General features: G+C 39.1%; 1 long non-coding RNA gene across 1 annotated transcript; it reads left to right on the forward strand.

Annotated features, from left to right (window-relative positions):
- The first annotated feature begins 22501 nt into the window (after positions 1–22501).
- LOC122681873 lies at positions 22502–57386 on the forward strand. The gene is made up of 5 exons (XR_006337127.1): positions 22502–22961; positions 46830–47084; positions 50476–51293; positions 56364–56410; positions 57269–57386. It is a non-coding gene; the product is annotated as an uncharacterized LOC122681873 (long non-coding RNA).
- Positions 57387–72089: the final 14703 nt, after the last annotated feature.

Consider the following 72089-nt stretch of genomic DNA (forward strand, 5'->3'; position numbering starts at 1 on the left):
ATGAGTGTTGAATTTTGTCAAAGGCTTTCTCTGCATCTATTGAGATAATCATATGGTTTTTATCTTTCAATTTGTTAATGTGGTGTATTACATTGATTTGCGGATATTAAAGAATCCTTGCATTCCTGGGATAAAACCCACTTGATCATGGTGTATGATTTTTTTAATATGTTGTTGGATTCTGTTTGCTAGAATTTTGTTAAGGATTTTTGCATCTATGTTCATCAGTGATATTGGCCTGTAGTTTTCTTTTTTTGTGGCATCTTTGTCTGGTTTTGGAATTAAGGTGATGGTGGCCTCATAGAATGAGTTTGGAAGTTTACCTTCTTCTGCAATTTTCTGGAAGAGTTTGAGTAAGATAGGTGTTAGCTCTTCTCTAAATTTTTGGTAGAATTCAGCTGTGAAGCCATCTGGTCCTGGGCTTTTGTTTGCTGGAAGATTTTTGATGACAGTTTCGATTTCCTTGCTTGTGATGGCTCTGTTAAGATCTTCTATTTCTTCCTGGTTCAGTTTTGGAAAGTTATACTTTTCTAAGAATTTGTCCATTTCTTCCAAGCTGTCCATTTTATTGGCATAGAGCTGCTGGTAGTAGTCTTTTATGATCCTTTGTATTTCAGTGTTGTCTGTTGTGATCTCTCCATTTTCATTTCTAATTTTGTTAATTTGGTTCTTCTCTCTTTGTTTCTTAATGAGTCTTGCTAATGGTTTGTCAATTTTGTTTATTTTTTCAAAAAACCAGCTTTTAGCTTTGTTGATTTTTGCTACGGTCTCTTTAGTTTCTTTTGCATTTATTTCTGCCCTAATTTTTAAGATTTCTTTCCTTCTACTAACCCTGGGGTTCTTCATTTCTTCCTTCTCTAATTGCTTTAGGTGTAGAGTTAGGTTATTTATTTGATTTTTTTCTTGTTTCTTTAGGTAAGCCTGTAATGATATGAACCTTCCCCTTAGCACTGCTTTTACAGTGTCCCATAGGTTTTGGGTTGTTGTGTTTTCACTTTCATTCATTTCTATGCATATTTTGATTTTTTTTAATTTCTTCTATGATTTGTTGGTTATTCAGAAGCGTGTTATTTAGCCTCCATATGTTTGAATTTTTAACAATTTTTTTTCCTGTAATTAAGATCTAATCTTACTGCACTGTGATCAGAAAAGATGACTGGAATGATTTCAATTTTTTTGAATTTTCCAAGACTAGATTTATGGCCCAGGATGTGATCTATTCTGCAGAAGGTTCCGTGTGCACTTGAGAAAAAGGTGAAGTTGATTGTCTTAGGGTGAAATGTCCTATAGATATCAATTAGGTCTAGCTGGTCCATTGTGTCATTTAAGGTTTGTGTTTCCTTTTTAATTTTCTGTTTAGTTGATCTATCCATAGGTGTGAGTGGGGTATTCAAGTCTCCCACTATTATTGTGTTACAATTTATTTCTTCTTTCATACTCGTTAGCGTTTGTCGTACATATTGCGGTGCTCCTATGTTGGGTGCATATATATTTATAATTGTTATATCTTCTTCTTGGATTGATCCTTTGATCATTATGTACTGTCCTTCTTTGTCTCTTTTCACATCCTTTATTTGAAAGTCTATTTTATCTGATATAAGTATTGCGACTCCTGCTTTCTTTTGTTCTCTGTTTGCATGAAATATTTTTTTTCCAGCCCTTCGCTTTTAGTCTGTATGTGTCTCTTGTTTTGAGGTGGGTCTCTTGTAGACAGCATATATAGGGGTCTTGTTTTTGTATCCATTCAGCCAATCTTTGTCTCTTGGTTGGGGCATTCAACCCATTTACATTTAAGGTAATTATTGATAGGTGTGGTCCCATTGCCATTTACTTTGTTGTTTTGGGTTCACGTTTATACAACCTTTCTGCATTTCCTGTCTAGAGAAGATCCTTTAGCATTTGTTGAAGAGCTGGTTTGGTGGTGCTGAATTCTCTCAGCTTTTGCTTGTCTGTAAAGCTTTTGAATTCTCCTTCATATCTGAATGAGATCCTTGCTGGGTACAGTAATCTAGGTTGTAGGTTATTCTCTTTCATTACTTTAAGTATGTCCTGCCATTCCCTTCTGGCCTGGAGGGTTTCTATTGATAGATCAGCTGTTATCCTTATGGGGATCCCTTTGTGTGTTATTTGTTGTTTCTCCCTTGCTGCTTTTAATATTTGTTCTTTGTGTTTGATCTTTGTTAATTTGATTAATATGTGTCTTGGGGTGTTTCGCCTTGGGTTTATCCTGTTTGGGACTCTCTGGGTTTCTTGGACTTGGGTGGCTATTTCCTTCCCCATTTTAGGGAAGTTTTCAGCTATTATCTCCTCGAGTATTTTCTCATGGCCTTTCTTTTTGCCTTCTTCTTCTGGGACTCCTATGATTCGAATGTTGGGGCATTTCACATTGTCCCAGAGGTCCCTGAGATTGTCCTCATTTCTTTTGATTCTTTTTTCCTCTCTGCTTCATTTATTTCCACCATTTTATCTTCTACCTCATTTATCCTATCTTCTGTCTCTGTTATTCTACTCTTGGTTCCCTCCAAAGTGTTTTTGATCTCATTCATTGCATTATTCATTTTTAATTGACTCTTTTTTATTTCTTCTAGGTCTTTATTAAACATTTCTTGCATCTTCTCAATCTTTGTCTCCAGGCTATTTATCTGTAACTCCATTTTGTTTTCAAGATTTTGGATCATTTTTATTATCATTATTCTAAATTCTTTTTCAGGTAGATTCCCTATCTCCCCCTCTTTTGTTTGAGTTGGTGGGCATTTTTCATGTTCCTTTACCTGTTGGGTATTTTCTGCCTTTTCATCTTGTTTAGATGCTGTGTCTGGAGTGGGCTTTCTGTATTCTGGAGGTCTGTGGTTCTTTTTTATTGTGGAGGTTTTACCCAGTGGGTGGGGTTGGACGATTGGCTTGTCAAGGTTTCCTGGTTAGGGAAGCTTGCGTCAGTGTTCTGGTGCATGGAACTAGATTTCTTCTCTCTGGAGTGCAATGGAGTGCCCAGTAATGAGTTTTGAGATGGGTCTATGTGTTAGGTGTGACCTTGGGCAGCCTGTATGTTGACGTTCAGGGCTATGTTCCTGCGTTGCTGGAGAATTTGCGTGTTATGTCTTGCTCTAAAACTTATTGGCTCTTGGGTGGTGGTTGGTTTCAGTGTAGGTATGGAGGCTCTTGGACGGTCTCTTATTACTTAATGTTCCACCTAGTCAGGAGTTTTCTGGTGTTCTCAGGATTTGAGCTTAAATCTCCTGCCTCTGGATTTCAGTTTTATTCTTCCAGTAGTCTCAAGACTTCTCCAACTATTCAGCACTGATAATAAAACTTCTAGGTTAATGGTGAAAAGATTCTCCCCCGTGAGGGACACCCAGAGAGGTTCACAGAGTTACATGAAGAAGAGGAGAGGGAGGAGGGAGATAGAGATGAGCAGGAGGAGAAAAGAGGGGGACTCAAGAAGAGAGGGACAGATCTACGCAGTTGTCTGTTCCCAAAGTGTTCTCCGTAGCCCAGAACACCCACAGAGATTCATAGAATTGGATTGAGAAGAGAAGGGGAAAGGAGGAAATAGAGGTGTTCTGAGGTAGAAAATGAAGAGTCAAGATTGGAAGAGAGTAATCAACACACTCCTGAATAAAAATGGGAACTGAATATTGGATTCTTAAATGTCCACAATTTATATCATATACTGAAAAACAAGATTAAAAATCTAGAGTAGAGGTTAAACTCTTTAAAATACAATATTAAAAACAAAAACCAAAACACAAAAAATTTTTAGAAATATATATGAAGTTCGGTTTAAAAATAAGGCTTCTCTCTTTTTTTTTTTTGCAAGGTTATAGTGTAATGAAAATGAAAATTAAGGAGTAGTAGAGGAGTAATAGAGGACTTTAAAAGTAAATAAGAGAAAAAGAAAAAGAGAAAAAGGAAGAGAAAAAGGAAAAAAAAAAACAAGAAAAAAAATTTTTTTCCTAATTAAAAAAATTGTAAAAATCTATGAAAATGAAAGTTAAGGAGTAATGGGGGAGTAATAGAGAATTTTAAAAGAAAATAAAAGAGAAAAAAGAAAAAAAAATTTTTTTAATTAAAAAAAAAAAAAGTAAAAATATATCTAGGAATTTCTCTGGAGTTGTTGTGGTCAGTGTGGGTTCGGTTCAGTTTCAGACAGCTCCTCATTCCAGCTTACACTTCTCGATATCTACAGGCCCCTTCCAGTGTAGTCGGTGTTATCTACAGGGATTTTAATCTGTTGCACTGGTCCCTTCGGAAGCGGTTCCCTTTGTTTATTTGGCTTCTGTTTGCCGGTCTCTTCAGTGCCCAATTTCCACCCTGACACAGGCGGGCGGAGGTGATCTCTTATTCAGGTTGTTAGTTCCGTCGCGCTGCGGGGAGGGGCTGGCGCTGCTTTCCCCGTCTACACTGCTCAGGCTCCCGGCTGCTCTATATGGAGCGTGCCCTGCGCTGCGCGGTTCCAGCCCTCAGGTGTGCCACAAAAGCACGGCCCAAGCAGCTCAGGCAGCCAGGAGCTTGACGGGTGCACTCTCCCGGGGTGTGGTACGCCTTCTCCCCTCCGCAGCCCCAGTCTCAGTTTCGGGTGCGTGCACCTTCTCCCCTCTGTGTCCCCAGCCCCAGTCCCGCGCTGGTCGAGTGCATGCACCCTGTGTCTAGCTGCGACCCTCCCAGTGGATGTCGACCATCCAGAATCTCAGGAAGTCTTTGGTTAGAAACTGGAGGCCTGTTTGCAGTGCAGCAGGGGATGCAGTCCTTGGGGCCGAGCCTGCCCCTTTCCCCTCACCCCCTGCCTCCTGCCTCCGGCGGGGCTGGGCCGGTCCGCAGCCTGCGAGCTCTTCTCTGGACTTGCTCAGACCCTTTGTTCTGCGAACGGCCGGCAGCGTGTTCGGGCCGGTTAATTTTCTCTCTCTCTCTTGCTATCCCACAGTTTAAGTTGGTAACTCACAAAAGCTCCCTCCGATTGTCCTCAGGGCACTCAGGCCCGGTCCTTACCCTAAGCAATGCCGCCCGCTCCTCTCCGTTCCGCCCCCACTTGCTGGTGGCGGATGCGGGTGTCTGGGGTACTTTTCTGCTGGGAGTTGCTTTTAGGCACGTAATCTGTGGGTTTTATTTATTCTTCCTCTCCCAGTCAGGTTGCCCTCCGAGATTCAAAAACTTCCCCCAGACACGCCAGTGCGAGAGTCTCCTGGTATTTGGAAACTTCCTCTATTAAGACTCCCTTCCCAGGATGGATCTCCGTCCTTAGCTCTTTTGTCTCTCTTTTTATCTTTTATATTTTGTCCTACCTCCTTTCGAAGACAATGGGCTGCTTTTCTGGGAGCCTGATGACCTCAGCTAACGATCAGAGATTGTTTTGTGAAGTTTGCTCTGCGTTCAATTGTTCTTTCGATGAATTTGTAGGGGAGAGAGTGGTCTCCCCGTCCTATTCCTCCGCCATCTTGGCTTCTCCTCCGATATAAATTTTTTATTTCCAGTGATCAGAATGAGGTATGTCTCACATACTCCTTAGAAAGGAAGACAATGGCAAGCAACTGAGTCTTTTGTATTATTGAAAAAAGTAAGACTGAAACATAGCAGAACTTCTTCAAAGTTGAGTGTCAATAGGATTTTCCCCTCTGCTTTCAAGACTCTATCTCAAGGAAGACTGAGTCCCCAGGGTATGAAGACTCTTATTTGGCCTTAAGCTTACAGTTTGTGCTTTCCATATGTATATCCCCATCCTGTACTCCCAGATGTCCAAGCTGGGTTTAGAAAAGGAAGAGGAATTGCCAAAATCTGCTGGCTCATAAAGAAATCTAGGCAATTCCAGAAAAATATATACCTCTGTTTCATTGACTACTTCAAAGCCTTTGTTTGACTGTGTGGATCATAATAAACTGTGGAAAGGTCTTAAACAGATGTGAATACCAGACTGTCTTACCTGTCTCCTGAGAAACCTGTATGCAGATCAAGAGGCAACAGTTAGAACCCTGTACAGAACAACTGATTGGCTCAAGATTGAGAAAGGAGTGTGACAAGGCTGTCTGCTGTCACCCTGTTTGTTTAATCTATACACCGAGCACATTGTGAGAAATGCTGGGCTGGAGGAGGCGGGAGAACTACCAACAACCTCAGAAATGCAGATGATACCACTCTAATGGCAGAAAGCAAAGAGGAACTAAAGAGCCTCTTGATGACAGTGAAGGAGGATAGTGAAAGAGCGGGCTTAAAACTAAATATTAAAAAAAACTAAGATCATGGCATCCAGCCCCATTACTTCATGGCAAATAGAGGGGGGAAATGTGGAAGTAGTGACAGATTTCTTCTTCTTGGGCTCTAAAATCACTGTGGATGGTGACTGCAGCCATTAAATCAGAAGACATTTGCTTCTTGGCAGGAAAGCTATGACAAACCTAGACAGTGGATTGAAAAGCAGACACCACTCTGCTGACTATACTCTGTATAGTCAAGGCTATGGTCTTCCCAGTGGTCACATGTAGTTATGAGAGCTGGACCCTAAAGAAAGCAGAGTGCCGAAGAATTGATGCCTTCGAACTGTGTGCTGGAAAAGACTCCTGAGATTCCCTTGGACAGCAAGGAGATAAAACCAGACAATCTTAAGGGAAATCAACCCTGAATACTCATTGGAGGAACTGATGTTGAAGCTGAAACTCCAGTGTTTTTGTCATTTAATGTGAGCAGCTGACTCATTGGAAAAGTCCCTGAGGCTGGGAAAGATTTAGGGCAGAAGGAGAAGAGGGCATCAGAAGATGAGATGGCTGGATGGCATCATTGATGCAATGGACATGAGCTTGGGCAAACTTTGGGAGATGGTGAGGGACAAAGAGCACTGGCCTGCTGCAGTCCATAGAGTCACAAAGAGTCAGACACAACTGGGCAACTGAACAACAATTACATCCTGTACTTTGAACTTCCCTGGTGGCTCAGCCAGTGAAGAGTCTGCCTGCAATGTAGGAGACCTGGGTTCGATTCCCAGGTCAGGAAGATCCCCTGGAGAAGGAAAGGGCAACACACTCCAGGCTTCTTGTCTGGAAAATTCCATGGACGTGGAGGAGCCTGGCGGGCTACAGTCCATGTGGTTGCAGAGTCGCACACAACTGAGTGACTAACATCCTGACCTACTGTCTTTCAATCATACTATGTCACCAGTAGGTGGCAACAGTGAGTGCAATAGAACAGGGGGGGAAAAAAGAAAAGACAGGAGGTCAAGATCTCTGCAGATAACTAGGAGGGTGACAGGCCACTGTGTGCAGAAGGGAAAAGACTGCTATTTATTTTTTTAAAACTGTGTCTTACTGCTCTACCCTACCTCTCCAAAAGCCCATTTTCTTTCTTCTGTCAACATTGATTTGCACTACAATCCTTTATTACTCAGAGTTTCTTTTAACAGCCTGTAGATCTTTTCCTTTACATCGAGGGAAGGGTGGTTTGCCAGCATTTGTTAGAGTTATTTTCTGACTTGCCTGCCCATATGAGCCTCTTAAAACAACTCTGAAGGCAAGTGTCATGGAATACTTAGAAGACTTAGCAAGTGATAACTAATTTGACCTGTTGTGTAGAGAATCAGAAAGCTAGGAAGGGATGAGGAGGTTATTTGCCAACATGTAAGAACAAAAGAAACCATGGTGTTGAAAGCTAGCAGCAGCTGCGGTCAGTGGGCTTCACTTGCACTGACTCTCCCAGATGGAAAGTCCCATTTCTTAATGGATTCCATCTCAGAGAGAGGGAATTGTAACTCTCACTGGTCTCTGTGATTTCACAGCTAGAGTCATGATAGAAAATATGGCAGAGTGAACCATGCTTGGATTTGTCATATGCACAATAAGGATCTCATGCTTTCTTTTTCAGTTTCAAGAGACACATTTTTTGAAGAAAGATCAACTGGGAGCAAGTGTTCTTGAGGGAACATGTGTTCCATATGATGCAGACCCTTGGAAGGGCATCCTTTTCAGGCTGTGGATAGGACAAGCCATCATGAGTAAGGCTGAATTCACCACGTGCTTGGGTCTACTCTGAGCTCCAAATTATGTTATAAACTGAAAAACTTAGTGAGACTTTAACCAGCACAATGCATCAAAGGAAATAAATACAAAAAATGTGAGCACGTGGTTGTAGCACAGGCTTCGCAGGGCACCTCTAAAGAATGAAACTTTCATGTTCTTGTGAAAGCAGGAGTGTGAGAATTTTGCAGAAACTTCTTGCCTCTATCCCACTTCGAGTCTGAATATCTTTCTGAGATACAATTCCAGTCAAATGTGAGGGCTCGTCTCACTTCACTTGCTTTCAAAGATCAACAACTTGTCATATTTTTAAGGAGATGGGCACTGTATTTCCTTCTGCACCTATAAAAGCTCATTGTAGGAGGTCCAGCTATGGGTTTGACTTTGCCTGTAATTAACATTTAAACTTCTAAGTAACAAAATTTTTGCATTTCCATTTAGTCATCTGTTAAATAGGATAATGATTCCATCATGGATATACTACAGAATATATAGTAGTAACTAATTATGACTATTATTTCTTCATGTGCTAATTGCTAGACCATGTGGCTTGGCGCTTTACCCATCTATCTGAGAAAAGCTGGAGTCTTACCATCACCTGTCAGGTCCTATTATGACCTCACTCCTTTATCTCTAACCTCTGAGCTCCAACTCTCCTTTCACTCGTTTGACACATTTCAGCACACTGGCTCCTTGCGATGTCTGGAGTGTGCTGGGGTCTTTACATTGTCTGTTCCCTCTGCCTGGACTGCTTTTCCCTGATTTGCGCATGGTCAAATTTTTTACCACCTTCTATTATCTGTTCAAATACTACCTTCTCAAGGAAGTCTACATGGACCACACTTTTTAAAATTGTGTCCTGTTCCCCCCACTCAAACTCCTAGCATTGCTCATAACCCATGTCTGGCTCTACATTTTCTGTATTCCAAAGCACCTAATTGCCTATTAATTATGATTAGTGCTTATTGTCTATTTCCCTCAACAGGAATTCCATGAGGGTAAGTATTTTTGTTTGATTTTTCTCTGTGAAGTATTCCAAGTATCTTGAAGGTATCTCATGTACAAAGGGATTCTGTTTAATACTTGGTAAATGAATGGCGACACTATAGTCCTGCAGTTAGGTACCCACACACCATGTACACTTTCATACACACATATACTCACACACACACACACACACACATGAATCTGCTTGCTCTCACACACACATCTCTCACAAATTCTCACATGCACACTCATACTCACGTAAAGGATTTAGGTTTATTTTAGATTTTGATGAGGTTGGTTAATAACTTATTTTGTATTTTCACTACACAGGTAGTACAATTAGAAATACTTAAATATATGTTTAGGTGAATTGGCTAGGTTTTTTTTTTCCTGTAACTATATATTTTTTGAAGATTTAATTATGGCTGCCCTGGATTTTTGTTGCTGCATGTGGGCTTTCTGTAATTGCAGTGAGCAGGGGCTTCTCTTCATTGTGGTGCACAGGGTTTCCCATTGTGGTGGCTTTTTTTGTTGTGGAGCATAAATTCTAGACATAAGGTCTTCAGTAGTTGCTGTGCCTGGGCTTAGTAGCCCAGGCTAAACGGTTCTATGGCATATGAGATTTTCCTGGACCAGAGATCGAACCCATGTCCCCTTCATTGCCAGGTGAATTTTTAACCACTAGACCACCAGGGAAGCCCCAGAACTATTTTTATAAAAGAAAATGCTTTATATTTATACAGAAGTATATCTCATTATGCAGGTAGTTTTTAGAGAGCATTACATTTCTAATATGAAATAACTGTGAAGTAATCAGTATGATTATGAAAAAATCAGAACATAGGAGTATTTCATAAGAGAAATGTGGTTTTAATGTTTTTAGTATAAAGTCAGAATAATAGCAGACACCTGAGCCATTCCAAAGAAACACTCTGCTAGCCTCGGTTGAATGAATAGATAAGGATCATTTATAATTAACACACTGTATACAGTTGGGTGGTTGTAAACGTGTTTGAAAACAATTTGCTCTCTTAAGTAAATTTGAACACCTTCCACCTTCACTTTTGTTTACATTATCAATTTGTCTAAACAATCGATTGCTAATGCTGACCATGTCTCAGATCCTCATTCGAACTCCAGATTCTGGATTGCTTTGAGAACTAGTAGAACAAAAGTAATGCTTAGCAAAATAATATTGGGTTGGCCATAAAGTTCATTTGGGTCCTTATGTAAGATGTCATGGAAACACGTGAAGGAACTTGTTTGCCAATCTAATATATATTTACAACATATAAAAATACATATGTATATTTTTTCTCTCAGACCCAGATAACAGAATTTATCTGAAGGAGATGAATTGTCAGAATAGAATAGGGTAAAAAGAATTACAAAGGAAAATCACCTTTGACTTAAAACTGATTATGGTGATATTTCACATTAAAGAGGATTCTTGCAGAGTGTAGATTTGTTTAGTCATTACAATCATCATTTTCAAAACCACATATTCTGCATTATATTTATACTAGGTTTTGTCTACTAGCAAATGAAGAGAAGGCCCCTGGACTTTTGGAAACATTCAAGCTATCTACAGAATTAGTCTTGAAGTGGGGCAAGAGGATATAGGCTTACTTGAAAAATGGTTATTCATAGCTGTCATTGGATTCCTAGTCAACATATCTGAACATTTGGATTTCTTTGATGAGCTCAGACTTTTTCTTCTTGCCACTTACCAACATATTTCCAGAATTTGGGGAATAAATGAGTTCAGTTTCAAAGGTGATAAAATGTTGTGAACTTTAGAGGAAAAATTCAACGTGGAAGTATATGGTTACAAAATGATTATTGTGAATATTTAATCAGAGTAAACAAGTTTTGTGCCCTTGGATAATTTTTTAAATTAGTAGGGTCTTAAATGAAGGCTTAATAGTGGATGAAGAGTAGCTGAATTTATATTAAAATTGTATATGAAATATATAGCAGCTTATGATATTATGCAAAGATAGTGTCATGCATATTCATCAAGTTTTTCCATAGTTGCTTATTTGAGGCTCCAGGAGTTGGTAAATATTAAAGGTATGAAATGTATTGTGTTATTACAAAGACTGTAACTTTTTTTATGTTTTCTATTTCTTAATGGCCTCTGATCATTTGACCAATGGGACTTGTTAAATAGAAGATGAAAGACATCTGACATTTTGCTCGGTAGTTTTTCATCTCCTGTGCCATACAATTTGAAAATAATATTTATAATTTTTTCCACTTTCAAATAATATATGCCCTCTTATGGAAAACATGTAAATATATGAAAAGTATAAAAAACAAAAACACTGATCCTATTGCTCAAAATTAATAATATTAATATTTTAATATGTTTTACTTCTATTACTACATTTTACATATTATATATCATTTTGTGTTTGTTTCACTTCACATTATTATTTTGCATATCATGAGATTCACATTTTGTTTGGCATAATATGAGTTCTTCCTAAATATGTCTTGTAATACTCTGTCAGAATGGATAATTAATAGCATAAATTACTAAATTTTTTTACATTTCAACAATATTGTGTAGGAAAAACATACTATAGATGATGAAAATACATGAAACCTAAAAGCAAAGCTTCATTTATTATTGATGACTACTATGAACATATTAAGTGCTCATGGAATGTCTCTTTGCTTCTTGATTCTCCAGCACTCTTGAGACAGTCTTTTAAAACTATAATCTAGATATTGGAATTAAATTTTTGAAAGTTGTATTTCAGACCAGGAGGCTTACTGGGAAATAAAACCTCTAAGTCATAGAAATCCATTGATCTCCTAGAGAAAATTTACATATTTTAGGTTTTTCTACATTAATGTTATACCTGAAGGTAGGCTGAGAATGATGAACTTCCAAGGACTATTTTTTGTAGTATAGTGTTAAGTGAAATAGACTATATCTCCAGTGTCTGGAACACACACTTAACTTTGCACTTATGAGTTAGAAATATTTAGAAAGGAAAGATGCTATTTTCTGAATTTCTCTGTGTTTATCTCTATGTTAATCATTTGCATTTTCCTTCTAATTTAATTTTCTTTGGGTTTCAGGATAGGAAAAACTACAATTTTCCAGTCTGTTGAAACTTTTGAATTAGGCTGCAAGCCTTTTAGCACACCAGTACCCTCACCTTTCAGGATATCACATAACCCTTGTTCTTAATAGGGAAGACAAAACAAAACAAAGATATAAAACCCTCTAATGAAATAGCACAACACTCTTAGATGGGATGTCTCTCTTTGTTATTTCTGAATAAGTCAAAGTAACACATGGTTAGTGGGATGTTTTAGCTGCTGAGGTAGCAATTTTTTGCACCCAGGAATTTGAGACTTTTGGATTTGCAGACTTTACCCTGACCACTGTGTCCCCTAGGTTGATATCCTAAAGCCTCAAGTATGCTTTTGAGGCAATTAAAAAGGTATTGATACAACTGAGAATGTGCATTAATTCCTCTTATTCAGAGTTACGAAAGAAGACAAGGTCATGAGTTCTTGCTTGGAAATTGTAGGGTTCCTGATGTAAACATTTCAGACCTGTAAGACACTTGAGGCAGTTCTTCCCTGTCCAAACCAATCTTTATTTTCTGAAGAGTAAAGTCTCAGTTTGCTTAGGAACATGGTTCAGTTTGCCTGTCAGTCCCAATATATGCCTCTTGACTCTGTGTAATTATAATAGCATCTCCTCGCACTTTCAAGAGTTTCTGGTTTAAAGGATAAATTATAGAGCTACTTTACTAATGAGGGGGTAGCCTCAAGCTTTGACAGAGCTGCACAAGTTTTTAAGTAGATCAAACTAAGTATGTGGCAGTGTTCAGAGATGGACCCTTATAACTTCCCAACTAGGGTTAAATTTATTATACTGAAGCTGTTCATGATTTCAGAGGAGTGAAATAAACACAGAAACTTCTAGATTTTTGACTAAGCAGTGCCTGTTTCATGATGTTAGTCATGCTCTCATTTTGAGAACTTCTGCCATTCACAGTGTTTCATGCTGGAAGACAAAGATGGAGGGTGCACCTTCCCCATCTGCAACCATTCACTTTTTCTTCTCAATATATAACTTATTTTTTATATATTCCAGATTTTTTTCACAGTAAAAAAAGGGGTGGAGTAGAAAATTAATTTGAAATACAAAATTCACAGAAAAAGATTGTGTGATGTAGGGATGAGTTTATCATTTTTTTCATCAGGGGGCACAAGACCACTCTTTGACAATAAAACTGGAAGGTAATCCTGTCAGAAGGGAGAAACTGCATCTTCATTTATGCTCGAGAACCTTGCTACTCAGTGGGTCCATAAACCATGAGGGTCATCTGCTTATTGCTGGAAATGCAGAGTTGGGAGATGGCAGGGCTCCTGTGAGGCCCTCCTAACTTGATCCTAGTTAATTTGCCACAGTGAGTGATTGCACCAGGAACTGAGTCACTGAACTGGAGGCAGCACCAAAGTTGACCTTGATGCGGAGGAGGCATCAAAAAATAATTTCCTATTGAGATACTAGCTTCAGAGAGTTTCTGCTTTCAAGCCACTGTGAAGGAAGATTAAAGTGTACAAAAGATTGACCAGAACTGTGTTCAGTTCTGTGTTCTAAGCACATAATAAAATCCTGAAGCAGGAATCTTCTGGGGAAGTGGAGGGGATGACCTGTATCACTTCCTTTCATTTGGAGAAATATGTAACTGGAACTAGACAGTAAGGGTAAAATCAGGGTAAGAAAACAGAGAAAGGTAAATGAGATTAAAATAACAAGGAATGCGTCATGTCAGTCAGAGTCATGATATCCCAACATTGCTTAAGCCAAGGTTAGAGGCATCAAGGGGGCTTCCCTAATGGCCCAGTAGTAAAGAACCTGACTGCCAATGCAGGCAACATGGGTTTGATCCCTGGGTCAGAAAGATGCCCTGGAGAAGTATGGGTACCCACTCCAGTATTCTTGCCTGGGATCCCATGGACAGAGGAGCCTGATGGGCTAAAGTTCATGGGGTGGCAAAGAGTTGGACACGACTTAGTGACTAAACAACAGAAGAGAAATCTAGTAGGTAAGAATGAAGTTATGTATTAATATGCATCATTGAAATTAGATTCACCAGGACCTTCTGAAGGAGAAGTTAATAAGAACTTCCAGAAGATGTTATTTCTAGTACTCCAAGTTTTCCAGGAACTTGTTGTTGTTCAGTCACTAATTCATGTCCAGCTCTTTGCAATCCCATTGACTACAGCATGCCAGGCTTCTCTGTCCTTCACTATCTTCCAGAGTTTGCTCAAAATCATGTCCATTGAGTCCGTGATGCTATCTAACCATCTTATCCTCTGCCACCCTCATCTCCTTTTGTTTTCAATCTTTCCCAACATGAGGGTCTTTTTCAATGAGCCAGCTCTTTGCATCAGGTGGCCTAAGTATTGGAACTTCAGCATCAGTCCTTCCAGCGATGATTCAGGGTTGGTTTCCTTTAGGATTGACTGGTTTGGTCTCCTTGAAGTCCAAAATACTCTCAAGAGTCTTCTCCAGCATTAAAATGCAAAGGCATCAATTCTCCAATGCTCAGCTTTCTTTATGGTCCAACTCTCACATCCATACATGGTTACTGGAAAAACCATAGCCTTGACTATATGGACCTTTGTCAGTAAAGTGATGTCTTTGCTTTTTAATATGTTGTCTAGGTTCATCATAGCTTTCCTTCAAAGGAACAAGTGTCTTTTAATTTCATGGCTGCAGTCACCATCTGCAGTGATTTTGGATCCCAAGAAAATAAAATCTGTCACTGCTTCTATTATTTTCAGGAATAATTGGATCAAAATGATAAGATAGTGGCTTCTCACTCCTTGCTTTTCCTCAACACCAAAAATGGGAAAATACATATTAAAAACACACGTTTGTAAGAGTCAGTCAAGTAGAACCACCTGTAGCAATGGTGAGTCACCATTTTAAATTACTTGTCAACTCTCAGAACCTTGTGGTCACTATGAATGACACCACCTTTCCTGGAACATGCCCCAAAGATAGTCAGCCCCAAAGGGCATTGTTTTCTGTCTACCTTTTAAGACACCGAACTTTTTCTCTCCCTTTTAGAACACCGAGCATTCAAAATGCACTTTTCCTTTGTGCACCTGCAGTTCTGAGTCAACAAAAATTGCCAACCCAGGGTGATAAGCTCCATATAAATAATTAATGACATGGAACTAATTACTCCTGCATTAGGCCACCTGCACCCTCCAAGCTCAAGAGCCCCAGGTGTGAAAATTGCAGGGGCAACTAATTGTGAGCTGCATCTCATCACGTAAACCCTGCTGAGGAGGTCCTGGCTATTTCCTGCTCACTTTTTTTTTCAAGGTTCAGCAGGCTGAGCATGGGTGAGACCGGCAGCATTTGTGACTATCTCAGAAAGCAAACCAGATAACACAGTGGCTCTTGAAAACCGAGCCCTTCAAGGCAACCAGGAGGTAATAGGGATTAAGTTTAATTAGAGGAAAATGTGCCTTGAAGGGTACGGTTGGAAATTGTCCCTTGAGGTATGTGAAACCTCCTGCAAGAGCAGTAGGTGAGAACGCTGTACTCAGGAGCTATGAGACTTAGTAGATTCAGATAGAAGAGTTCAGGACTTCAGTCTCCAAAGGTGTTGATTAAATTACCGTATATCTGTATATCTGAAGTTTTTATTTTGGTGGGGATTTTGTTTCAGCGTGTTGGTGCTCTGTGTGCGTGTGTGTGTGTATGATATAGACTCCTCTAAACAAGATCTTAAAATCTTGTTTAAAAGGAATCAATGGAAGTTCTGAGGCTGTCTTGTACTCAGTGTTATTTTGTTTGGCTTTGGAACGTGGAATAAAAAGAAAAAAAAAAACATGATGTAAGTTACTACCACTACCAACTTCAAATTCATATTTGATTTTGTTTGCAAAGCATCATCTGAAGATTCGGCTCCTCACTTAATGATAGCTTCATGGTTTGAAGGTGATGAGTTGAAGAGAGAAATATTTATGATAGAATAGAAATAAGGATTCTAAAAGTATTTGAAAAAACATTCCAGCTGGGTTTGTCCAACTATGCATTTTCCCTTCTACACACACACACACACACACACAATTTTATGTGAATTAGATCCTAAAGTGCCTATTGTTTTCCTATTGTAAGCTTAAAAATTAAAAAAAAAACACCTTTTTTTTTTTGCTTAACTCCACTATCCACCTCTCTTCTTCCTCTTCAACCTGCAACTGAGTCTGACATCCTACAGTTTTCTCTATGCTCATTATTATATTTACATCTTTAAATAAATACATACATAGTGGTCTCTAATCTAATCATATTTAATTAACAGGCTTTATGAGTAGTTTTAGGTTTACATAAATATTGAGTGGAAAGTACAGAATGATTCCATATACCTTTCAACTCTTTTACCCTATTGGTAACATCTTGTATTAGTGTGGTACATTTGTTACAATTGCACCAATGTTAATGTATAGCAATAATGCATTATTATTAGCTAAAATCCATACTTAGGTTTCTCTCTTGTGTTGTATATTCTATGGGGTTTGACAAATATGAAATGGCATGTGTCCGCTATAATGGTGCCATACAGAAGAGACTCATTGCCCTACAACTTCTAATCATGTCTTTACAAAAGTTGGATATAAGCTGCATCTTGCTTTTCTCTTGGTAGCTTCAAGTTAACTGGCTGGGTGGAGTCACCTTATTTCTTTCAATTGCTGTGTTATTTTCTATGGTCTATCTCTGCCAGAGTTTATTCCACAGTTCCCCTTGTGGAGTAGAATTCACATTGTACCTTTGTGCTTCCTATGCTTTTATACCTACTTGATTAAGTCTTAGGAGTAAGGCTGCAAGATCAAAGCTATGTGCACTATTAATTTTAATAAGTATTGTCACATGACTTTTAAAGAAAGCTACATCAAGTGACATGTCCATGAGCCATATGTGAGTACTTTTTTGGCCCCAATCCCCACCAGAATCAGATTTTGTTTTTTTTAAACAGTTGATATTTTTAAACACTTGGTAATTTTTGCTTGAGAAGGACATGCAACATACTAGTTACTTATGTTGGCCCTGAATTCTGATTAGGGGAGAGTTCTGTAATGATTCTATTATATCACAGGGCTGATTGAGTGATTAGACAAATACTGAACATAATAGGCTTAACTTCTGTCTGCCTCAGACAAAGCATTCAATCAAGAACAGTTTTTATTAGAAAAAAACTGACAGAGTAATTGTCAGACTTTGGGAGCAATAACAAGGAATATCTATTGATTATGTATATTCCTGGATGGACTGTAGAATTCTGCCAAATTTGATGATAACTAGGAGAGATACAAAGCAGGTTAAAACATTCCCCTCAATGCCAAAGCACAGAATATAGAGCCCCCAAACAGAAGGCCTCTTCTGATCACTATTTCTCTATAAATGTATTTAAAAAAAGAAATTAAATAAAATCCAAGTTATTATAGAACCTTTTTCTGTACAAGCACAAACTTTTTAAGTGGAAGCCACTATTTTGGTGTATTAAATTTATTCAGTGTTATTTCTTCTTTTTCATATTTAAAAATAAGATAGAAGTTGTTACTATTAAATATTCAGTTAACAGATATTCAGCAGTCTGTAGACTATATTTCAAGGCTAGTTATATGCTCCAAGTGCTGACTGCTTTTCTGACTCTCATCCTATGCCATGCTAGTTTTGCTACTCATTCACCGAAAATTATTGCTTAGGGGAAGAGAAGGAGGAAGGGGGAGGGGAGCAAGTGGGGCAATGGGTGTCTGAGCTCTATCTTTGAAATGAGCATTATCCTCCAGGATTCTCTAGGCCAACAACAGCCAGGTGACAGCTCAGTTGCTCTACTCTAGTCCTAGGTGAAATGGCCTCTCACTCAGATGAGAAGTCTTGTGATAGATTAAGAAATTGTGAATGCCCTCATAATACAGCTCTTGGTCTCACACTGGGCAATGTCTAATTATGCAGAATGCTGGTTCTTTGGATAAAGCCCTTGAAAATCATGAGGATTTGTGCTTTTTTGTCTGGGGGCTTTTGTTCTATTCTGAAGCAGGACATATGGTTTATGAACTGGATGACCACCTGTTAAACATGCCCTGGTATGTCAGCTCTTATTCCTGAAGCAAAAGTCAGGGTGTCTTTTCTGACAAGGGAGTTTTATTAGCTGTTGTGACTAATGCCAAACATTGAAATTTCCAAGACCGTTTCACTATGTCATGGGATTTGTGGAAATCAAAATTGCTATTGACTTGGGAAATCAATAAGGTGCATTTTCTGAAAAATGAAATTGAAAATTAGTTGTGTTCTTTAAAAAACAAATTCTAACTATTTCACATATGATACCATACTGGAAAGCAAGTCATTATACTTTTAATTAGTAATTCTGTGGTATCTATCGAATGTTCATGATAGGTGAAAAGTGTACAACAAATGTCTAAGAGGTCTGATCTCCTCTCTAAACTTATCATCCAGAATGGGAAATACACACTTGCTAATAATCTCAATAGATATAAAGCTCTGAGGAAGTGGAATTAACCCTAAGCGAGCGTGAGAAGAAGAAAGAATAACTTATGCTTGGAAGATCAGCAACAGAGTCACATGGGCAGGAAAAAGGGTTGGACTTTGAATGATGAGTACAGTTCCAACATCTTCAGTGAGAGGAAGCCTTCTTAAGAAGCAGTGATGAGTGAGAAGTTTGAGTGTGAGAGATATTCTAGAGAGGGTGAATAGACCTCAGACATGGCGGGGGCAGTATGAATCTAAAATATTCCCTTTTGTTGTCTTTTCATCCAAATAAATTTATGACTCAGTAAAAAGAAAAACCCTTTGATATGACATGTGTTGCCACTCTGGGCTGACAAAGTTTGTTCACCCAAACCCAAGAAAAATGATGACAATTACTCTTAAATTGTGGAGAGACTGTAGCATTGAGCACCTCAAGTAACAGCTAAAATAAAAAAAAAAAAAAGAAGAACTTCCATTCTGGAGTCCACAGGGAATTATTAGAATATTTTGAATGAGCATGATGGTGAAATTGTCAAAGATGAGACAGTCCCCAAGAAATTCAGAGGAAAAACAGGAGTTTCCAATCATTTATATGGAAGGGCCAATGAAATGGGAGAAAAGAGGGAGGAATTGAAGTTTTAAACTGTTGTGGGTTGATTGAAAGGTAACATAATGATTGGATGCTGAGCTGTAGGATGAATAGATACAGTCTGAATCTTCTTTTCCTCACTTCCTAAAATTGTAACTTTGGGAAAGTTTCCTTGTTTCTAAATCAGAAATCCTAATGGAGTCCATATTATTGTGTAACCGAAACAAATCTGTGCTCTCAAAATTTTATATTATTAGGAAAATTCAGTCAAGAAAACCTAGATATTCTCACTAACATGCCTAAGTCTCTTTCATTTTCTGGATATCAGAGGCAGAAATCAACATCAACATGAAATAGTGAGGAGATTTTTCCTTGTTTTCCCATTTGTAAATTGCCTATAGAATTCCATGGATGGTATATAGAAGTTTCAGTAGTGAAGAAAAGACAATAAAACAAAAGGACAGGAGTGGTAGGTGGGACATCCTGAACCAAGGCAGAGAATTAGTACCAGAAAAATGATGTGTGATGGGGGGATGGGATATATATCTTTGTCCATTCACCTGTCAAGGAACACCTAGCAGCTATGAACATAGGGTTGAATGTATCTTTTCAAATTATAGTTTTGTCTGGATATATGTGCAGGAGTGGGATTGCTGGACCATATAACAACTCTAGTTTTAGTTTTTTGAGGAAGCGCCATACTATTTTCCATGGTGGTTGTACCAATTTACATCCCCACCAACAATGTTGGAGGTTTCCCTTTTCTCCATACCCTCTCTAGCATTATCATTTTGAAGAGAGGTTAATATGGAGTCTATCATGTTTGCATATGTTTCCATTTTTTTCTTTTACATGTTAAACCTACCCCAGTCTCTTCAGTAAATTCTCACATGACATAATCAAGACTGTTGGATATTTTCTCTTTCTAGTACTTGAAGTATGTCCTATTAGTAATTAACAGTATAGCATTATGTCTTCAGGATAAATTATCATTTTAAGTATGCTAGGGTTTCACATAGATGAGCAACTAATTTTTAAAATTACTTTTCTTCTGAAAGTTAACATGTTTACATGTGAGGCTGATAAGTTCAATTTATATGATCAGTTTTCCAAGGAAAACTCCTTTGGCATAATTTTGGGAGTTTGCCGCTCTGTTTTCCAGATAGGTCTCTGGTAACCAAGTCAGATTTAAACAGGCACCAAAAAAAAAAAAAAAAAAAGCATCACATTTTACAAAAAGGGGTGTCTAACTTTGAGGGCAAAATTATTTTGTATTACTAATTCTTTGACAGCAATATCAAGTGAGCTCCTTCATTTTGAGCTCCCTCATCTGTTCATTCAACACTCCCCACGTGCCTATAGCCACTAGGTGAGAAGTGGTGAAAGATGAATCATGTTCCTGACAGTGACCAAAACTCTCTTAGTCTCAGTTGGCTTTGTTCTGCCATTGATCCAGCTCATTATTCCATTCAGAGGACTTCCACGTGCACTATGGCATTTGAACCTCCTACTCTAGAGTCTGGAGGAACAGAGAAGATGGGGGTCTCACTCTTGGCTGAGAGCTGAGATACCTGAAACCCAGGTTAAATAATTTGACCCTGATCACACCCTGTTCATCAGGTTCTGCTAACAACGGTGACTTTGAAACCAAAAGTGATGTGAGAAGTTTTTAAAATGACAAATGAGTTATTATTCGTATGTTGAGTGGAATATGTTATTTTCAGTACTTCTTAGAGACTTTTTCTGGTGTTAACTAGGGAGGGACTCCTCTCAGGAAAATGTTTCAAAGCCATTATTAACTTCCTGATACCCTGGAGATAATAGTATGTATTTATTATAATTTAGCAATGAATATATCTGTAGGATATTTTTCTAGCCACCTCAACTTTGGGGACATGGACAAAACTAGAGGGAAACAAAAATTCTTTGAGCAGCCAAACAGATGTTACAAGTTCTATAATTGAGTTTTAACAAGAGAATTTTGCAAATTCAAGAAATAGCTAAACATTTAGGCAGAGAATAACTTAATTTAGAAAAATGGCTAAACTAATGTAGAATGATATTGGATAAATGAGTTATTAGTGTGAGTTGTTTAGCACAAAAAAAAGTTGCACTTGGAATTGAAAAATCTTTGGAAAAAAGACAGCGATTAATACAGGTTCAAGAGGTTTTTGCTTTTGTTTTTTAAGTAATATTGCTAAGTAAAAAGATATTTGAAGTTAAGCCTTGAGAATTGCCCCAAACCTTTGAAGCTGTGATTTTGGCTTGCGGCTACATGATTCGAGCCTTTTACATTCATTATATTACCATCACTGGACCCCATCATTAAGCACATTATTTAGCTGTATAGGTCAAATTCATTTCAAAAAAATGCCACTAAAATGCAAAAAGATTCCCAAATGTCACTACTTTTACACGGCATTGCATACAATAAAATTTCAGAACTGTAAAATAACTTTGTTAAACCTGAGAGTTTATTGTATAAGAGAATTTGGTCTGTGCCCAAGTGAGCCAAAGTGTAATATTGTTATCCACCTGGGTTGAGCCTAACTGCTCATGAGCTCTGGCACTGAGGAAGGGGGTCTTAAGCTAATTAGTCAGTTCTTGCCAGAGGCCAGGGATTAAATCATATTTCCTGGAAACTGTATAATTCTATAGATCTGTTTTCAAAGTCCTATACCTCTCAACAGTGTCACCCATCTGTGAAGTAACATGGTACTTTCCCCCAGTATTTGACTGCTTGCGTGTAAAAGGAAAGAAACTTACGTTTGGACTGATCTAGGATTTGGTGGTGCAGTAAAATGACAAGGCAAAAGGAGTTAACAGGTGAAGTGGAAGTTGAAAAGACAAACCAGGGAGGAGGCTCTTGGAATGGAGGGAAAGAGGAGCAGCTAGAACTGGAAGAAAGACAGAGGGAGATGGAAGAATGTGTTCAGAAGGAAGGGTGTGTGGAACTAAAATTTCAGAAATGGAACAGTCCTGAAATTCAGGATATGGTCATGGAAGTAGATTAAGGCAGTAAATTTAAGTCATGGGTTTCGAGCAGACAGACAGCTTGGGATCCGATAACAGCCATGTCAGTTGCTTCAAGTTTCAAATTGATTTAAGAAGACTGGGATCCCAATACTAAAGTCTTCAGTAGATGAAGGGAGTATTCTAGCAGCTGGTAGGTATCAACCCTGAGAAGGGACAAGTTCAGTATCTTAGGCTTGGTAGAGGAGGAGTATTGTTGATCAGAAGGGTTGAGGGGGCTTCCTAGGTGGCACTAGTGGTAAAGAACCCACCTGCCAATGCAGGAGACATTAGAGAGGCCAGTTAGATCCCTGAGTCAAGAAGATCCATTCCCTGGAGGAGGACATGGCAACCCACTCCAATATTCTTGCCTGGAGAATCCCATGGGCAGAGGAGCCTGGTGAACTATAGTCCATGAAGTTACAAGAGTCAGACATGATTAAGTGATTTAACACACTTGCACAGGTGTGAGAAGCACAGAGGCTGTTAATGTTGAACTCACCATGAGTGGCTAGAGAGCAAATAGTCTTGCGTTAGAAAAGTGAGGAACGGTTTGAAAGGAGTGAACTTGGAAAGGGCAGCTTTTGCTTAGCAGGGAGCACACGTTCAATCTTCAGTTTCCTGAATCCTTAAGACTCTTGGGATCTGTTTTCCACATTTAGACTTCCACTGTCATCCATGACGCAGTGGCTGATGCTTCAACCGGTAAAGGAAGAGACGGTGGTGGCTTGGTTTCAACAACTTCTGTGAAAATCAGCAGCCTGAATCTGCAAGCCTCCTCCTTCCCAACTGATGGGCCCCAGCTGTGATTTCTCCAGTAATTACATACTGGGTAATGAGGTTTGCTTTTATCTGTACCAAATTTCAGTTTTAAGCTTTATTAATGGGCTTTCATTTTGGCACTTGTGGGAAAAGGGCCGTGAAGAGGGCTATTAAATTTTCTCTTGGTTTTTATATCTCTACCTTCCTTCCAAATAGAATAATAAAAATGGGCTTCCTTTTATCTCCTGTAACATGCTCTTCATCTACATTAACCCAGAGCCCCTCCACCATGTCAGATGTGCCACTGATTACTTCTTGAACTTCTCTGAGCCTATTTTTTCATCTGTAAATTCATGATAACATTATCCACCTCAGAAGGTTGTCCTGAGATATAAGTGAGGTAAAATTTGCAAAGCAGTAGGAATGGTGTTTGGCAATAACAAGCCTAATGAAAAGAGTTTGTTAAATAAAAATACTATGTGGGAGTGGGGTACTTTTGGGGGCTAATTTTTTTCACAGTAAAACTTGCTGGGAACTGACCTCAGAAAATAGAAGCATAAAACTACTGACTAGTGTTGTCCTCTTTGAAAGATCCAATTCTTCTTTTCCTTGGAGCTCCCCACTGTGGTTGTGCAGACCAGTATATCTCCAGAAGAATCTTGTGAATAGATCCATCCTTCATATCAGCTTCATAATTTCCTTTGCCTCAGTCACCATGACCACTATCTCTACTGTCTCACACTTGTTCCTGCCAAAGATTACGGATTTCAATCAAAGCCTTGCTAGTGGATTAGGAAGCTGCCTTCTGCTTGGTACACTACACCAAGGCCTCACAAGACTAGTGGTTGGGCCATTAAAGGACCTGCATTGAAGTTAATTGTCAACCCACTTCCTAACCAAACCTCTAACTCAATTAGCACTTATTTGACTGTCTAAATCTTTGGCTTGAAGCACCCTGCCAGTTTGGGTGAGAGCTATTGGTATGAAAGACACCCTTCTCCTGGGAACTCAGCCCAGACAAACCAATTCATTTCACACTTATTTTTCCAACTCACTACAACTGGGGAAGGAAATCTTCATTACACTTCATCTATTGGGATTGTAGCCAGGAAGCCTATAGATCCCATCAGCCCATCTCTTCAGTTACTGGGTCTTTTCATGCGTATAATGGCTTTTGAGTAACACCTTTGCTTTGAATAACCATTTCACAGAGAGGCTTCCCAGGCTTGCTGGAGTTCCTTTGGGGAGAGCAACATTTTTGAAGATGGTATTTGTGTCCCTTTTAATGCCATTTTATAACTTCAGTGTTAAAGATTGTTAAGCAAACAAGTACAGCCTACAGTTTTGTGCTAACATTTTATGACTGGTGAATTCAGTGACCTTCTACTTAGGCTTTGATCTTAATTATTTTAAATATCATAGGGTCTGATTCACAAGGCAGTAACGGCAGGTCATTATTTCTGGAATGATTAGTCTAGGTTAGAAATTAGCTTTGAGGCCCCCGGCACTACGCTCTAATACTTTCTGAAATGGAACACCTGTGTAATGGCTGCACAGATTATTTTGTTAAATCAGTCTCTAATTTAATGAGCTCTGACTTCACATTTGTGTTGTGATCTTTAAGAGTTAAATATGCATACATAGTTTTGAATTTGCCATGTTGTACAATTATCTGCATGCTCAGTATTGCTACTAATTTGTGCAAGAAATCTTTGCATAGATAAGCATCTGTAAATTAAAAATCAGCATTGACTTTAAACAAAACAGAATATAAATCCATAGTAATCTCTCTTACATCAACCTGCTTGCCAAAATGTAAAGAGCAGGAACAGAATGTCATCATGATTTATCCTCAGAAACTTTAGATGGAGTCGCCAGTGAACATGAGATTTTTAGTATCTATACCAGAGGTTCAAGATTATACGTGGCCAATTGCCATTTAGTAAGTTCCTCTTATTTTGTGGTCTCTGGACCATCACATCACCTGGGAACTTAGAAATGTAGAAAATCAGGTCCTGTCCTAGGTCTACTCAATTAGAATCTACGTTTTAATAAGGTCCTCAGATGGTTTGCAGATACAGTTAAGTTTGAGACACACTAATTAGCTCATTCTCCTTAAACTGATATTAAATTCAGCCCTCATTATTGATAGTTTGGGGCAAAATTCCTAGAGAGATTAAATTAAACAATAATAACAAAAGCCAAAACAATATGGATCTCCATCAAAAAGTCCTGAATCTAACCACATCTCCACAGGGTCATCTTAACATCTATTTCCAAGCCCCCATCAGCTCTTGCCTAGATTATCGCAAAAACCTCATAGGTACTCTTCCTGTTTGTGCCTTATTTCTGCTTCTCCCTCCAACTTTACCACTTGGTCACAATTAATTCTCCGCAGCCATGCAGAGTAACTCTTTCAAAGCTTGAGTTAGATCTATCCCTCTCTGCCTGATAACTTCCACTGGATCTCCATGCCACTCAGAATATTGCTACTGTTACTGCTCAAACACTTGAACCTTAGAATCATGTGAATTCTTCCTGGAGTGGGTAGATATCAGGCATCAACTGCTCTCCACTTCCCAAGTCATATTTTGATACAGAGTTACTTTGCACTTCCTCAAATCTTTGAAACCATTAAGTTTGTATCACTGAGTTTCCTTCCCTGAACAAGGGAAGGGATTGCTACTGGCTGCCTAGTTCTTGCTCAAAATTCTAGGAAATTAGGCTGGTGGGATAGGAAGGTGAATTGCAGAAAAAGAATGTGTTGGCTGTGTGGAGCCTTGGATTCAGCAGTTGTTCAAAAAGCTACCTGGGGAAGCCTGTGTGATGCTGAAAAAATTGCACTTCTTGCCCTTCCCTCTTGCTGCTTTTGTTTCCTTCCCTTTTGCTCTATAATTCTTCTTTCTTCTCATTTTTCTTCTTTCCTTTTTTAATATATATTTTTAAAATTGAAGTGTAGCTGACTTACAATGCTGTGCTAATCTCTGCTGTACAGTAAAGAGACTGTTCAGTTCAGTTCAGTTCAGTCACTCAGTCGTGTCCGACTCTTTGTGACCCCATGAATCGCAGCACGCCAGGCCTCCCTGTCCATCACCAACTCCAGGAGTTTACTCACTCATGTCCACTGAGTCAGTGATGCCATCCAGCCATCTCATCCTCTGTCGTCCCCTTCTCCTCCTGCCTCTAATCCCTCCCAGCATCAGGGTCTTTTCCAATGAGTCAACTCTTTGCATGAGGTAGCCAAAGTATTGGAGTTTCAGCTTCAGCATCAGTCCTTCCAATGAATAGCCAGGACTGATCTCCTTTAGGATGGACTAGTTTGATCTCCTTGCAGTCCAAGGGACTCTCAACAGTCTTCTCCAGCACCACAGTTGAGACAAGTTTTATACATATATAGACATTCTACATTTTCCTTCTTTCCCTCCCTCCCACCTTTCTGCCTACTTGCCTTTTCGTCCTTCCCTCCTCTTCTTTTGCTTTCCTTCATGTCTCCTTCAGGTTGCTTTGAGAACTGAAGCATATTACGAATTGCTTTTTGTTGTTGTTCAGTCGCTTAGTATGTCTGACTCTTTGGGACACAGTGGACCACAGTACTCCAGGCCTCCCTGTCCTTCACCATCTCCTGGGGCTTATTCAAACTCATGTCCATAGAGTCGGTGATGCCGTTCAACCACCTCATCCTCTGTAGTCCTCTTCTCCTTTTGCCTTCAACCTTTCAGGGCCCATTTCAGTATCAGTTCAGTCACTCAGTCTGTCTGACTCTGCGACCTCATGGACTGCAGAATGCCAGGCTTTCTTTTCCATTACCAACTCCCAGAGCCTGTTCAAACTCATGTCCATCAAGTCGGTGATGCCATCCAACCATCTCATCCTCTGCTGTCCCCTTCTCCATCTTCAATTTTTCCCAGCATCAGGGTCTTTTCAAATAAGTCAGTTCTTTGCATCAGGTGGCCAAAGTATTGGAGTTTCAGCTTCAGCATCAGTCCTTCCAGTGAATATTCAGAACTGATTTCCTTTAGGATTGACTGGTTTGATCTCCTTGCAGTCCATGGGACTCTCAAGAGTCTTCTCCAACACCATACTTCAAAAGCATCAATTCTTCAGAACTCAGCTCTGTTTATGGTCCAACTCTTACAACCACACACAACTACTGAACAACACATAACTTTGACCAGTGTCTGCAATTCAGCCTTTTGTGGATAGAGATCGGTCAGGACCAGGAACCTGTCTGAGCTGTTGTTCAGAACAGTACCCTCCATCTGAAGTGGATCACCAGCCAGTAGGAAAACCAGCTAGAACTCGGTTCCCCCAAGGGGGGAATTTTTATTGCATAATATTCTTCAGAATATTTCTCAGGCTATAGAAAGCAAAACAAAAAAGTATGTGGTCCATAACACTAGCTACTAGCTAGCTACTTCCCAAGGTGTTTGACTTGATTATCTTTTTTTTTTTCCTTAATTTTCTTCTGATGACAACATAAGCTCTCAATCACTCACTTATTTGTTCTTGAAAATTGCATGGACCCACCTTAATTATAGATCCACAAACACTTGAGAGAGGCTATCCCTTGGGTAAATGGGTCCTTCTGCCTGTTTGCAGAAGTGGTGGAGGGGAGGAAGCAGGCTAAAGGCAGGTGAGATGTGAAGAGGATTGCCTGGTGATTCTAGGCAGGAAGAGGCACAGGGAAGGGCCCTGAGAACAACAGGTTAATGCAGAAGCAGCCCTAAGAGCAATTTGGCATAATTTGGTATCCTATAGAAGAAAATTAAAAATGGGGAAAAAATGTTCATGTATGTGTTTATTTTCTTTACTGTTGCATCTTCAGAAATTAGGGCAATGTTGGACAGGTAGTAAATATTGAAAAATATTTACTGGAAAAAAGGAATAGACACAAATCCTATAGCGTCTCCAGTACTCTGTTTTCAGTCCTGCAACTGTCTGCCAAAGTCTCTCTTGTATCTTTCTTTCAAATTACTAGTGAGGATAGAAGAGTATGAGCCCTCTTCATCAGAAATTCTTATGACTACCAGGGAAGAATAAATTAGTTTGCCCACCCTCTAATTGATTAATTGCATCTTCCAAATGCAGTGAGTTAAAAACTATACATTCTAAGACATAAAAATCAAGCAACATATTCCCCATCCCTGGCCTCTCCCATAAAACTGCTTTTATTTTCTTCTCAAAGTAACGTAGGTTATAATCAGCTGCTATTAGTTTGGGATCCTTAGCCTCTATCAGAGAGGCTTCTTCTTGTTTCAAACGTCCAAAGACTAGAGATCTGCCCCACCCCTCAGCCCCTTAAATAAGAAAAACAGAAGTTAATTCACCAGAGAGATCTGTGGACATGGCCAGGTTACAGCTTCCCAGGGGCAGAGGAAACTGGACTTTCTCTTTAATAAGCAGATGGTTGACCTTAGTGACATTCATTTACCACTTTTCCTTTCTCATTTGAGGCCCTGGGAGGTGGGTTTCCTCTCTTGTCTAACAGATATATTATGAAATTCCAAGCACACAATTTCAGGACAGGGAGCAAGGTATTAAAATGAAGCAAAGCTTTCTTTCACATGTACTGTTCATAGATCATCTTCTTAAATGAAATGGCCCTGGCCTTGTGGTTGGTATTCCAGGAATAAGAGCATCCACTTATCAAGTTCATTTTATCCCAGGTCCAGGAAGATTCTAATGTGTAGAGATTAGTTTTGTGTCCCACATTCTGTCAGAAGACCTTGGATCTTGGCTACAGCATGTTCTGTGGCATTTCTTAGAGGGACCTCACAAGATGGAGCCCCCTTGCTCACAATGTAAATACATCAATTCACCTTTTAACTGACTTCCCTCATTCCTTAGTTCATTTTTGTGGGATCATTCCTACTCCCTATGGGATCACCTCTCAAATAAATACCAGCACCCAAGTCCTTATCTCAGACTGCACTTTTGGAAGAACCCAAACTAAGACAGCTTCCTAGATAGCACTAGTGGTAGAGAACCTGACTGGCAATGCAGGAGACATATAGAGACACAGGTTTGATCCTTGGGTCAGGAAGATCTCCTGGAGGTGGGCATGGCAACCCACTCGAGTATCCTTGCCTAGGAAATCCCATGGACAAAAGATCCTGGAAGGCTACAGTCCATGTGGTTGCAAAGAGTCAGACACAACTTGGCTACTACACAACAACAAGAAGACAGGGTATGAAGAAAGGATTTGTGTAATACTCCTAGGTTTATTTTAATACTCCTAGGTTTATTTTCTTACTTTAATGATAATTTGACTTACTATTCATATTGGCCTGAAGGGGCAATGGGAAAACGCAGTTGTCAGAATGGAGAACAGAGATGGCTATGCAGAAAGGGTCAGCAGACAGGAGTTAGAAGTTTGCAAAAGACATAGCCAGTCTGCAATAATTCACCAGGAGTCTGCAGAGATAATTATTCCAGCAGCTCTCTCCTCCTTTTTTTCCAGTCTCCTACTCAGGCAATCCATTCTTAAAGCCATCTGTGCCCTTGAGACGCTTCCAGTCTGGTTCTAGTAGGGTCTGAACACTCATCTGGGGCTCAAAAGATTCACTGTGTTAGCATTAGAGCACATTTTCACAAAATGAAGAACCATCTGAGGCCATAAAGAACTAGGCTGCAATAAAGTTAGGTGGCAATATGAAATACTAATAGCGCTTGGGCTATTTGGAGTGATTGGGGGAAGTGGAATCAAATGCACACTGATCTGTTTGCTGGGAAAGCTGTGCTTTAACTAATGAAACTACCACAATCGAAGCTGGAAGAGTGGAAATTTACGAGGCGAGTATGCCAGGGAACATTCTGAAGGAAATCCAAGGGAAAGGTGTCTAGACAATATTAAGGAGTGGCCGGACAACGCCGTCAGTTGGTGACACAAATAACTATCTGTAAAGTTAGCGGCTCAAAATTGTTGCCATAGATACTTCTGGAATGGAACAATGGGGTTTCTAGCAATGCTTTCTTTCCAACATATTAAAATATTTGAAGGAAATCTTCTTGACTTCATTTGGTAATTCTTGACTACTGACCTGTGGAAAACCCCAGGTTTTGGAATATGGGACCAGGGGCAGTATTCTACTCTGACCTAGATTTTAACCTCATTTTACTTTTCAATCTTTGGTCAACAGGTTTCAGAGAAATTATGAAATCCAAGACTTGGATTTTGATTTTCATCATTGCTTTCCAAAAGTGAGAATTTGGGGGCAAGGCGAGGTGGAAGAAGGTTGCTTTAACCTAGAGGGGTGGGATGGGGTGAGAGTTTCAAGAGGGAGGGGACATATGTATATCGAAGGCTTATTCATGTTGATATATGGCAGAAACTAACACAACATTGTAAAAGAATTATCCTCCAGTTAAAAATAAATACATATATTTTTAAATGTAAAGATATTCAAAGAAATGAACTAGTGCCAGTGTTCATTAATGTGAAGGTTATTGGACTCCTGGCAGCTGAAACTTCTATTTGAGTGTCAACCAGTGTTGCTTATAAAACACGGTGTCCTGAAACCTTAATGATTCATGCCCAGGGATCACACTGCACAGTCCCTCCATCCTGGGACCACAACTTTAGTGTAACGTTTTTCTGGGGGTTGCTCAGAATGTGGTTTGGGTTCATCTTTATAACAAAGAAGGAAGGGAGAGGATGAAGATATGCCAAACAGAAGAGCAAGAGATTTTATCACAATGCTTTTGGTTTAAACTAAGAGAGAAGACCTAATCCAAACTGACTTTAACAATTTAAGGTGGTTCCCTGGTGGCTCAGATGGTAAAGTGTCTGCCTACAATGCAGGAGACCCGGGTTCGATCCCTGAGTCAGGAAGATCCCCTGGAGAAGGAAATGGCAACCCACTCCAGTACTCTTGCCTGGAAAATCCCATGGATGGAGAATCCTGGTAGTCTACAGTCCATGGGGTCGCAGAATTGGACATGCTTGAGCAACTAAACTTTCATTGGTTTTTGCATTTGGAAAGTTTATAAGTCTTAAGCCTGGTTTGTTCAGTGTTCAAGCTCTTGTCAGTGACTCCCTAATTTCAGTCTTCTTATGTATATTGCTTTTGTAATTGTGGTATCACAGAAGCTATCATGGCACTACATTCACATCCTGCGTCATGACTCAGAACAGAAGAGGCAGTGTCCCGGAATTCTTAGAGAATTCCCAGAAGTCACTATGATTTGATTGATAACCCCACCTTCCAGATCAATCTTGTGGTAAGAGCAATAGGGTATATCTTCTTCACTCTCAGTGTGTGCCTCTGGGAACCACATTTACATGTAGTTTGAAGAGAGACATGAAGTGGATGGTAAAGAGGTTACCATGGCACCCTTGTGAAGAGTGAATGTGTAAGAGAAAGAAGAAAGAGAGGTCCAGAGCAGAGCTTGACAGTAATAAAGTTAATTTTATTCTGCAGCAGATTTAGGCAGTGCCAAATCTATTTGAATCAGAGGCAGTATCAGTGAAATAAGTTAAAGTGATTATATCAAGCAATAAGAAAAATGTTTGTCCCATTGCTTATAAATTATAAGGTTTTGGTGAGTACTTTCATTTTTCTGAGTCTCATTTTTTTCAACTGTAAGATTTGGGTAATAATTACTATTGTGCAGGGTTGTATTGATAATTAACTAAGTGTTTCTAAAGTCCTTACTATGGTATCTTCTGCAAAATAGGTGCAAAATATATGATAGAATTAATGGCCAAAATGACATTTTTTGCTACTATATTTAGTTCATTTTATGCACTCCCAAGGTGAGAGTTGGGCTTCCCTGCTGGCTCAGATGGTATAGCATCTGCCTGCAATGCAGGAGATCTGAGTTCAATCTCTGGGTTCGGAAGATCCCCTTGGGGAGGGCATGGCAACCCACACCAGTATTCTTGCCTGGAGAATCCCCATGGACAGAGGAGCCTGGTGGGCTACAGCCCATGAGGTCACAAAGAGTCAGACACAACTGAGTGAGTAAGCACAGCACAAGATGAAAGTTGCTATATTTTAGAGTTTTTCTGATAATTTTAAAAGATAGTGTCTTTAAAGGATTTGGATAAGTAGGGAGAAAATTAATATTAGCATCAATAATAATACATTTTATTTAGTATTATATAACATGTAATTAGTATTAATTTTATATTTTGTATAATTCCAAGGTGCTGATTGGAAAGACAGCACTCCCTTGAATAATGGTAGCTTATAAGATTTGTCTCATTATTACATGGCTCCATATGATAGTCACTGTGAAAGGCCAGTAAATAAACTGTGCTGTAGTGATGGTTATGATTCACTAATATGTAGTAGTTATTACTAAAAGGTTAACTCTTAATATGTATTCATTTGTTTACAATGATGTAATTTTGAGAAGACAAGGTACCGATGGCCATGACTGGATTCAGAGCTTGAGGTCAACTGATGACCAAGCCTTCCTGGGTTTTAATTTCAATTACATGCTCAATGGCTTATCTTCAGCAATCTTGTCCTCATAAGCCACTTTTATAAACTCAGGAGTCTTTCTTTATAGGCAGTAGATCAGATGAAAACTGTACATCTTGGCAGTATTTAGTGTATGAACTTATGTTTTGAATTGTCTTGCCTTGCAACACTCAAACTGTATTTCTCACATTACACTCTTCCATATTCACTACTATTTGTTGGTTATTCATTGCTGGTACTTTTACTGTTTAATTCCTATGGCAATCTTGTTTTTAGTTTCAACTGTGGTCTTCCTTCAGAATTTTTTTATCCTAATCAGAGGTTAATTTCAGTCTTATGATCCATGAAATTTTCCCTCTCATCTTTCTGAAGCATGTCTTTCACTAATTCTCTGGGTTCTTTTCCAACTTTCAACCATTTTAATACATTCTAAAATAGTAAAAACTTTTCTTAAGCCTCAAAAAGCACATATAATTATTTGATCAAGGAAATGAAGGATTAGAAACTCACAAGATTCTTAACATATTTTATATGCTATATCAAATTTCAAATGAGAGACACAGGTTTGCTATTAGACAATATTAGAAATTCTAACTTTCTTTTGAAAATTGAGTAGATCCATGTTTAGGAATGCATACAATTCTTATTAAATGTAGTTTGGGAAATAGGGCTGTAATTATTAATTTGCATCCTTTGCTCTCAGATGGGTGTTGATTAATTTATAAATAATGAGAAATTTTGTCTCTCTGATTTTTGCATAAACTCCATAAAAGGTGAGTTTGTGGAAATCTTATGTTGGTTTTTCCATTTGCCAGTAAAGTGAGTAGAAAGACTACTGAAAGCTCATGAGGTTTTTGCTATGTGACTGTGGGCAAGTTCTTTGCCTCTCTGAATCTCAGTCACTGCATTTGTAAAATGAGAGGGTAGAAGCAGATTATCTTTAATTTTTAAAAATCAATTTATTTTTTGGGTCTTTGTTGCTGTGCGCAGGCCTTTTCTAGTTGCAGAGAGCAGGGTCTACTCTTTGTTGTGGTACACGGGCTTCTCATTGTGGTGGCTTCTCTTGTTGAGGAGCAGAGGCTGTAGAGGGCAAGGGCTTCTGTAGTTGTGGCATGTGGCTCAGATGTTGCAGCTTATGGGCTCTGGAGTGTAGGCTCAGTAATTGTGGCTTAGTTGCTCTGTCTCTTGTGGGATCTTCCTGGATGAGAGACTGAACCCATGTTCCCTGCATTGGCAGGTGGATTCTTAGCCACTGGATTACCAGGGAAGCCCAATTACCCTTAAAATATTCTCCTGTTTCAAATTTTAACCTCACAGAGTGCATCAAGAAATAGAAGTTACTCATTGCTACCAGATTAACACAGGAAAGGCGCTTAACCTGGGGCCAACTGTATCTCTTCCCTGCACAGTGCCTGGGGGGGGGGGGGGGCAGTTCATGTGGTGAGTTGGCGATTGTGGACATGACAGCACCATTCAGGTGAGCCTGTATGAAATTAGAAAACAAGAGTGTCTCCATGTGAATGACAGCTCCTGGACATCCCTGTGAGCCAATAACAAAAAGGGCACGAATCCCTCTTCCTCAGACAGCTGTCATTCTCAGCCCAAGATTCACCACTTTAGCTCTTTAATTGAAATTTCACAAATGCTTTTATATATGTAGAACTTACCTTTAAGGAAAACCTGAACAAACTGGCCAGTCAGTATATTTTATACATAAATAATGGAGTTCCTACTCAATTTCTCAATTTTTATTCTTCCCAGAACATTTCTGAGGATTTTCCTACCTGTTTTTCTCTGTCCCAGTCATGACATTTCCTTTATAATGTTTGCATTGATTTTATACTTATGTGTGTTCACTCATTTTTCAGTTTTCCACATTAGGAAAGAATTTCCATGAAGACAGAAACTTAGCTGACTTGTTATTTTTATATACCCAGGGCCTGGCACTTAAAGAAACGTAATATTTGTTGAATAAATAAACAAAATAAAGTTTATTGTGCGCAGTGTTCCAGGAAAACACTGCGTTAAGGACTGTCTAATATTGTCCCATAATTTTGAGGTAAGTTATGTTATTATCTGGAGAAGGGAATGGCAAACCACTTCAGCATTCTTGCCTTGAGAACCCCATGAACAGTATGAAAAGGCAAGAATATATGACACTGAAAGATGGACTCCCCATGTTGTAGTTGCCCAATATGCTACTGGAGAAGAGCGGAGAAATAGCTTCAGGAAGAATGAAGAGGCAGAGCCAAAGCGGAAACCACACCCAGTTGTGGATGTTTCTGGTGGTGAAAGTAAAGTTTCATGCTGTAAAGAACAATATTGCTTAAGAACCTAGAATGTTAGGTCCATGAATCAAGGTAAATTGGAAGTGACCAAACAGGAGATGGCAAGGGTGAACATAGATATTTTAGGAGTCAGGGAACTTAAATGAACAGGAATGGGAGAATTTAATTCAGATAACTATTACATCTATTACTATGACTGCAGCCATGAAATTAAAAGATGCTTGCTCCTTGGAAGAAAACCTATGATGAACCTAGACAGCATATTAAAAAGCAGAGACATTACTTTGCAACAAAGGTCCATCTAGTCAAAGCTATGGTTTTTCCCATAGTCATGTGCAGATGTGAGAGCTGGACATTAAGAAGGTTGAGGGCCAAAGGATTGATGCTTTTGAACTGTGGTATTGGAGAAGACTTTTGAGAGTCTCTTGGACAGCAAGGAGATCAAATCAGTCAATCCTAAAGGAAATCCATCCTGAGTATTCATTGGAAGGACTGTTGTGGAAGCTGAGGCTCCAATAATTTGGTCACCTGATGTGAAGAGCCAACTTCCTGGAAAAAACACTGATACTGGAAAAGACTGAAGGCAGGAGGAGAAAGGGACAACAGAGGATGAGATGGTTGGATGGTATCACCGACTCAATGGATGTGAGTTTGAGCAAACTCCAGGAGATGGTGAGGGTCAGGGAAACCTGGTGCGCTGCAATTCATGGGGGCTTTGCAGTCCAAAGAGTCAGACACAACTGAGCAACTGAACATCTACAAATGTTATTATCTCCTTTTTGACAAATGAAAGAACTCATGGTCCAGAATAAATGCAAGTAGATTAAACTCTCCTATATAAAATTATTAACTTGACTATTTAAAATAAGTATACAACAACAATAAAAAAACAGCCAAGTGAGTAATATATTTTATCTCTAAAAGACAGACAAACACAAAATGAAACCAGTGGAAAAACTGAGATGAAAAGGCATCCACTGGAGAATACAAGGAGAAAATAGACAAACCCATCATTGTATAGGGATATTTTTACACACTACCCAGAAACTGACAAATCAAGCCCACAAAAAATGATTATGGATACAAAATTTTCAACAACTGTCATGCTTGATATTAACCTTATCTTCCAACCTACCCAAGATGTCCATGTTCTAAATCCCTGGATTCTATGCATATGTTACTTTATATGGCAAAAGGGATTTTGCAGGCAGAATTAAGGTCAGGGACCTGAAAATAGGGAGATTTCTTTAGATTATTTGGATGGGCCAATCTCATCACAGGAGCCCTTAAAAGCAGAGAATTTTCTCTGGCTGGAGGAAGAAGAGATGAGGCAGAAGGAAAAGTCAGAGAGATGTGAAGCATGAGAAGAATATGACACCTTCTTTCTGGCTTACAGATAGAGAGGATGATGTGATGAATAGAGGGGATCTGAGGGAGCTGAAAGAGGGTCCTGGTTAACAGCCAGCCAGGAAGTGAGGTCTTCAGCTTAAAAGTCTCAAGGAACTGAAAATTGCCAGTGACCTGAATGAGTTTGGAAGTGGATTCTCCCTAAGAGCACCAGCAAGAGCCTGGGATGGTTGACACCAGAGCACAGGGTTGATCCAGTCCACCTGTACACTCACCCTACAGCACAACCCATTTGTGTTGGTTTAAATTTGTGGTAATTTGTTAAAGCAGCCATCGGAAACTAACTGAACGCTCAAGTCCTTTGTCAAATGCATTGTGAATGTGTTCCTCCAATCCTTGATTTGGCTTTTCATTTTCTTAATGGTGTCTTTGATGAGCAGCAGTTTTGAATTCAGATGAAGTCCAATTTATTATTTTTTAATTCATCCTTGTGTGTGCTCAGTCATGTCTGACTCTTTGCGACCCCATGGACCATAATCTGCCAGGTTCCTCTGTTCATGGAACTTTCCAGGCAAGCATACTGGAGTGGGTTACCATTTCCTTCTCCAGGGGATCTTCCTGACCCAGGGATCAAACCTGTGTCTCCTGCCTATCCTACATTGGCAGCAGATTCTTTACCACTGGACCACCTGGGAAGCCAGATTTCATCCTTGTGCTCTTTATTTTGTTCTTGGGAACTTATCTCTTACATTAGATTCCCTCTTCCAAGGGATTTTAGCCTTTTTCATAATTGTTAAGATTTTTTTCATAATTGTTCATTTGTCCTGCAGCCCCCAGTATTTCTCAAGAACAACTAAAATGTATCAGTTCATTGGTTAACTAGGGATCTTAAATATCACACCCACATTTATGGGCTAAGGGTTCCCTATACACAGAATCATTCATCCTTAACTTAGTACATTGATTTTAATCCTTTTTCCCCATACTGTTACTTTCCTGTATAATTTTATTATGGAATGTTTTAATTCTTTGAAAGTAAAGTATCTTCAATACAGATTTTCATTAGCTCCCCTTTAGTGAAACTTGTAACATGCCAAGTACTCTCTTAGGAACATAATGTATCTCTAATTTTCACAATAACCCTTTAAGTTACATATTATTGACACCACTTTTAAAAATAATATTGTAGCTTAGTATTTAAAGGAAGACACAAACATGCTGAAAATCTACTGCTTTGATTTTTGCCACTTTTCAGCTCTCGTTCCCATTAGGATATTAACCTGTATCTATGCAATTATTTTGAGAGTAGAACCTTACCAGTTTTTACACTTTATAGACAATGTATTTCTGATAAAAATTTCTTTTGGATTCTAAGGTCTTTCTGTTTAAATATTTAAGCACAAAGTTATTATAGAAAGTTAATGAGGAGTAGTACTCTTGCCTGGAAAATTCCATGGACAGAGGAGCCTGATGGGCTGCAGTCCATGGGATCGCTAAGAGTCGGACACGACTGAGTGACTTCCCTTTCACTTTTCACTTGCATGCACTGGAGAAGGAAATGGCAACCCACTCCAGTGTTCTTGCCTGGAGACTCCCAGGGACGGGGGAGCCTGGTGGGCTGCTGTCTGTGGGGTCACACAGAGTTGGACATGACTGAAGCGACTTTGCAGCAGCAGCAGCAAAAGGATAGTAATATAGTTTAAATGTGTCTCTCCTTTAGGCAAAGAGACAAATAGTAAGTACAGAGTGGAGAAATCAGTTACCACCTTGGTGAAAATAATATCATAAATGTAGGCAGATGGACATTGTATGTCCTCCAGATGTGATATGTATAAAAAGACATATATTGTTGGTGAGATTCCAGCTGAGGCTATGTAAACTGAGTCTAAATGTGAGAGGAAAGAGAAGCTCTAAATAAGGAACAGTAAATTTTTTTAACAAAAAGGGCCATATTCTTTAAAAACAATTCAGTCCTGAAAGATAAAGAAAGACTGAAGAACTGTTTTAAATTAAAGCTGACTGAAGGGGCTTTCGGTCAGTCGGTTCTCGTTTGAAAGAACCAAACTTACACCTCTTTCCAACTATGCAGTCAGTGATACCATTTTGATAAATTAAAATTGTCACAGAAATGACAATGGTTCACTAAATCCTGAAGTGGAGAGAAAAATATACTACAAAGGACATGACTGGCTGGGTCAGTTGACAAAACTGGAAAAGAGATGGTAGAAGAGGAAGAGTATGGTGTCAGTGTTAAATTAACTGAGGTTGGTGATTGACTGTGGTTATGTCAGAGAATAGCTTATTCTTGGGAAATACACATTGAAGTAGTGTTTAGGAGTAAAGGGTCAGCATGTAGCAATTTACACTGATGTAAGAAAGAAAAGAGGAAAATGAGAAGAGCATGTATTGTTGCCATTTTAGTTGGTAAGTCATGTCTGACTCTTTTGCGACCCCATGGATGCCCGCCAGGCTCCTCTGTTTGTGGGGTTTCCAAAGCAAGAATGCTGGAGTGGGTTGCCATTTCCTTCTCCAGGGGATCTTCCTGACCCAGGGATCAAACCTGGGTCTTCTGCATTGGCAGGCAAACTCTTGACCATTGAGCCCCCAGGGAATGTATAAAAACAAGCAACTGATAAAACAAGTGAGACAAAGTACTAACAATATATAAACTTGATAGAAATTGTATACATTTTTTAAAACTCTTCCTGCAACTTTTCTATAAACTTAAACTTATTTTTAAATACCAGTTTAAAAATATCCTATATTTTTTTAAAAGTACCATCATGAGACTAAGTTTAAAAATCAGAAGACCTGTACATGCATTTGGTTTCATAACATATCCTTTTAAAGTAAAGACGTATTCTAAGCTACACATGGAAAAGAAAGGAAATTTTATCTCCCTTGGTAAATTCCTTATTTTGGCAGATTTAGGAACTAACAAGATATGTGCCCTGGCTGTTGTGGTTTTTGTGTATCTATGCCACCTGGATCAAAGATGGCTCAGAATTTCACCTGCATTGGGCAAATAAGGCTACATGAAACTCGATCCCCTGTAATTCATTCTCCTGAAATCTTTATAAAGAAGTTGCAAGGGAAATGCATGGATAATTACTGTTTATGCTCAAGGACCATATTTACCCTTTTCTTTGGGTTTGAAGGAGATGGTAATGAGCTTCTTTTGTGGCCCTGCCATTCAACAGAAGACAGCTCTTTCAAGCTGAAGGTTGATTTAATTCCTTCTCACTGAATAGCATTTCAGCAAGGTTGCCAGGGGAATTTCATTTTTATTTTTTTCAGTAGAAGTATTACATACAAACGTTAAAAACATCAAGCTATACAGAAAGGTACAAGATGAAAATCAACAGTTATATCCATTCCTTGTGCCCCTAACCCCATAGTCATTATTAACCATTTCTTGTATACGTCTGGGGGAAGAGAATATACAGGCACACCCCTATGCATGCTCTTTAAAAGTATACAAATGATTCCTACTATACGGTACTTTACATTTTTCTGTATAAAATCCCTCCCTCCCACCCCAGTAATACATCTAGGTCCTCTTTCCTACTATATTGAACTATTTGAAATTGCTGCTTTTGTGTTTTGACCTAATATCTCAGGATATAGTTGTAGCTCATCTTTTGGACCAGTGTTAAAGTGGTGCTGATGCAATAGATGTTTAGAAATGTAATCTAGACAGTCCCAGTTACTGCACACTCAGTTTGCCTAGTTTTTTGGCTATTGTATACAAAGCTAAAATGAATAGGTAGATAGATACTTTTGTGAGTTGATGTGTTGGACAAATTTTAGTAGGAGAATTTCTAGGTTAAAGAAAACCACATCCAGAGGGAATTTTGTTAAATTTCCCTCCAAAAATGTTGTACCCCTTACAGGGGCCTCAGCAGTTCAGGATACTGCCTCAACACTGTCGCAACTCAGGAATTTAAATTTTTGCCAATCTTGTTGGTAAAAGTTTTAACTTTTAATTCATTGTCTTCATTGACTTTTAAAAAAATAAGTGATTTTGAGCACCTTCTTATAGCTTTATTTTGCTGTCTGTATTTCTTTTTTTTTTTTTTTACAAAAGCTACCTTTATGTATCTTTTAAAAGTAATCATTTGACTCATTCCTATCCATTTTTGGGTGAACTCAATTCAAGAAGCTAGCGATTTGTCACATGTTTTGCAACTTATAGGGCTTCCCAGGTGGCACTAGTGGTACATTTAGAGTCTGCAAATGTAGGAGACATAAGAGATGCAGATTTGATTTCTGGGTTGGGAAGATGCCCTGGAGGAGGGTATGGCAAACCCACTCCAGTATTCTTGCCTGGAGAGTGCTATGGACAGAGGAGACTGGTGGGCCACAGTCCACAGGATCATGAAGAGTTGGACATGACTGAAGTGAGTTAGCATCATGCACATTGCAACATTTAATGAGACTGAGTAGTGTGAATAAACTATAAACATGGTGACAGTAATTTTGAAACTGTCACAACTTACATACAGGAAGTTTTTTCTTCTTGCCGTTTGATTTTTTTAATTCAATAAACATTTTATTAATTATGTAAGCAATTTTTACTTGTTTCAAATTTTTTTCTCTTTTTGGTATCTATATTCTTTGTCAGAATGACTTTAATTGTTCCAAATTTATTAAAAATTCAACCCTATTTTCTTCTAAGATTTCTAGGATTTCCTTGTTCCTTTCCCAGGAATGTTCTGATTATATATGGTTCATCTTAGTATCAGACTATTCCACCGGAATTATATTTAGAAAAAAGTACAACTATTGCCGATAATTCTAATAACAACAACACAGCTGTGTAATGGTGTACATTAATTAATCATCCCTGAAAGCTACTGGGATTCTACTGTTTTTCCGCCTTCTCCTTCCTGATTCATGCTCCTAAATCAGCTTTCCAATCACTATTTCAGTGTTTTGGAAGGTGAGTCTCTGGAGTAGGAAAGCAGCTTGAAATCCCACCTATAAATGACGAATTTGTATTCTGATGCGAAGTAATGGTTCCTGAAAGCCAGGCTTCTTTTTGGCACTCCAGAGTTGCTGAGATGAGATCTAGCTCACTCTGAAAACTGGAGCTAAGAGCAACTTGGAATTACGGGTTAAGGAAAGGGGTAGGGCCTGTTACTAATTTGGTTTCCCATCTGAAAGATGGCTCAAATACTTGTTTCATATAAGCCAAAATAAATAAATAAATAAAGTTTCCAAGTAACAAGACCTGCCGTGGGGCCAGCAGAAGGTAAGGTGACAGAGCCGGGGGTGGATGTTGTTTCTGTGCATTTTGTTTGCTTGCTGAAATTTTCCCCAGGAGCTCATTGGATGTAGGCAGCCCAGCTTTCATTTAAGGAAAGGTCCGTGGGCGATTGTGGGCTTCACTCCACATCCCTCTGCACTACATCTAGAACTCGCAAAGACAACCTCGTGGTGTGTTAATTCAGTCTTGGGTTTCTTTTCCATATAAAATACTGCCAGCTTGGGCTTAAATGTGTGCCAGATGCACTATGGTATGGTTTTGTGATGTGATATGGTTAGGAAGTCTGGGTTAAGTATGGATGCAAGCTGGCTTCTGCTCTTGGGGTGGTTTCTGTTGCTGATGACTATGGCACAAGCTTTGGAGCAGGAGAGCTTGCTGGGGACGTTGGCCAGAAGTGCCTGGCAGGAAACGGTCATCGAGAAGGCTTGTCACAAGTATCCCGGGGTAATCTGATGTGCATGCCTAGGGTGCTATTTCCTTTCCAATTGAAGGATGTTGTCATTGTTTATGGGCTCAGAAACTAGAACATATTTAACTTTTGATTAAGAATTGAAAACAAAATGAGAGAGAGAGAGCAAGAGATAACCACTGTGGGGAAAAATTAATAACTAGGAAGTTTAAGGAAAGAAAGTTGATTTAAACTGAAATGGGCTCTTTTGAAGATATACACAATTTTCCCAGTTTTAATATAGATTCTACAAGAAACATATTCCAAACTGTGTGGTGCATATTATCATCATTAACCTTTCTTCTTTTTCTTCCATTACTTGCAATTAAATGAAAAAATGGTTACAATTTGGTGCCTTGCTTCTGACTAATTTTGACCAAATCTGATGTCTCTTATGCATAACTGTGGCAAAGATATAGTATCACAGTGATTTTAAAATTTTGTACACTTTAGAGAACCAAACAATGTTATGAACCAATGAAATTCTAACATTTAAAAATCTTGATAATCCAGGTTCTGTTGGTCACTGGGCAGACTTGAATATTTTATTTCTGAAACCTCTTTGCTTCCTCTACAAGTATTCAGTTAATTAGCACCAGAAATATTCAGGAGTGCTGATAATAATAATTGTAGGTGAAAGAAAAGCATAGAGGAAGGCAATGATGTATCTTGTACATTATTTCCCTGATGAGATACTTACAAAAATGCAAAACAATGAAAAGGATTTTACATTGAATTGAAATGAGGTACTGAAGTCCGGTTTGTTTACAGGATTGGTAGACAGCATCTGCCATTTCCTGTAATAGGCTCATAAACTCCTGCTAACAGCTTACTTTCTCCCACACCATAGGGATACAAAAAGATTTATGACTTTTGCTGCCTAGGGTCATATTTGGTAAAGGGAGTATATACTTGCAAACTTGGGATAGAGCTAAAGAAGATAATCCATTCCCTTCATTTCTCTTTCCACTTTTTCAGATATTTGTCCTTGGGCAGAGGTATCTGTCATGATAGAAATGTTCTAAATCTGCCTAATACTATTGCCAGTGGCCATGTGTGACTACTGAGTCCTTGAAATTAATGTGATCAATAAACTTCATTTTAAAAAACAGAGCCATTACTTTGCCAACAGAAGTCCAGCTAGTCAAAGCTATGGGTTTTCCAGTAATCATGTATGGATGTGAGAGTTGGACCATAAAGAAAGCTGAGCACCGGAGAATTGATGCTTTTGAACTGTGGTGTTGGAGAAGAGTCTTGAGAGTCCCTTGGACTGCAAGGAGATCAAACCAGTCAATCCTAAAGGAAATCAACCCTGAATATTCATTGGAAGGACTGACGCTGAAGCTGAAACTCTAATACTTTGGCCACCTGATGCGAGGAACTGACTCATTTGAAAAGACCCTGATGCTGGGAAAGATTGAAAGCAGGAGGAGAAGGGGACTACAAAGGATGAGATGGTTGGATGGCATCACCGACTTGAAGGACAAGAGTTTGAGCAAGCTCCAGGAGTTGGTGATGGACAGGGAGGCCTGGTGTGCTGCAGTCCTTTGTGTTACAAAGAGTTGGGCACAACTGAGTGACAGAACTGAACTGAAAAAACTGCATTTTAAGTTTTATAAACTGTTAACTTATATTTAAATAGGTCCATGTGGCTATTGGCTGCTGCTGTGGCTAGTGCAGCCCAAGGCTAGAGATGAAATCCTTTTCCCAGTGAGGACTATCTTGGGAACACACCACTAACCAGAGCTTCTTAAATAACATCACAGGTGAAAAATGAGTAAATGTTTACATTTTCCAGAATTTAACTTAGGTAAGACTTCATAGGACCCTATTGACTTTAGGAAAAAGTCCTTGATTATAGACAGAAAGAAGCTCTAATATCGCTTTTTAAAATGTTCAAACAAAAATGCATAATTTAAGTAAATCTATCACTTAGTTTCCTCTTTGAAACTCATTTAAGTTATTCTGATATGACCTTATATCAGGTCAGATGTTAATTTGGAAGCCTTTTATATTTCTTCCAAATTGTCTCAGTAGAAAGTGTATATGAAGATTTACGGTGGAGGCATCTTTCTTATGTTTTGTTGCTTTTCCTGATCTACTTTTAAATCACAGAGAGATGAGGGAAATGCATGAAGTTGTTCTTAGAAAATGTTTTATAGTTGACTTTGCCCCTCAGCTCTGTGAAGACTAAGTTTTTGTTTGTGTGTGATGACTAAAAGTAAGCCTCTATTTCCAAAAGGAGGGATTTTTAACATGTAAACTATTAATTGTTGTTATTTAGTCACAAAGTCATGTCCAACTCTTTGTGACCCCATGGACTACAGCATGCCAGGCTTCCCTTGTTCTTCACTATCTCCTGGAGTTTGCTCACACTCATGTCCGTTGAGTCTGTGATGCCATCCAACCGTCTCATCCTCTATCACCCGCTTCTCCTCCTGCCCGCAGTCTTTCCTAGCACCACCAAGGAGACACTTCCCAGGTGGTGCAGTGATAAAGAATCTGTCTGCCAATGCAGGAGACACAAGAGACATGGGTTCTATCATTGTGTTGGGAAGATCCCCTGGAGGAGGAAATCACAGCCTACTCCAGATTCTTGCTGGGAGACCCCATGGACAGAGGAGCCTGACAGGCTATTGTCCTTGGAGTTGCAAAGAGTTGACACAACTGAACATGCACACAAGGAGCATGATCATGATTTTCCTATAAGGGACATAATAAGATAAAAGGTGATACCAAGGCAGAGAGGTGAAGAGCTATCAACTGTCTGTGAGCAAGCTGACATGCGATAAGTTAAGTTTGACTCCTGGAAACTGATTTTACTTATGAACCTACTTCTTCATATGACCATGCTCTTCTTTGGTGGAAAATCATTGTTCATATCCTATTTCCAAGGTATGTATGAATGTCATGTCAAAGAACACTGGACTTTGTATGTGACTTCTTAGCTGAATGACAAATTTCTTCATTCTTTAGTTCTTCAGGCATGTGTTTAATCATCTGATATCAATCTACCTATCTATCTTTAAAATTTACTAAGCAAATTTAATGCTACCTTCTTAAATATTCTTTTAGGAATAATAATGCAGTAGGAATACATGAAAAATATCATTGGTCACATAATTTTAAATGTTAGATTCTGGTTGGGGTTTGGGTGAAAGCAGTTTATTTGGGAGGTGCAGGAATCAGGGGGAGGGAAGTGGGGAATCGACAAGGGAAAGAAAGTGAAGACCAGGTAAGACGATGAGCAGGTACCTACAGCAGGCAACTGGAGCTCCTTCCTGCTGGGCCATCTGGGAAACTGTGTAGAATATGCCTCAAAATTGTCCCATTGGAGGAATGAGGATGCCAGTGTATTAATTGGCCAACTCTTGCTCATCAATGCTGAGCTCTTCTTCCCAGTCTGTTAATTTTCAAGCACCACAGTTAAAGGCAACTAATGAGCAGAGTGGTTTTCCATGGCTTTGGGAAATGCCTGCAAGCAAAGAGATGTAAATACTGCAGTTAGAAATAAGAAGGTGCACAATGAAGTGATAAAACTGAAGAACATATGGACCAACAACATCATTTGCTACATGGGAAGAAAGTGGTCTAAAAAATGCAAAGAAGAGTCTTGTTAAGTTTGCTGTTCTTGGTGACTGGCCATACTTGAGATCAGTGCTGCCATTCACTCCTGGTGAATGGGTTAACCACTTCATATTCTTGGTGATCTTGGGTTAACCACTTCTTGGGTTAACCACTTCATATTCCTAGGCTGCTAGAGAAGGAAATGATAACCTACTCCGGTATTCTTGCCTGGAAAATTCCGTGGACAGAGGAACCTGGTGGGCCCCAGTCCATGGAATCACAAAGAGTTGGGCACAGCTGAGCCATTGAGCACATTCCTGTGCCTCAGATTCTTCTGTAAGATTCAGTGATTGATCTTAAAAGCTATAATTATGTTTCTTTTAATGCTAATATTGTTTGATTATTGTCATTGTCCTCTAGGACCTCGGTATTTAAACTGTGGTCTACAGACCACCAGCAGCAGCATTACTTGGGGACTTGTTAGAAAGACCCCAGTCCAGTACTAATGAGTCAGAATCATCATTTTAACAAAGATCTCAAGATTTGCAGGAACTTTGAGGAGCAGTGGACTAAGGTATTGTTTCCCATGCTCCTTTCCTTCAGAGTAGGCTGGGGGTGGAAATTCTCAGACCAGCTGGCCTGGACCAGCTATACTGATGGAGCCAAGCAGGTGATCTACCACTCACAGCCTTCATCCCAACAGCCCCAGAGTGAACAGACTGTCTTGTCACCCAGCTGCCTCATCCATCTGGAGGCAAGAAAATGTGTTCTCTTTAAAGACTTTGCTCAGCTTGATGATTCAATATTTCTAACAGCAGCCAATGAAGGGAGCACCTGTACGTGCAGAAGACATGGCAACTTGGGATGAACCCTCTTCATTGGAGAGACTTGACTTTCTCCCCAACTTGTTGGCAAAAACTGCGGAGTTTGAAAATGCTAACTAGCAGGATGCAAAAGTTTTTCTACATTATGAATTTGATAAGAATCACTTCTATATGTCTATGAGTAGACATAAAATTTAATTCAGTTGCTGGGATTAGTAAAACTATGGGTAAACATTTTCAACTAGCAGCTGTATGCATTTATTTCACTCCCTAGGATATTGTTCATCCTTTCAATAAAATCTTATTGAACAACAACCCCACATAAGCATAGTCCAAAGATTTTTTAAGTAATAGGGTAAATATGCAATTATCTGGTAAGAGAGACAAATGGAAAAGGTGGTGACTATAATATAAAGTGATGAGCATCACTAGAGAGATATGGCCATTATGCTTTGGAAAATGATTGTGATATCTGGAAATCTCAATAAAAATCTTAGGAAGTTAGTTTTCTAGACAGTGTATGACTTAACAGGAAAAAAATTCTACCATATTCTAGATAGTACCTGTTGCTCTGAAGCAAGATTTGGTAACTATGACAAACTATGGTGATGTTGAGCCCATACAGACTTTGTTTTCATAAATAAAATTTAATTGAAACACAGATATGTTCATTTGTTAATGTGCTATCTGTGTCTAAGGTAATTAGACTGTGACTAAGATCATATGGCCTAAAAAGCCTAAAATAATTGCTATTTGATTCTTTACAGAAAAAATTTGCCAATCCTTGGTCTATAAATGTAACCATACTAGAAGGTCACCATGACAAATACTTGTCAGAGACCAACTCCCCAGGAATCATCAGCAAGAGCCCAAGAAGAAGGAATCTTTGACCACAGTTGACTGTTTTGAAGAAACTGGTCTTGATTGCCTGCCTCTTTCTCAGCATGATCAAGATTTGTGCTCATCATTACCACAGAACTGATATCACAAGACCTTCTTGTGTCTATCCAGGAGCAGTGAAGGTACTCATTTATGTATCAGGGAAAGCACTCCACAGGACACCGGTCCTCTTCTCACTTAGAAACTTGGTAGTGTCAGGCCTGAATCTTTCTTTGGTGACTTTGTGCAGCTTCAGGAAGACTCAGGCAGGCTACTTGCCTTTGAAATAGGGACCTCTCATTCTAGGGCTTCTCTCGTAACTCAGTTGGTAAAGAATCTGCCTGCAATGCAGGAGACCTGGGTTCAACCCCTGGGATGGGAAGATCCCCTGGAGAAGGAAATGGCAGCCCACTCCAGTATTCTTGCCTGGAGAATCCCATGGATAGAGGAGCCTGGCAGGCTACAATCCATGGGGTCCCAAGAGTCAGACACGACTTAGCGATTAAACCACCACCACCACATTCTAGGGGTGGTACAGTGGAGAGATGAACTGCAATGTGAAAATGCCTCCTCCTCTAAACAACGGCATTTCCCCAACACCAGCAGCACCATTACTTTGGGCCCATTTACCAGGCAAACACTTGAAATTTAATTTCAGCCCCTTTACTAAGTGAAAAGCCTCCCCCAGCCTTTTCTCTGGTGACCAAAATAACAGAAATGATTTTGTTTGTTTTCAGGGAGTACTAATTAGCAGCTCTCTCAAATATATGAAGTATTTTCCTCATTCTATATTTCATTTCTTGACAGCTTGACCTCTTCCCCTCCAAACAGTTTCTGCCACCATTTCTGCTGCCTCATTTTCTTTGCTTTAGCAAAATCCAGAGGTTACACCCATTAGACTTCTAAAGACAGTAAGCATTGGCCCTCAGGTTCTAGAAATTGTATTATATTTTTTATTTTTTTGACTTTTGACCCTATTCAATGGAATTGTAGCCTGGCACAGCCTCTCAAACCATAGAACTAGCTTTCTAGTTGGGAAAGACTGCACTTTGCAGAGGGAAAACCTTACACTATCCTTAACTCCACTCATTGCTGGATATGAGCTTCTCAGAAGCCAGAGACAGATATGACCATCGGGAATGCTTAGAAATTAAAAGTCTGGACATCAATGTGAACCACAGAAAGAATGGAGAGATACCTAAGAGGCTCCAACTTACGGTTGTGAGTCCATAAGTGATCAAATCAGATATTTTATTTTCCCTCCTTCTTAGTTTTTTACTCTACCATAATAACAGCCTGGGTGTGTTTCCTCACACATATTATGCTGTTTCATCTCTCACTTGCCTTCATCAGGTTGTTTCAATCCATCCATCCATTAAGCTAGTAACCCCGTGTGCTATATACTCTAAAGATAGCCTTACCCTGTCTGAGGCACTGTGCTAATCACTGTACCTGTATTGACACATTTCTTTTGAAGAACTATCATATGAGATGCATAGTCTAAGTATCTGCATTTTTCAGGAAAGGAAACCAAGACTCAGAGGTTAAGAAACCTGCCCAGAGTCATAGAGCTGGTGGGTGCAGCACCCACTGTTTTCAGGTCTCATTACTAATTATGCCCCTCAGCTTCCTCCCCATAGGCTCTAAAAATATAAAAAAAAGTCTCCTGCATTGCAGACAGATTCTTTACCAGCTGAGCTACAAGGGAAGCCCAAGAATATTGGAATGGGTAGCCTATCCAGTTCTCCAGCGAATCTTCCTAACCCAGGAATCGCACCAGAATCTCCTGCATTGCAGGCAGATTCTTTACCAACTGAGCTATGAGGGAAGCCCAAAAATATAAAGAAGTTGTGTATATTCTCCTCATTCTAATAGAAGTCACAGTGGATGAGAAGGATGACCATACATAGGATCAAAAATGTTAAGTGAAAGTGAAAGTCGCTCAGTAGTGTTTGACTCTTTAAAACCCCGTGGACTATACAGTCCACGGAATTATCCAGGCCAGAATACTGGAGTGGGTAGCCTTCCCCTTCTCCAAGGGGATCTTCCCAATCCAGAGATGGAACCCAGGTCTCCCACACTGCAGGCAGATTCTTCACCAATTGAGCCACAAGGAATGCATGATAAGAAAGACATATACAGAAATGAGAGGAGGAAAGCTGGCAAGTAGGTGACACAAGAGGAGGTGAAAACAGAGAACTCAGGTGAGAGACACCCTGGAGAAAGGAATGTCTCTATTGAGTTTCTCAGAATGGTTAAGAATTGATTAAAGGGAGGTGGGGTGGAAGGAAGGCATTTAAGACAGAGGAAACCTCAAGCACATAGAACAGAGATAACACCTTGTAAGGAATGAGGTCAATACTGCCAGAAGGTAGAGTGCATTGTGGAGTGAGGTGGGAAGCAGAACCTCAAGATCAGTGGGGGTGATTTCAGGAAGATGTGGTGGGTCTTGCAAAGATGCTTTCATGGGGAGCCATGAAAGGCTTTAAGCAAAGAAGCTGATTTGAATTTCAGATAAATGACATTAAAATCTGGGGGAATGATGAGTTTGAGGAAGGGAGCTGCTGTGGTCAGTGCAGATGTGAAGTGATAAAAGCAGAGTGAGCAGTGAGGAAGCTGAGGTTACAGTGACAGGAAGGTGGGGGGAAGCTGTAAAATTTTCATCAAAGTCAGCAGGACTTGGAGACTGACTGGATGTGAGGTGCAGTGGGAGGAAATGGGGTGATAAAAATGGGATTCTGTGTTCTGACTTGGGTGACTGGGCAGGTACTGGTGCCAATGCCTGATCTGTGAACTTTGGTGGGTAAACCAGATTGAGGCTTGAAGTGCTCTTGGAAATATCCAGGAGGCTATGAGATATGTAAGTCCAGGTTAGAGAAAATGGCCTTGTAGGAAACAGAGATTTAAGAATAAACTACATTCTGGTAACCACCCATGTGTGGGTAGTAATGGACTAGGATAATCAACTTATAAACGAAGCCAAAGAAAAATGAGCCTGTGCAGGACGTAGAGAAGGAACAGGGTTGGGGGGGAAGGAGGATGAACAAGAGTATTGTGTCATGGAAAGGAAAAAGGTAGTTTTTAGAAGGTGTACGTAGTAAGCACAGAAGAGAGTAGAGACTAAGGCTGTCCTGTATCTACCTACTGTTAACTGTTCCTCTCTCTCTTAACTAACTCTTCATCATGCTGAACCACTGCATATTCTCCTGTGCATTTATAAAACTCAATTTAGAGGCATTGTCCCTTAGAGGTAGGCAAGCTTTCCACCTATCTAAGTTGTAGGAGGTCCTTCTCCATTTGAACTCTTGTCATTTCACACATAGACCTGTATATTTACTTTCCTTCCGATGCTGAAGATCACTGTGGTAGACTGATTTGCCTTAAGGATTCCACTTTTTCACTTTCTTTGGCAGTGCGCTGTCACACTTGGACTTGACTCTGTCTTCAAGCATTTTATTCATGCCAATGAAATAGTAGTAAATGATGTAAGCAGAGTCTTGAAAAGTGCTTGTGCATTTTTACTTTCTCTTTTAGATTCCTGATACTACAAGTTGATAAGTCCAGGCTAACCTGCTGGAGGAAAAGAGATTGTTTGGAGCAGAACCAAGTTGTCCTAACTAAAGCCTTTCTATGCCATCCAGACCCTCGCTGGCCCAATAGCTGACTTCACAAGTGCTGTTCTGGAGTGGTTTGTTACACAGCAGTACCTGATATGATTAAAAATTATGTCCTATATAATTTTTTATCTAGCATATTAACCAAGTGCTTAACATATAGTGAGTGGTCTATACATATATGTTGTACTGAAAAGCATGGAAGGAAAATTCCAATCTATCGCAAAGCCCTTTTTTCTCCTTTTTTTCTACCAAACATCATGACTGCCCTAACTTTCTCACTCTCTTTTACCTCTGAGATCTCAGGAGCTAAGACTGTAGGGACAGCTGTGGGAATTCCAGCAGGCACACTGCGGTTTGAAATCCACAGACAAGGGAGCATGGCTTCCTTCCTTGGCCTGCTGCCCCACGCACGGCGAGCAGAGCAGCCAAGCCAAAGTGGCAGCCGCAGTGTGGGAGCCCAGCTCTCCTGCCATAAATTACCCAGAGGCAGGAAGAAGCAGTGAGAGTCAGCGGTTTCAACTACCTAGTAGTTCATTTTTGTTCTTGTTTTTCAGTTAGCAATCTGTAAAATTTATTGCAAAATTAAGCTCCCTGCTCCAGAGTCAATAATATTCCTGGTGCCCGGCGGTGTAATAACTCACAAAAAGGGCAGGAGTTGGAGGGAGTGAAACTGATTTAAGAAGTTGACTTCCAAGCCCTACTTTCTGCTGCCTACTCCCTGCTGCTAAAGGTCAGGTAAGTAGAGGGCTAAGATTACAGCCTCAGAACATCCTTGGAGGGCTAGAATTTCTATTGGGTTTGAAATTTAAAACAAAAATGTTTCTTTTGCATGATGGATTCCTTTTATCCTTCCCACCTCTGTTTCCATTTTAGCATAAAAATAGAAAATTAAATTTCATATTTTGTTTCTGGCATTACTAGGAAGAAGTACTGTACAAAGCTCGGCCCTCTGCAAACTTCCTGTGGTGTTTTCTAATAACCTAACATCAGTCTGTCTGAACTGGAGGGGCTGTTGGCGATTGCTCTTACTGCAGTGACTTTATTTACAGGGGCAAATACCAAGTCTCAGGGTAATTAATGGTTGTTCAGGTCCTGCCCAGCTGAACAACCTGGGATTAGAACTAAGATCTGATTCCCAGGTCATACACCAGCTGCTTCACTCAACATTCTGCTACTGAATGGGCTTCAGTTGATCACTTCAGCATTTCTTTAAAAATTGTCTCTTTGTGTGTGTGTAAAAAGATCACCACAAGAAGTCTAGTTATTATTATTGTTATTATAGTAATTTATTGTCAAGTCCTATTATTTCTTATCGAGTATAAATTCTCTGTCTGATTATTTAAAAGGACCATACAGTCACATTTTCATTACAGCTGCATTGTACCAGATGTTATCATTAATTTGCACTTAGTTAATTATCTTTACAAAATAACTCTCTAAAAGACAATGATTGAAAGGCTATATCTAGTTATTCCTCATGGTCTCTTCCTTGAAATGCCTACAAAATCATTTTTGCAATCTGTGGGGTAAATTTAATATTTCTCAAGGGACATTTAGCAATTGCGAATTAAGCTCTGCAAGTTAAGTGTCTATGTATTTCTTGATCAGTACCCCATTTGCTCTTTTAGAAACTTTAGATGGAATTTGTTTCCTCAGCTTCTTGGTTCTTCTTTATTGGTTGTTGAAGCTTTAGCCACTGCTTGGTGTTGGCTATAAGGCTTAGATTAGAAGGAATTGCTTTGATGTTTTTCAGTCAAGAAAGAATTTTACACCTGTCTGAGTATCCCTTGACTGCAGGTAAAGAATGTACCTCTCTGGAGAGATACCAATTAAAGTTAATTGTATATGACCTGATTGATCCATGGAGCTCTTAGAGTTTCTAATTGAATTTGCTATTGTCTTCATAAAACGAAGATTTCGTTTAGTTGCAAATTGTGAATTGGAGGGCCTGGCTGCATTCTCTATCTGAGCACAATGATACTGTCAATAGAATGACCTAAAGGAGGTTGTACAAATCTACCCTTGTCACAGAATTCCTGCTCTATTCCTCTTGTAAATCAAGGGTGGTTCAGGAGAGCTGTTTCCTGGCTTCTAGGAGGCAATGCTGGTTTCACCACTCAGGAGCTGATGTTTTCCCCAGTTCTTACATGGCAGGTAGGGATGAAAGGGGTCTATGAAACTTTTGTAACTTGACCTGGAGCTGGGCAAGGCTAACCTGACTTTAAACTTCACCAAGACCTTGAAACTCAGCCAGAGATGATTAAAACCCCAGAGTATGTGAGTCTTTTCAAGTACACTAATTGTGTTATGTTGTGGATGAAAACCATGAAAAATGGGTGTGTTGAAAGTCTCCAGCTTGGAATGCATTTTACTTCTAAGATGATTAAACATCTGTTTCATTCTGAGATTTGAGTAAAAACTCAAGTAAATGAACAGTTGGAAAACAAATTAAATAGGGATAGTCAAGTGGTCAATAAAATGGATATACATTCTGGTGACATTTATTCTGATCTAGTTAAACTCAAATGCCTATAGTGGGTATCATCTTTTCATTTCTAGGTACAAGAATGTTAAAAATATAACTATTTCACTCTGCCGTACACCTGAAACTAATGCAACTTTGTACTTCAATTTTAAAAACTGTTTTTTTTTTAATGGATTTGATACTGCATTTTCAAGTGATTTCAAAATAGGAATTGAGGCAAATACACGTTGTTAAACTTACTTTCTTTCTATGTATGTATGTATTGAACATTCTATGATCTCCATAGAAAGCACAATTAAAGGTAAGGCTATCATTCCCTTCATGAAATAGTGTTTGTACTTGATTGCATACCTTACCTCATACATACCAACACCATTCATTTGCCCACCTACCAAGCACCCTAGACATTAAATTCTAGTCAGTCTTTCAGAATCCATGCTACACAACAAAAAGCAAAAAGAGAAAATAGAAGCATTTCCTCAACTGGACATTTTCCCCTCAATTTGTTTAACAGCAGATTATCTGCAGGTGCAACTTGAGCAGATGAACAGTCCACAGATAATGTTGTGGTGAGGGTATGGACTTTGAAACTCAACCGCCCAATGTCAGATTCCTGCTCTGCCACTTATTAGCTGTATTACCTAAAGCAAGTTATTTAAACTGCTTGAGCCCTGGTTGGCTCATCTACAAAGTGGGATAACAATTCCACCCATCTCAAGGGATGTGGTTGAAACAAATCAGTCTACATAAAGTCCTTGAGATAGTGCCTGGGTACTTTTACACTTATGTACACAATGTATACATTTATCTTACAATATCCTAGGTGTCTTAGGAATCTATTTTTTGTGAATTCAAGTAGTCATGAAATAAATTGGTTTTTGGTTATACAAGATTTATCTAATTAAAATGCTCCAACTTGAGGTCATTTGATACCCACATGCCACCCTCCCCTTGAAATCAAGGATAGTTTGCTTCTAGCTCAGGGCCCTTCTGCTTGTAAAGCACAGATCGTGAAGCCCAAGCCCCAGAGTAACACTTGGGAGATTTTAAAATAGCTTTATTTTCTGCTTTTTCTCAGGCTGATATAAACATTATTATTGTCATCACAAAGGAGAAGAAAGGCTGACATACCTGATGGAACAGTTTTAGTTATGGAGTGAATGGGAGTCAAATGACTTTATCTGACTTGTCTCTCCAGCATCTGCTCAGCTTTCATATAACCCCATAAAACAACGTAGTTCTAGTTTTCTAGAATTCTTCTCATTAGGAAAAGTTTTCAAATATCCTTTTGGGGGTGAAACAGATCACCAGCCCAGGTTGGATACATGAGACAAGTGCTCAGGGCTGGTGCACTGGGAAGACCCAGAGGGATCGGGTAGGGAGGGAGGTGGGAGGGGGGATTGGGATGGGGAATATATGTGAATCCATGGCTGATTCATGTCAGTGTATGGCAAAAACCACTACAATATTGTAAAGTAATTAGCCTCCAACTAATAAAAGTAGATGGAAAAAAAAAGAAAAAAATAAATAAATAAAAATGATAATAAATACAAAAAAAAAATATCCTTTTGGAAACTTGTTTGAAAACTTATGTTACTTGATGTGATGAGGTTTTCCTAGGTGTGGGGATTTTTCCAGAATGAGCCGTAAATCAACAAGTCTACAGCTTTCTCCAGTCCACTTTATGATCCTGATGTGGATGAGCCATTTCTTAACTTGAAGTTTAAATGAGGTAGAAAAAAGAGGAAGGGAGAAAAAAAAGTAAAGAAGATAAAATAATAGGATATAAAGGAAAGGAAGAAAAGAAAAGAGCAAGTAAAGGAAAGAAAAGGAGAGAAGATAAAAGAAAGAAAAGAAAAACTAAGCCCTCAGATTTAAAGACACCCAACTACACCAGCTCTACTCTCTCTCTCTAAGACAGGTGAACTTTAGTTAAGATTCCTCTCTGTCAGGCAGTTCAGTTCAGTTGCTCAGTCATGTCCAACTCTTTGTGACCCCATGGACTCCAGTACACCAGCCTTCCCCTCCATCACCAGTTCCCGGAGCTTGCTCAGACTCATGTCCATCAAGTCAATGATGCCATCCAACCATATCCTCTGTAGTCCCCTTCTCTGCCTGCCTTGAATCTTTCCCAACAGCAGGGTCTTTTCAAATAAGTCAGTTCTTCGCATCAGGTGGACAAAGTATTGGAGTTTCAGCTTCAACATCAGTCCTTCCAATGAATATTCGGAAGTGATTTGCATTAGGATTGACTGGTTGGATCTCCTTGCCATCCAGGGGACTCTCAAGAGTCTTCTCCAACACTACAGTTCAAAAGCATCAATTCTCTGGCGCTCAGCTTTCTTTATGATCCAACTCTCACATTCATGCATGACTACTGGAAAAACCATAGCTTTGACTAGACAGACCTTTGTTGGCAAACTAATTTTCTGCTTTTAAATATGATGTTTAGGTTGGTCATAACTTTTCTTCCAAGGAGTAAGCATCTTTTAATGTCGTAGCTGTAGTCACCATCTGCAGTGATTTTGGAGCCCAAGAAAATAAATTCTGTCACTGTTTCCATTTTTTCCCCATCTATTTGCCATGAAGTGATGGGACCAGATGCCATAATCTTCATTTTTTGAATGTTGAGTTTTAAGCCAACTTTTTCACTCTCCTCTTTCACTTTCATTAAGAGGCTCTTTATTTCCTCTTTGCTTTCTGCCATAAGGGTGGTGTCATCTGTATATCTGAGGTTATTGATATTTCTCCCAGCAATCTTGATTCCAGCTTGTGCTTCATCCAGCCCGGCATTTTTCATGATGTATTCTGCATATAAGTTAAATAAGGAGGGTAACAATATACAGCTTTGACGTACTCCTTTCCCAATTTGGAACCAGTCTGTTGTTCCATGTCCAGTTCTAACTGTTGCTCTTGAGCTGCATACAGATTTCTCAGGAGGCAGGTAAGGTGGTCTGGTATTCCTGTGTCAGGCAACAGGGTGAAGAAATACACAGGTTTCCATGACATGGGACTTTTAATTTTTTAATAACGCAAAATGGATAAATGATCTCCTAGCCTTTTTTTTTTTTTTTTTTTTAACATGTAAACCTCTAAATTTTGACCTAAAAACATTGCTTTTTTCTTTCTGGATCATGGCTCCATTTGTGGCCCCTGTAATCTGAAAATTTTTCCTCTGTAAATTCAGTATTATTGTTTCTATCTTATTTCAATAACCTTTGGTAATTTCACCAATCTATTGAAATACTTGAAATATATGACAAAATATTAATAATTCAGAATAAGAACCTTTTATTCTTTATTTTCTTTTCTTCCTACAGTTTAAAGCTAGAAACTTCTCATCAAGAAGCCATCAAAGCGTCACTAGGTATGAGATAGCCAGTTATTAGTAAGGACAGTTCAGGAAGAGACCATTTACAGACACAAGATCAGAGAAGAATAGTGGGAGAATAAAGTATCTTATGAGTTCATAGTGTCTTCCTCCCCAAAGAGATGTCCTCTCCAAAATGTCTGTCTTTCCCACCTGACTCTCCCCTGAATCTTATCTTCCTGAAAGATGTCCTAACCTAAGGATCCAAAATACTCTAGATGTGGAACACATCTGCAGAAAGTCCTCTGGCTTTGTGCCTCAAAACTGAGTGGGCCACTGTGGAGTGACTCTACAATTTATCAATGAGACTAGGGCATTTTTGAAAGTGAAAGGGAGAGCTACCTATAATTATCCAGGACAGCATAAACTGAGATTATCTCACAGGAATTTCCCTGAATTATTAAGCAACTAGACAGTAAATTAAAAAAAAATATATATATATATATATATGTGCTGAAAAGAAAGGAGGAAAATCAAAGAACTGTTTTCTTTCTTTAATGTTTAGAAACTATTCTGCATACTTTGTATCTTTTAACTAATTATAGTAACTGTCTTAGATAGATGTCATTATTCCCATTTTATGTATGAGAAAACTGAGGCCCCAGAAAATATAGTCATTTGCCCAAAGCCAAAGTATATTATATGTTGGCGGTAGCACTGACTTTAGAGAGGTTAGAAATTATGAAAATAACTGGCCAAATGAATGAATGAATAAAATGATAGAAAGCCCAACACATCTCATTCATAAGATGAAAAGAATCCTGTGTATGTTACCATCAGGGTTTTTAGAACGTTGCCAATTTGAAAAATATTCTTAACTAATTTACACTTCCTGCACCTATTTTACTTTTGCAGCATCATAAAGATAACAAAGATAAAATGGTTTTCTGAGGCGGTCTTACAAATAGCTGTGAATAGAAGAGAAGCAAAGGCAAAGTAGAAAAGGGAAGACATACCTATTTGAATGCTTCCAAAGAATAGCAAGGAGAGGTAAGAAAGCCCTCCTCAGCAATCAATACAAAGAAATAAAGAAAAACAATAGACTGGGAAAGACTAGAGATCTCTTCAAGAAAATTAAAGATACCAAGGGAACATTTCATGCAAAGTTGGGCACAATAAAGGACAGAAACCGTATGGACCTAACAGAAGCAGAAGATATGGCAAGAATACACAGAAGAACAATGCAAAAAAGATCTTAATAACCCAGGTAATCATGATGGTGTGATCACTCACCTAGGGACAGACATCCTGGAATGCTAAGTCAAGTGGGCCTTAGGAAGCATCACTAAGAACAAAGCTAGTGGAAGTGATGGGATTCCAGTTGAGCTATTTCAAATCCTAAAAGATGATGCTGTGAAAGTGCTGCACTCAATACGCCAGCAAATTTGGAAAACTCAGCAGTGGCCACGGGACTGGAAAAGGTCAGTTTTCATTCCAATCCCAGAGAAAGGCAATGCCAAAGAATGCTCAAACTATCACACCATTGCACTCATCTCACACACTAGTAAAGTAATGCTCAAAGTTCTCCAAGTCAGGCTTCAACAGTATGTGAACTGTGAACTTCCAGATGTCCAAGCTGGTTTTAGAAAAGGCAGAGGAACCAGAGATCAAATTGCCAACATCTGTTAGATCACCAAAAAAGCAAGAGAGTTCCAGAAAAATATCAATTTCTGCTTTATTGAGTATGCCAAAGTCTTTGATTGTGTGGATCACAATAAACTGTGGAAAATTCTGAAAGAGATGGGAATACCAGACCACCTGACCTGCCTCTTGAGAAATCTGTATGCAGGTCAGGAAGCAACAGTTAGAATTGGACATGGAACAACAGACTGGTTCCAAATAAGAAAAGGAATACATCAAGGCTGTGTATTGTCACCCTGCTTATTTAACATATGCAGAATACATCATAAGAAACGCTGGGCTGGATGAAGTACAAGCTGAAGTCAAGATTGACCAGAGAAATATCAATAACCTCAGATACGCAGGTGACACCATGTTTATGGCACACAGCAAAAAAGAACTAAAGAGCCTCTTGATGAAAGTGAAAGAGGAGAGTGAAAAAGTTGGCTTAAAGCTCAACATTCAGAAAACTAAGACCATGGCATCTGGTCCCATCACTTCATGGCAAATAGATGGGAAAACAGTGACAGATTTTATTTTTTTGGGCTCCAAAATCACTGCAGATGGTGACTGCAGCCATGAAATTAAAAGACACTTACTCCTTGGAAGAAAAGCTATGACCAACCTAGACAGCATATTTAAAAGCAGAGACATTACTTTGCCAGCATGTTCTGTCTACTCAAAGCTGTGGTTTTTCCAGTAGTCATGTATGGATGTGAGAGTTGGACTATAAAGAAAGCTAAGCACTGAAGAATTGATGCGTTTGAAATGTGTTGGAAACGACTCTTGAGAGTTCCTTGGAATGCAAGGAGATCCAACCAGTCCATCCTAAAGGAAATCAGTCCTGAATATTCATTGGAAGGACTGATGTTGAAGCTGAAACTCCAATCCTTTGGCTACCTGATGTGAAGAACTGACTCATTTGAAAAGACCTTGGTGCTGGGAAAAATTAAAGGCAGGAGGAGAAGGGGATGACAGAGGATTAGATGATTGGGTGGCATCACAGACTCAATGGACACGAATGTGAGTAACCTCCGGGAGATCGTGATGTACAGGGAGGCCTGGTGTGCTCCAGTCCATGGGGTTGCAAAGAGTTGGACACGACTGAGCAACTGAACTAAAATGAAAGATAACAAGCTCCAGCAAGTAAGAAAGTGCAGGAGCACTGCTATGGATAACTTCTCCAAAAAAGAAAATGTATGTAACTTCCCAGTCATACATTTGTCTAGCTGAAAGGAGTTCTAACATTACTATTTTGTAATTTCACTTCTAACAATGTATTTTATGGAAATAGACCTGGGCTTGTACTCTTTGCGTGGACCTGTCGTTGGATGCTGGCTGTTCTGGGGAGGGTTTAAGACCTGTAGCTGTAGGCTTTTACAATTACAAGTGCAATCCCCAGGCAGGGACTCAGGTTACTTTAGCCTTTCTAGTTCTCTGCTTTCTTATGTTAAAATGGGGATTAGTAAAAACCACCTTATTTACTATGCATGGTTATTGGGGGAAATCACTGAAATGACACTGTGTCTCAAAACACAAAACATGAAATATGAGAGAAGTTGTGCTCAGTCCTACAGTCTTGAATGAATTTTGCCTTCTGGTTGGACAGTCAGTGAGGACATTATCTTTTTTTTAAACTTTATTTATTTGTATTTATTTAATTTTTGGCTGCTCTGGGCTTCATTGCTTTGCAAGGGCTTTCTCTAGTTGTGGAGAGCAAGGGCTACTCTTTGCTGTGGGTGTGCTGTGCAGTGGTTTCTCTTGTTGCAGGGCATGGGCTCTAGGTGGGTGGGCTTTAGCAGTTGCAGCTCATGGGCTTAATTGCTCTATGGCATGTGGGCTCTTCCTGGATCAGGGATCGAACCTGTGTCCTCTGTGTTGGCAGGTAGATTCTTATCCACTGTACCACCTGGGAAGTCCCAGATGTGATCTTTTTAAAGGAGGTCCTTCAGTAACCACACTTTGGCTTTGGAGAGGTTCATAAATATAGGACATGTTGAACACATTTCTTTTCTTTAGTGTGGGACACTATCTTTAAAAGAATAAATATGATGGTTAATTCCTATCTATCTTACACTGGGTGTAGCAAACAGATTTTAAAATGGTCTCAAATTATCTCCATTCCATCTTCATGGGATATTTAATTTCTTCTTCTTGAATATAGGCAGAAACTGGGATGATTCGTCACTTATGTGATTGTGTTACTTAAGATCATAACTTTCGCCTTGTTTGCAGACTTTCCCCATTAACTCTCTTCCTTGCTGACCTCATGAAGTCAGCTGCCCTGTTGGAGAAGGCCACATAGCAAGGAACCAAGGACAGACACTGTGTAATAGCCAGCAAGAAACAGAGGCCCTCAGTTTGATAGCCCACAAGGAACAGAAGGTGGTTCTGTCAACAACCATGTGAGTTTAGAAGCAGTTCCTTCCCCAGCTGAACCTCCGTGAAGTGCAGCCTCAGCTGCTGCTGACTGCAGCCTTGCAGAGAACCCAGTTAAGCACTGGACTTCTGACCATCAGAAACTGAAATATAAATATGTGTTTTTCAAAGTTGTGTTTGTGATAATATAGTTACATAGCAATAGATGACTAGGTAATACTTATACACAAGGTAATAAAATTATATACTTTCAAAGGCATATATTCCTGAACTATTTCTCAGAAATGAGCATTTTATAAACTAAGCCAATTATTTACTCATTCTCAAATTGTGCCCACATCACTGACCAGTACTCTCGTCAGTATACCAATCAACACAATAGAGTTCACTCGAGAGTTCCAGGAAAAGCTGCAATGAACTCAAACCTGGGGGTGGATTCCATATTCAGTGCTTATCAATTATGTAACCCTGAGAGAGCCATATAACCTTTCTGGGCTACAGCTCCCTTATATTTACAGGGAGATAATGCTTCCTTTATAGGATTTTGTGAGAATTAAACATGCTGATGGAATGTAACTGAACTGACATGAACTCAATAGGCAATGCAGAGGAACAGCATATCACGAAACTGAGAGAAACTAACTTCAGTAGAGGAGGATATGAAATTTGGGGCCCACTCAGCCTTCTGAAAGGTTTAAAGTGATGTCCATGTTAGTGATTTCAGTATGCATATTGTCCGAATAAAATGTGCTTTTATTTATTTAGCAAATATTAAGCACCCATTATATATCAGTCACACTCTGTGATGTTAAAGGTTCACTGAAGTTCAACAGATTTAAATTCAGGGTCAGGTTTTCATTAGCTCTGGTTTCATGAGATTTTTTTTTTTTTTCAGTCAGGATTATTGAAGTAGGATGGTATACTATTCAGCAATAAAAAGAACAAACCAGTGATAGAGGAAACAACTTGGATGAATCACAAATCACTGTGTTGAATGAGAGAAACCACACAAACACAGTGCTTATTGTGTGATTCCATCCACATAAAAATCTATAAAGTACAAACAAATTGAGAGTGGTTACCTGGGAATGAGAGCAAATCAAGAGATGAATTGAACTGGGTTTGAAGAAATTCTGGAAAGCAGTAGAAATATTTGGTATTTTGATTTATCGTGGCAATGGCTTCTTAGATGTAGAAATATACCAAAGTTCATCAGATAATACACTTCACAGGCATGCCTTGATTTATTTGTTTTGCTTTATTATGTTTCACATGTGTACTGTGCTCAGTCGTTCAGTTATGTCTGATTCTTTGTGGCCCCATGGACTGTAGCCCAGCAGGTTCCTCTGTCCATGGAATTTTCCAGGCAAGAATACTGGAGCAGGCTGCCATTTCCTACTCCAGAGGATCTTCCCCACCCAGGGATCAAACCTGAGACTCTTGCATCTCCTGCATTGGCAGGCAGCAATTTTACCACTGGTGCTGCCTAGGAAACCCATTACATTTCATATTGGGGGCTTGCTTTTTTGTTGTTTATTGTTTATAGGTTTGCAGTAACCCTTCATCAAGCAAAACTATTGGCGCTATTCTTCCAACAGCATTTGTTCATTTCAAGTCTGTGTGTCATATTTTGGTAATATGTGTCTTCTTGTCACATTGTGGTAATTCTTAATTCACTTTTGAATGAATTCTTCCATTCAGTTTGATAATTCTTGCAAGATTTCAAACTTTTTCATGATTATTTTATTTGCTATGGTGATCTATGATCAGTGATATTTGGTGTTCCTACTATAATTATTCTTGGGCACCAGGAGTCACATCCATTCAAGACAGTAAACTTAGTTGATAGATGTTGTATTTGTTCAGACTGTTCCACAAACTGGCTGTTTCCTATCTCTCTTCCTCTCCTCAGGCCTCCTTATCGCCTGAGACACAACAATATTGAAATTAGACCAATTAATAACACTACAGTGGCTTTTAAGTGTTCAAGGGAAAGGAAGAGTTGTAAATCTCTCACTTTAAATCAAAAACTACAGATAATTAAGATTAGTGAGGAAGACAAGTTGACATCAAAGACAGGCTGAAAACTAGGCCTCTTGTACCAGTTAGCTAAGTTGTGAAAACGAAGGAAACATTCTTGTAGGAAATAAACAGTGCTAATCCAATGAACATATAAATGATAAGAAAGCAAAACAGCCTTACTGCTGATATGGCAGAACATTTTAGAGGTCTCAATATAAAATCAAGGTGGCTAGAATACACAGAAGAAAAATACAAAATAGATCTTTACCACCCAGATAATCATGATGGTGTGATCACTCACCTCGAGCCAGACATCCTGGAATGCTAAGTCAAGTGGGCCTTAGGAAGCATCACTAAGAACAAAGCTAGTGGAAGTGATGAGATTCCAGTTGAGTTATTTCAAATCCTAAAAGATGATGCTGTGAAAGTGCTGCACTCAATACGCCAGCAAATTTGGAAAACATAGCAGTGGCCACGGGACTGGAAAAGGTCAGTTTTCATTCCAATCCCAAAGAAAGGCAATGCCAAAGAATGCTCAAACTACCACACCATTGCACTCATCTCACACACTAGTAAAGTAATGCTCAAAGTTCTCCAAGTCAGGCTTCAAAAGTACGTGAACTGTGAACTTCCAGATGTTCAAGCTGGTTTTAGAAAAGGCAGAGGAACCAGAGATCAAATTTCCAACATCTGTTGGATCATCAAGAAAGCCAGAGAGCTCCAGAAAAACATCTATTTCTGCTTTATTGAGTATGCCAAAGCCTTTGACTGTGTGGATCACAAAAAAGTGGAAAATTCTGAAAGAGATGGGAATACCTGATCACCTGACCTGCCTCCTGAGAAATCTGTATGCAGGTCAGGAAGCAACAGTAAGAACTGGACATGGAACTACAGACTGGTTCCAAATCGGGAAAGGAATACATCAAGGCTGTGTATTGTCACCATGCTTATTTAACTTATATGCAGAGTACATCATGAGAAACGCTGGGCTGGATGAAGCACAAGCTGGAATCAAGATTGATGGGGAAAATATTAATAACCTAGATATGCAGATGACACCATGTTTATGGCAGAAAGTGAAGAAGAACTAAAGAGCCTCTGCAGATGGTAACTGTAGCCAAGAAATTAAAAGACGCTTGCTCCTTGGAAGAAAAATTATGACCAATTGAGACAGCATATTAAAAAGCAGAAACATTGCTTTGCCAACAAAGGTCCATCTAGTCAAAGCTATGGTTTTTCCAATAGTCATGTATTGATGTGAGAGTTGAACTATAAAGAAAACTGAGTGCCGAAGAATTGATGCTTTTGAACTGTGGTGTTGGAGAAGACTCTTGAGAGTCCCTTGGACTGCAAGGAGATCCAACTAGTCCATCCTAAAGGAAATATTCAGGACTGATTTCCTGAATATTCATTGTAAGGACTGATTCTGAAGCTGGAACTCCAATACTTTGGCCACCTGATGAGAAGAACTGACTCGTTTGAAAAGACCCTGATGTTGGCAAAGATTGAAGGTGGGAGGCAAAGGGGATGACAGTGGATGAGATGGTTGGATGGCATCACTGACTCAATGGACATGAGTTTGAGTAAGCTCTGGGAAATGGTGATGGACAGTGAGGCCAGGTGTGCTGCAGTCCATGGGGTCGCAAAGAGTCGGACACGACTGAGCGACTGAACTGACTGACAGCATTCCCTTAAGCGAAAACCTAATCCAGAGCAAAGCTCTTCAATTCTTTGAAGATTGAGGAAGGTGAGGAAGCTGCAGAAGAAAAATTCAAAACTAGCAGGGGTTGGTTTGTGAAATTTAAGGGAAGAAGCTTTTCTATAAGATAAAAGTGCAAGGTAAAGCAGCAAGGGCTGATGTAGAAGCTACAGCAAGTTATCCAGAGGATGCAGCTATGATAAGTAATGAAGGTAGTTACACTAAACAACAGATTTTTAATTTAAATAAAATAACCTTCTGTTGGAAGGAGGTGGCAGGTAGAACTTCCACCGGTAAAGAGAAGTCGAGCCTGACCTCAAAGGTTCAAAAGACAAGCTGACTCTTTTGTAAGGGGCTAATGCAATAGTGACTCTAAGTTGAAGCCAGTGCTCATTTAACATTTTGCAAGTCCAAGTCTTTTAAGAATTATGCTAAATTGATTCTGCCTGTTTTCTATGAATGGAAAAACAAAGTCTGATGACAGCACATCTGTTTACAACATGTTTTGTTGAATACTTCAAGCCCACTGTTGAGACCTATTCTTCAGGAAAAAAAGAAAGTTTCCTTTAAAAATATTGCCGCTCACTGACAAGGCACTTGGTCACCTAAGAACTCTGATGAGCTATACAATGAGATTCATGTTTTTTCATATCTGTTAACACAGCATCCATTCCACAGTAAGTGGATCAAGGAGTCATTTCAACTTTCAAGTTGTATTAAGTGTTTTCTGTAGGCTGTGAAATTTGGAAGAAGTTGATTCCATGCCCCATGGATGACATGGATGACTGTGGGCTTCAGGACTTCTGTGAAGGAAGTCACTCCAGATGTGTAGAAATGGCAAAAGAACTAGAATTAGAAGTGGAACCTGAAGACGTGACTAAACTGCTACAATCTCATGATGAAGCTTGAATGAATGAGGAGTAGCTTCTTGAGGATGAGCAAAGGAAGTGGTTTCATAAGATGGAATCTGCTCCTGGTGAAGATGCTGTGAAGATTGTTGAAGTGACGACAAAGGATTTAGAATATTACATTCATGTAGCTAATAAAGCAGCAACAGGGTTTGGGAGTATTGACCAATTTTGAAGAAGTTCTACTGTGTATAAAGGGCTGTCAAAGAGTGTTGCTTGCTACAGAAAAATCACTGGTGAAAGGAAGAGTCAATTCATGTGGCAAACTTCATTGTCTTATTTTAAGGAATTGCTTCAGCTACCCCAGCCTTCAGCAACCACCACTCCTAATCAATCAGCAGTTATCCATGACAAAGCATGATCCTCCACCATCAAAAAAATTACAACTCACTGAAGGCTCAGACGATGGTTAGCATCTTTTTTAGCAATAGAGTTGGGCTTCCCTGATAACTCAGTTGATAAAGACTCTGCCTGCAATGCAGGAGACCTGAGTTCGATCCCTGGGTTGAGGAGATCCCCTGGAGAAGGGAAAGGCAACCCACTCCAGTATTCTGGCCTGGAGAATCCCATGGATACAATCCATGGGGTCTCAAAGAATTGGACATGACTGAAAGACTTTCACTGAGCATTAGAGTATTTTTAAGTTAAGGTATGTATACTTGTTTAGACCTAATGGCCTATTGCACATTAACAGACTACAGTATAAACTTTTTTTTTTTCAGACTACAGTATAAACTTTTATATGCATTGGGAAGTGAAGAAGCCCATGGACAGAAGAGCATGGCAGGCTACAGTCTGTAGGGTTGCAAAGAGTCTGACATGACTGAAACAACTTAGCACACATGCACACATGCATTGGGAAACAAAAAAAATTGTGTGACTTGCTTTATTGCAATATACACTTTATTTTAGAGGTCTGGAATGGAACTCACAATATCTCAGAAGTATGCCTGTATATATGTAGTTTATTGTAATCAACTGTTGTTCAGTCGCTCAATCAGATCTGACTCTCTGCGACCCCTTGGACTGCAGCATGTCAGACTTCCCTGTCCTTCACTAACTCCTGGAACTGGCTCAAACTCATGTCCATTGAGTCGATGAATCCATCTAACCATCTCATCCTCTGTTGCCCTCTTCTCCTCCTGCCTTCAGTCTTTCCCAGGATCAATAATATTTCGATAAATTTTTTAAAAAATCTAGATCCTTTTAGGAATATGTGGAATAAAGTTCATTAAGTTAACTGATATATTCAGTTCAGTTCAGTTCAGTTCAGTCACTCAGTCGTTTCCGACCCTTTGCGACCCCATGAATCACAGCACGCCAGGCCTCCCTGTCTATCACCAACTCCCGGAGTTTACTCAAACTCATGTCCATCAAGTTGGTATATTATCCTACATCCAGTTTTATCTAATATCCCTTTATAGTGGAATTTCAGCATAATCCAGGGCAAGGAATGAAAATACAATATCTGTTTTTGAGTGCAAATCACATAAACTACTAAGGGATTTGTTATGAACATATTGTGCAAAGTGAAGTCTTGTTACTGGAAAGAAATGTTTCTCATAGACATTTAAAATATTTCTCTTGATTTTAGGAAATGAAATGTTCTGCCATCAGACTTTGACTGATGACTGAATGGATCCTGGATTAATTATAAACCAATCTAAATCTATGTACCATGATTTTTCTTGGAAATTTGTGGTTAAAAAAAAAAAAAAAGCACAGAAATGAATACCATTTTATGTCCCACTCAGGAAAGTCCTTTGTCTAAACATAATCTGAGTTACAGTTGGGATTAAGTAGATTTGTGAACATCTGGGTGGACCTAACAAAGGCAAAGAATTTAAATTTTAAATACTATTCACTCACATAGTTGAAATATATTCATATTAATATTTTTGATTCATTTTTTAATTTTTGCTTTGGATGTGTAATATTTTATAGAAAGTTTTTTCAACAGAGAAATAACCTATCTGATGTGAATACTTGATTTCAGAAAAGAAACCATCTAAATAACTTAGAAATAATCATTGCTCATTACCCATGTCATTCACAAAGGTTTACTTTTTCCCTTCTATTTTTCTGTCATGATTTCCATTTCTTTAGCCTTCCTTTTATGTTATGGGAGAATATCTCAGGTTTACCTTCTAACTTAGTCAATTGATTATCTGTGATATCCAACCTACTCTTCACTGTTTCCAGTGACTTTTTCTGATCCTGAATAGCTCTCTACTGTCTTCTGAGTGATATCTTTCATATTTACTGATTCTTGCCTAATGGATATATTGCTCTTAGAGAAACAATTAGGTTACAAGTTCACAACCTTTTAGATTTTCTCCCTTTCTTGCTTTGTGTTTGATAAAGTGATCATTGTTCAGTTATCTCAGGTCGATCTATTCCATCTAGGTCTAATTTATTTATTTTCATTCTGTTCAAAGAATGTTGTTCTATAAATGCTGTTCAATTGCCCAATTTTTGTTTTCTTTTATATTGTCTTCCTTTCTGATCAGTTCTGTTGGCTCAATCGTGTCCAACTCTTTGCAACCTCATGGACTGCAGCATGCCAGGCCTCCCTCTCCCTCACCATACATGTTCTATGAATGTATCATAATATATTTTTCCATTTTACTATCAGTGGATCTTTGAATTTCTTCTAGTTTGGGATTATTATGGCTATTATGTTTATTCAGGTTTACACAAGCTATTTTATTTTGGTTACATCAAAAGGAGTAGAATTGTGGGGTCATGTACATGCATATTTTCAGTTAGATGTTTTGTAAAACTTGTACCAATTTACATTCTCTCCAATCAATGTGTGTCTTTAATTGTCAGACTCTGTAGCAGGCACTGTTGATACCCCACCCATATACTTTGGCACTCAAAACTTTCATGCATGGTCAAATCTGGGACTTTCAATTCTAAACACCTGCAACTCTTCTCCTGAGGGCTTTTTTTTTTTTTTAACTGCCAGAATCCACTTACGGCCCCATTGGAGCTGCCTGGAAGGAAATGCCAAAATACCCAAAAGTTAACTGTCTCTCCACTTCTTTCTGGAAGTTTCCCTTAACAAATCCTCACCGAAGCTCCCTTAATAATACTTTTTTGACTTTCTTCTCTTCCTTTTCTGATTGTCTATATTAATATTTCCTAGAACCAACTCCCATGTAAACTACTCGCACTTGAATACTTTATAGACACTTCTCAATATTTATGAAATATTTGAGCCTCCCTGTGGCCTCACTCTAAACACTTTTCACACTGTCTTCCATGAAGAATGTAAGTTCAGTGAGGGAAGGGAATTTATGTTTCCTTCCCAGTTCTGTGCCTAGTATCAAGAAAAGTACCTAGTACATAGAAGGTGCTCAGTATTTCGTAGAGGAGGGACTGTCTCCTGCAGAATCAGGAGGCTAAAGGCACTGTGATGAAAAGTAAAGCAGGCAAAGGTGACTGTGAATACATGGAAGTAAGCATATTGGAGAGTCTCAAAGAATATTTCTGAGGAAGAACATTTGACCCCAGTGAAGTTTAAGAGTGAGCTATGCAGATATCTGGGAGGAGAAAATTCCAGAAGCTAGGAGGAGCATGTGCAAAGCCTCTGAAACAGAATCATGCTTGAAATATCGAAGATAAGCTTATGGAATCATATGGCTAGAGGAAAACAAGGAGAGAGTAACAGCAAATGAGGAAGGAGAAGCAGACAGTGATAAATGCAAAATGAATGCAGGAATACATGAATGCATAAAATCATGGGATAGATATCTGAATGTGTGTGAGCAGAAGGGTCCAGAGAAAAGATCACAGAAATAAGTTAGATAGACTTAGATCTTGTGAAAAAATTTCCTGATTTGTAATTTGAGAATATTATGCTTAACGTAGAGGGGTTGAGGATTAAAGGAAAAGAACTGAGCAAATTGCTTCATCAGAATTAGCTCTCAATTAGAAATTTTTAGTAGTATTAGTGGTAGCAATTGTTGAAGTAGAAGCAGTCATTCTAGTGCAGAAGTAGTATTAAAGTGCTCTCCTAATTGTGGCAGCAATAATTAAATCTTCCCAAACAAAGGGAGGGTAAAGGACAGCTACTGAAAGCAACTAATATTTGGATTTAGTTAGAATGAATGCAAAGAAATTATGAAAATATATCAGCCAAAATAAGATGAGTGGCATTATAGTTAAATTTTGCCTATTGTAAATAACTAAAGTTGTTTCTGTTTTCCTAACTGGGTGTTACTGAGTCACTTTGATACAATGAGCATGTCTGAGATGTGTCAAATATATTTCCTCATGTTGGAATCTTACTTTCAACATAATGACTTACTTAATACATAAAACTTACAACAGAAAATTTATAAACTGATAAGTAAATTGTAATATAAAGTCAAGAAATACTAAAAATGTTTGATTACAGCAAGCTCAAATATTTTATATAAGTGGTTCAGAAAATTAGGAAACTTTCTTTCCTACTCACTTTTCTCCTGTCTGCCTCCTATTACATCCACTCTAGCTATTGGATTTTATAAATATTTCACTCAAAGCAATGCCTTTCCACTGCACACTTTTTATTGACTTTGTTAAAGTGGGTGTTACCTGGTGGTTCTCTGAATGCTTACCTGCAGTAAGTGCTAATGGACAAGTAGGACAGGTACATTGACAGAAAATGTCAAATCATAACCACTTGTGTTTTAAGTAGGAGAAAAACAAGATGATAAATTGTGTATAATTTGGTACTTTAGGAGTTCATATATCATAAAACCTATGGCATTTGGAGGATATTATTATAGAAATTTAAAAAATCCTCCACCCACCATTTGTTGCTGTTGTTTGTTGTTTACTTGCTAAGTTGTATATGTTTCTTTTGCGACCCCATGGACTGTAGCCCACCAGGATTCTCTCTCCTTGGGGTTTTCCACGTAAGTATACTGGTGTGGGTTGCCATTTCCTTCTCCAGGGGATCCTCCCAACCCAGGGATCGAACCTGTGTCTCCTGCATTGGCAGGCAGATTCTTTACCACTGAGCCACCAAATTGCTTATTATCCAAATGAACATACTAGTGAAAGAAGTAGTTACACAGGTCGTGGAAGAGCCAAGTTAAATAATCCAAACAGTAACAACAGGAAGTCATAATCATCCCAAAGACTGAAAGAGCAGAGTGTTACCAGAACTCAGGGACAAGGTTCACCCAGTTGAAGATAAAACCATATTGCAATTGCTTTATGGGGCTGGGGTCACAGTGGAAATATAGCCACTGCCAGAGGTGTCACCTGGGGCAGGAGGTGTAGGCAGGGAAGGGAGAGATGTCCTGGTTTCTCCATTATACACTCCTCCTTTTTCCCACCAGTATCTGTTGTTGGCTGAACCCAGAAGTAAAAGTGCTAATATGGAAGGCTAGGATACAGACTCCAATGCGGTCAACCTCACCGTGATGCAGAACAGAGAAAGAGCCAAATAAGTGCAAAGAATGGTTCTGAAGACAAGCCCAGGACTAGTATACCAAGGACTAGTTGAACAACCAAAGTGCAAGGGACTTAGTAAGAGGGAACTTCTTTGGAGGACTTGCCTGTGAATAAATGTCAGCCCCAAATTCTAAATCGCTGATTTTCATCAGTCAGTCTGATTTTCAAGAGAGAAAACCTCATTTGTTTCAAGCCTTCACCCTAATCCTTTTACCTGGAGTCATACAAATGTGGCAGCTTGGCACTTTACCTCTATGGATTCCATTTCTGAGAAAGGGGTGACTCAAGGCTGGGCATACACCTCACAGTTTGCCTGTCTGTAGGTTTCAATCAGTCAATACTTTTTTAGGTTTCTGAATTTGCATTATTCTTAACTGAAGTTGGCCTATTTGGGGCCACATTTGTCTGATTTGGATATCAGTATTAGACAACAGGGCTTCTCTGTATGGTTCAGATGGTAAAGAATTTGCCTGCAATTCAGGAGACCCAGATTTGATCCCTGGGTTGGGAAGGTTCCCCTGGAGGAGGGCATGCCAACTCACTTCAGTATTCTTGCCTGGAGAATTTCATGGCCAGAGGAACCTGGTGGGCTACAGTTCATAGGGTCACAAAGAGTTGGACAGGACTGAGCCACTAATACACACACACACACACACATACACACAAGCACATATTATGCTAACAATATGCTGTTAATTGCCTAGCTTTGCATATTTTTGCATTAGAGGATATAGTGTAGAAATTATCTTTCCCTGTAATCATTTAGTGGAACTCCACAGTAAAATAACTAATCAGAACATCATTTTAGAAGTATCTTTAAAACTCCTCAATTTTACTCTTATTTTTGGTTCTTCATGTGCCAACATTTTCACCTCCCCCCACTTTGTCATATAAATATTTTCAAATTTTACTTATGGCCCCATAAATCCTCTTTGAAATTTGAAAATACTCTCTCTCAGTTATATCTGTTTTCATTTCTTCAATGTTTAACATTTGTTAAGAGTTCTTAGATTTAAAAAAAATAAATTCTGCAATTTTTTCCTACTTTCTAGTTCACTAAAATTCATGCTACATGTTAGATACTGTGGTGAATACTTTATGTGGATGATCACTTTATCTATTGAGTGGCCCAAATTTCTTGTTAGTAAAGAAAGCTTGAGTGTCTCTAAACTAGGTGCAGATGGTAAAATAGGGTAAAATTTATTCTTATCTTTTTTTCAGGTAAGGTGATCACTTATTTCTTTCATCTAACAAACTTCATCAGCATTCCAGTTAGTGACAATTCCCTGATATATTCTACATTCTGCCCATCAATTTCATTATCGATGTTTTTGAGAGTAGTAATATTTTCAACTTTTAAAAAATATTTTTTGATGAGAAATTTAAAAAATATTCTGTAATATTTGTAATTGTTTTGTTTAGAAATTGGTATCCTGGGAACTCTTAACACATAGAAATACTATGATATTTTTCTATTGCAAGTAGTAGAAAATAAAATTCATGAATAATAAAAGGGTTTATAGGGTCATGTTATTGAAAGGTCAAGAGTTAAGATGGGTGTCAGGAGAAGTTTCGCCATGGTTTCATTTCTTTGTGA

This window comes from Cervus elaphus, chromosome 23 (genome assembly GCF_910594005.1).
Source record: "Cervus elaphus chromosome 23, mCerEla1.1, whole genome shotgun sequence".
Lineage (NCBI taxonomy): Eukaryota > Metazoa > Chordata > Mammalia > Artiodactyla > Cervidae > Cervus > Cervus elaphus.